This window comes from Rhinolophus sinicus, linkage group LG03 (assembly GCF_036562045.2).
Source record: "Rhinolophus sinicus isolate RSC01 linkage group LG03, ASM3656204v1, whole genome shotgun sequence".
Lineage (NCBI taxonomy): Eukaryota > Metazoa > Chordata > Mammalia > Chiroptera > Rhinolophidae > Rhinolophus > Rhinolophus sinicus.
Window position 1 is genome coordinate 93,734,406 of NC_133753.1, and position 72,089 is coordinate 93,806,494.

General features: G+C 46.6%; 1 long non-coding RNA gene across 1 annotated transcript; it reads right to left on the bottom strand.

Annotated features, from left to right (window-relative positions):
• Nucleotides 1-723: 723 nt before the first annotated feature.
• On the bottom strand, nucleotides 724-49,731 carry LOC141570379 (uncharacterized). The gene is made up of 3 exons (XR_012494383.1): nucleotides 49,610-49,731; nucleotides 11,794-11,931; nucleotides 724-930 (listed from the first exon to the last, which is right to left on the bottom strand). It is a non-coding gene; the product is annotated as an uncharacterized LOC141570379 (long non-coding RNA).
• Between the last annotated feature and the right edge of the window lie 22,358 nt (nucleotides 49,732-72,089).

The following is a 72,089-nucleotide window of genomic DNA, read 5'->3' on the forward strand; positions in this document are numbered from 1 at the left end:
GAGCACTTTGGTGTCACACGTTAAAGTCCCTTTCTGTCTCATGTAGCTGGCATCTTTCTTTGTTCACAGACCTCAATTATGTTCAGCCCGACTGTCAGAAGAGCTGTGAGTGGAAAGGTCAGCCATATGGCGTCTCTGGCTAGTGCTGACTTGATAGTCCTGTCATTTCATGCGAACGCTCCCTGGGCTCCGGAGCGCTGCGTGAGCGTAGGTGTGGGCTTCTACCTGGACTCCAGGTGTCTGTGTCACCATGTTCCCAGCACTTAGATGACTGAAACTCTAGGGACAAAGGCAGCTCTGGTTGCCATAGGAATGGCTTGATCTTGGGGCTTGGCCCAGAGCCCCCTTGGAGCCTGGTCCCCAGGGAGGACGCAATGGCTGGCCAAATACAATGGGCTATTTTTAGGGCCAGAGTCTCCTGCTGCAAGCAAACCTGCTAGCTACTCCTCTGCACCTGGCCCTCCGAGCTGGGGGCCTAAACAATGTGTCCAGCCCCTTGCCACTTCCCCGACCCACTGCCCTAGTTCTGTCTGTCATCCCTCTTTGGTTCTGCCTGTTTTGTCATCTCTGCTGGCACCATTTCTCCAGGAGCTCGAGGGACAAGGTCTCAGCAAATATCATCTAGGAAACGGTTTCCTATAGGAGTGTGTTAGTTTCCTGTGGCTACTGTAACAAAGCACCACAAACTGGGATGGCTTAAAACAACAGAAATTTATTCTCTCCCAGTTCTGGAGCTCAGAAGTCTGAAATCAAGGTGTCAGTAGGGCTGTACTTCCTCTGAAGATCTAGGCAAGAATCCATTCCATGCCTTTCTCGTAGGTTCTGGTGTTTGCTGGCGATCCTTGTCATCCCTTGGCTTGTGGCAGTCTGTCCTTCTGTCCTCACGTGGCTGTCTTCTCCTCTTGTGTGTCTGTCTCCTCCCTTCTCCTGCTAAGAAGATCAGGCATATTGGATTAAGGGTCCACCCTATTCCACTATGACCTCATCTCAACAATTCAAACATTATGAGGGAGGCATGCAGGCCTTTGAAAGTCAGAAAAAATTGATATATTAGACTTGATGTATTAGAAGGGAACCCAGGCACAGCTGTCTCCCAGACAAGACGTTAATCCAGCCTGCCTGAGCTAGTGGGGGCAGGTGAGAAGGGGAAAGTCCAGGAGGGAGATGGAGACAATGGAAGTCCATTTTGGACTCATTCAATGTTAGAAGTGGAAGGGATCCTTGCAGGAGGAGAAATTGAGGCTCAGAGAGGCAAAGTGACTTGCTTAATGTCATATGACTTCCTATTTTGTGGGATGGCTCACTGGGTTTTATATAGGAGTTCTCCCTGCGATTGTGTATGTAAAGAGAGTAAAGGAATTAAAAAATGGGTGACCCTTGGGGTTGTGCAGAAGGAGCACTGGGCTTGGAGTCTTCCTTGGTGAGACCTTGACACATGGCCACACTTAAGTGCAAAGAAGTCTGGGAAATGTGGCCCATAGCTAGGTATCTGTATTCTGAGCTACAATGCTATTTCTCTGGAGGAAGGGAAAGAGATTTTGATTAACAGCTGGCATTCTCTGCCACAAGCTAGAAGAAGGTATATGCACACACAAAAAAAATCTTCAGGGTTGTGATTGCTAATAAACTCTTCTAGGTTTGATTTGATTCACTATCAGATCAATCAATGGTGATATGCTTTAGGAAACTCAAAAAACGCAATAAGGGCAAGAAAGGGGGGATATTGAATCATGTATTTATTAAGCACCTACTATGTGCCCAGCCCTGTGCTGTTGATTGTAGGGATATCTAAGGAAAAGATATCATCCTCATCTACATGGGCCCTTGTAATTTAGTTATTAATTAAAAACACACTTGGAAAAATAAAGAACAACTAAAATGTGTTACAGACCAGGAATGCAATAGAAATTTTGGAGAGTAAGAGACCTAGGTAGACTGGGATTGTCACAGAAAGAAAGCCCTCAACTAGGTCCTAGGGATTTGGAACATACTGGAGGCAGATTATTTCAGTATGTAATGCAAGTAGGGGAGGGGAATGACATCTATTTGGCACTTGCTGTATGCCATTGTCAGGTTGTTTCAATTAATTCTCACAGCAGCCTATGATCTTTTGTCCTCATAGCTTGCCTGAAGAGCTGAGAATTGAACCCCAGTCTAATGTCAGGGTCTCAGCCCTCTCCTCTCAAAACAAACAAACAAACAAACAAACAAGCAAAAAACCCATTTTGGAACCAAATCTTCTGAATGCTTCTTAAATCATACACTCCAAGCTTTGTGTTACTATCCAGGAGAAGGTCTTGGGCTGACTGTAGATATTTCTCAGAATACATGATGGGGCGATGAAACAAAATTACATGTGTACGTGTGGGTGTATGTGAAAGAGTGACAATTTCATTGACTTTCAGCTATTTGGCTCTGGGCAGGCCGTGTACCTTCCCTGGGCTCTAATTACAAACTGTGAATCATCAGTTTAATTATCCCTGCATGTCTGCAGGGCTGAAGGTAGGGTGTTTGTGAGGGTCATATGAGGTGGGTCATGAATGAATGGTGATCATAGGGTGTGTACACATTGCCGGAGTGTTGTTTGGCCCCACAGGCCAGTGATATGTTGAATAGCATCTGGAAAGAAATAGAAAGAACATAGAAAATATCACTTCCCAGGGCGCAAAACTGGGTTTCACTCAGGGATGCCCAGTGCAGTTGGGTATCACCCTCAACTAAGATGCACGGGGCTCAGATGGCAGGTTGTTAAGGGCAGCTGGGCCCATGCCTGATGGCCTCCCCGGTGCCTAGGACTGTGACATAGCAAATTCCTTAAAGAGTGCTCACGGCTCTCTACTACCGTGTTTCCCCGAAAACGAGACCTAGCCGGACAATCAGCTCTAGTGCATTTTTTGGAGCAAAAATTGATAAAAGACTCCATCTTATTTTACTGTAATATAAGACGTGGTCTTTATAATATATAATATAATATAATATAATGTAATATAATATAATATAATATAATTTATGATATAATATACCAGATCTTATATTAATTTTTGCTCCAAAAGATGCATTAGAGCTGATTGGCTGGCTAGGTCTTGTTTTCGGGGAAACACAATAGCTCCTGAAATGGTTGGCCTGACCTCCCAACCCTGAAGCTTGAGAGGTGGTAGTTGTTACAGGACTAAATTGAAGATCCACTTTCCATGGCAGGACATAAACTACTGGATTTGTCCATTGTGTTATGGTTCTATAGTATTCAGCTTCTTTGGTTATAAAGACACTGGCCCCTGAAACTTCCTTCAGAAAAAGGGAGTTTATGGGGGCAACTGACAACACTGGAAAGCTCAGGGAAGGAAGCTGCTTTTATGTCTGTAATTTCCTTCGATCCTTGAAATACCCCTGTGACCTGGTGTTATTGACCCCATTTTACAGGGAAAGAAACTAAGGCATGGAAATGTGAAGCAATTTTCCCAGGACTAGTTATGTGGTGGGACACATAGTTAATACCAAATACACACTCTTGTGGATAACATTATATCTGATCTTTCACGTTCAATTTCATACATGAGGGAACTGATACAGAGGAGTTATAGCCCAGCCACTGCACCGAATGGAGAGATCTGGTGGCCGTTGGTCCCAGCCTGACCTTTGGATGGTCAATGCGAGTCATAGATCTTGCTTTTTCCTGAACGACTCTGGGCCATCAAGCCCCACGTAACCTAGAAGCTCTCTCTGGAATGCCAGATGGTGCCCCGTTATCACCGTGATCTTGGCCTCTGGCTGATGAGTTTGTTTCATTTGCTGCCTCTCTTTTGAGTCTGAGCACCATTCCAGCCTTTCTGTTTATCCCCGGAACTGGGAGACATAGTTATGCCTCCGTTCTGCCTCCTCTCACACACAGTGCTGCATCTTCAGACTCCTGGCTTTTCACCCTTGCCTGACCCACTCCGGCTCCAAGGCATCTTATTAGATTTAATTGGTCACTAGGCCATATCACCATAAAGATCTTTGCCTGAAATGAAGTTTGGAATCTGTACTCATTTATGTTGGCCGATAAAAGGTAATCATGTGTTTCTTTCTGTTTCTCAATGTAACAAGATAGGTATTTAAAAAAGGAAAGTGTAGGGGCTGGTGAGATGCAAGTTCTGTGAGGGTGCCCGGGGCATTTATGTTCCAGGCCAGCCCCAGCCCCCAGTCTTCTCATCTTTATGGGTCTTTAGCACCATTTTTAAGTAAATCAACCATTCAGCAAGTCTTTACTAAGTGCTTGGTGACTACAGCTCTGACTAAAGCCTCCTATGTTAGAGTCCTGGCCTCAGGGAGCTGATACTCTGGGTCATTGATGAAACAGGGAACAGAACAATACACAATGTAGTTGAAGTGCAAAGTTGGGTGGAGAAGAGCAACCTGGCGGGTGCAGATGAAAAAAGACTTAATCTAGAGTCTTGAATATAGAAGCGGGGCTCATGGAATGAGCTTGGGTTTGAATCTAGTCGGTTACAGTTTTGAATTCTGACTCTATTTCTTGTTAGCTGTGTGACTGTGAATAAGTCACTCGACCTCTCTGAGCCATATTTTCCTCATCTATTTGGGGATAATCATATCTGCTTCATGGGGTTGTACTACGACTTTAAATGAAATCGTGAATGTGACATAGCTGAGTACATACGTTCTTTCCCATCCTTCCCTGTCTCAGTTACAATTAGGCTTGCCAGTGAGTGACCGAACCAAAATATCAGTGGCTCATACAAGAACAAAGTTTATTTTTCTCTCATGTAAAAGATGCAGGTATGTGGTCCAGAGCTGGTTTTCCATGGTGTCTAGGACCCACGCTCCTTCTCTTGTGTCATTCTGCATTCATGGCCTTGATTCCCAAGGTTACATCTGGAGGTACCAGCTATCATCTCGGCATCCCAGTCAATAGGAAGAAGGAGAGAGTTACACCTTCTTCTGTTAAGGGCACACTTTAGACAATGCACACATTACTTATATATTATGACCACAGCTAGCCAGTTGTAAGGGAGGCTGTGCAATTGAGCCTCTAATCCAGATGCCACGCAAACCGAGGGTTCTATTACGTCGGATACAGTAGGAATTGGATGTTGGGGTACAGCTGGTAGTTGTTCTCATCTTTGCTTGCTTGATAAATGCCTCTTAAATTGAATGTGCCATGAGAATGGTGTGCCAGTGAGAAGAGATGAGTAAAAGAGGTCAGAGAGAGCTGGACTCAAAAGTCATCAATAAGTCAAGTTATGGGAATCAAAACAGTGTAACAGTAGTGTAAGGATCAACGAATAGATCAATCAAACAGAATAGAGAGTCCTCAAATAGACCCATACTTATATAGCTAATTCCCTTTCAGAGGCACCAAGTAATTCAATAGGTCAGTGATCGTCTTTTCAACAAACAATGCTGGAACCATGGGAGATATGTAGGGAAGAAAACAAACCTCGCATCATACACAAAATTATTTTAAGATGAATCATAGACCTAAATGTAAACACTAAAACTATAAAGCTTCTGGAAGAAAATGTGGGGAAAAAATATCAACAACTTTGGGATACTTAGGACCAAAAAAGTCCTAACCTTATAAAAAAATATGGGTACTTTGAACTCCATCGAAATTAAAAACTTCTGCTCTTCAAAAGACATTATTAAGAAAATGAAAAGGTGAGCTACTGACAGGGAAAAAATATCTGCTTACATATGTCAGACAAAGAACCCACATCCAGAGAATATGAAGAACACTTCTAATCCAAGAATAAAATGACAAACAACCTTATTAAAAAGCAGTGGGTAAAGGACCTGAGCAGATACTTCACGAAGGAAGATATACAAATGGCCAAGAAGCACATGAAAAAGCATGTAACATCAGTGCTAATCAAAGAAATGCAAATTAAAGCTATTAAAAGCATGGTAAGAGTATGTGGAAGAATTGAAATTCTCATACTTTGCTGGTGCAGGAATACAATGGTGCATCCATTTTGGAAAACAAATTGGCATTTTTAAAAATAAAGTTAAACATATACAAACCTTATGACTCAGCAAGAGAAAAGAAAATACTTGTTCACAAAAATACTTGTACAAAAATATTCATAGCAGCTTTATTCGTAATGGCCCAAACTAGGAACAACCCGTATTGCCATCAACCAGAGGATGGATTAATAAATTGTGATACATCCATGTAATGGATTACTAGTCCAGAAACAAAAAGGAATATTGTTGACACATTATAGAAATTTTGATGAATGAAAAAAGCCAGACACAAAAGGGTATACTGAATGCTTTCATCTTAATGCAATATTAGAAGAGATATAATTAACCTATAGTGATAGAAATCAGAACCATGGTTGCTAAGGGTAATGTGGTGGTGAGAGTTGAGTAGGAAAGGGCAGGAAAGAACATTCTGGAGTATTAGAATATTCTATATCTTGATTGGGGTGGTGGTTACATGAGTGAATACATGTGAAAATTCAGATATATGTCAAAATTCATCAAAATGCACAAAATTTGTTCATTTATTACATGTAAATTATATCTCAGTAAAAATATATGTATAGAAAGAATTTATTATCAAGTATAACACTCCTTCGACATAGGCTGTTGTGTTCTTGTCATGGTTTTAACACAAATCTTGGGTGATATAGCTCATTGTTTTACAACAGGCTGTTAAGTGAGCCAAGAGAGGTGCTGACGGTGTCACAAATTTGATTCTAGTGAGTGTATGTTAATCTATCTTAAGGAGCCCTTCGGCAAGCCAAGGCTTGGCCTTGGGTACACACGCACGTGCTATGATTTCAGAGTGACCAGAAGTTGACTCATCCCAAAATCCTTTGCACACTGGAGTGACATAACCAAAATATCAGTGGCTCAGATAAGAACGAAGTTTATTTTTCCGTCTTGTAAAAGATGCAGGTATGTGGTCCTGAATTTAGTTAAGCATTGTCCTTTCCCTGTTTTCTCCTCATGATGGGAGTAGCAATATACTGAAACCCCTATATGAGGTGTAAGTGAGTGTATCAGATGCTGTCCACCCAGGACTGGCTACATAATTTTGGGGCCCAGTGCAACATAACTACACAGGACCCTGTTTGAAAAATTTTAAGAATTTCATGATGATGACAGCAGAGCATTCAACCAAGCACTGGCTCTTTTAAGTGCAACTTCTGTGTGATTGTGTAGGCTGCATGACCATGCAGCCAGCCCTGTGCAGCCAGCGGTGGTGTTAGGGTCCTGAAAGGTGGAAAGACTAAAGGCAACCCCATGGGGTTTCTCAAATGTGATCTGTGGGCCATCTGCATCCAAATCATGGTTAAAATGTAGATTCCCACTCCAGAGTTATGCGTCAGCATCTCTGGAGGCAGGGCCCAGGGACCTGAATTTAAGAAGGCTCTTTAGAGATGTTCATGGGCCAAGGAAATTAGAAATCAGGGTAAGGATATGTCGGGAAGACACCCAGCCAGTTTCATTGCTCTTTTGGGTTGACCTCTGATATGGCCAGGGGGCTGACACAGGCACATGGCACAGGGTGGAGCTTCCTGCTACAGCCCCTGTTTCTGTCCATCTAGGCTTTTTTGCACACACCAGGCTGGCTCTGTTCTTGGCTTTGATGATAAGAGAAGACGTGAGTCCTGCCTTCTAGGAACTCCTGGTCCCATAGAAGAGGACCACCCAGGAGTGTGACAAGCTCTATTGCACGGTGGGGAGTCCTCAATGCCACCAGAGAGGCCCAGATGGCATCATATCCAGATTGGGGATAGTGGAGGCAATCAGAGAAAGGTTTCCTAGAGGAGGCAGTGTTTCAGTGGGTCATTTGAAACACGAGCCAACTGGTTACAAGGAGGTAAGTGTGAGGCATTCTGGGTGAGAGAAGATAAGAGCAGAGTTGGACTGATGGGAGAACACCACACAGGCACAGAGTATGGAAGGAATTCTGTGTTAGCTGTGAGCAGGTAGCGTGTCTGGAAACCGAGGGCCCTGACTCTCCCTGCAGAAGCAAAGAGGGCCAGACTCCCTTCTCCCTGGAGGTGGTGATAAAGCCACAGAGCGAGACCAGGCTCTGTCAGCTGGATACTCCCACCGGGGACTGGGAGCCTGAAGGCTGATGTGCAGTGGTGGGGACATTTAGAGGTTATTCATGGAGGGTGTAGGGCTGTTGGATGGTGGCAAGTGGCCAGTGGTGGAGGTGCCAGTAGTGGCATGCTAGTTAGACCACCCCCCAGCACACATGACTTTATCTCTGCCCTTTGTAGGCCAACTTCCCCAGTCTTCCCATCGATTCTATGAGCTCCCTAATGTCCTAATAGGTTCTTTGCGTCTTAAGTTCACCATGGTCACTTCCTGTGGTTGGCAGCCAAGACCCCGGATGCAGAATGGTCACCTGGGGCCTGATGATGAGACCCTGTAAGGCCAGGGCGAGGAGAAGACAGACACTGGGGAGCCACGGGAAGTGCTTGAGCAAAGGAGTGCCTGCAGATCCAGGAAGAGTCATCAGTAGACTGAACAGGGGAGGAACAAGGCTGTGGGTGCCCTGGGGAGCTGACCCAGGACAGTAATAGTGACGACGGAGAAAACAGCATTGTGACAAGAGTCACAAGAGTAGAGCTGACAGGATTTTGCAGCTGGCTGGATGTGGCAGGGCAGCGGGGGGAACTTTCCTCAGAGAATATACATGGCCGCATATTTCCTCTCTGTGGTCTCAATAACCATCTCATCTGTTTCAATTTATGGTCTGGTGGGGGGAAGGTTGTAGATCAAGGGGTGCTGGTCTAGCTCTCCAGCCCCATCTGGGTGGTGACCTCCCCTTCGAGCTGTGGTCTGCATGTGAGCAGGCAGGAGGGCTTAGGAACGATTAGCTTCTAAGGGGAGGGGAAGAAGCGACCCTTAATTCCTCTTTAATAACATATGTCAGTAGGTAACGTTTTCAATATGTCACTGTGTCTGCAGCTTCGGTCAGCGGGTCGCTATCATTTTTGAGCAATAAACAAAAGACTGCTTTTAATTACTTCTGTGAAATTGCCTGACCCATGTATGATTAAATATTCATTATGTAGAACGAGGCATCCTCTTTGTATGTAGACCCATATTAAATTTAGCTAGCAACCAACCCGCTGACCGAATAGTACTAATAAATTTCTTGTAATGGCCCGCAGCTTTTCCCGATTGCTCCATCTCGTCTCTTTCAACCCCTCTCTCCAGGTCCCTGTCTCTGTCTTGGCCTAACTATCTCTGCCACTTTTTTAAAAAAAGAATTGAGATGAAATTCACAGAACATACAATTAATCATTTTAATGAGTACAGTTCAGTGGCATTTAGTGCAGTCACGATGTTGTGCAACCACCACCCTGTCTAGTTTCAGATTTTTTCATTCCCCCCAAGCAGAACATCTCAGATCCATTAAGTAAGCACTGTCCATTCCCTCTTCCTTCTGTTCCCTGGCAATCATTCTGCTTCCTGTCTCTATGGATTTGCCTATTCTGTATTTTTCATATAAAAGGAATCATGTAATATGTGACCTTCTGTGTCTGACTTCTTTAACTTAGTGTAATGTTTTTTTGAGAGTCACCTAAGTTGTAGCATGTATTTATTCCTTTTTATGAGTAAATGATATTCCATTGTATGGACAGACCACAATTTGTTTATAAATTCTTCTGCCTTTTGGCTATTCCTCCTTTTGGCTATTATGAATAGTGCTGCAATGAACATTTGAGTACAAATTACTATGTGGTCATAGTAAATAAATAAATACTGAGGAGTTAAAATTGCCGGGTCATATATTAATTCTATGCTTAACTTTTCGAGGAACTGCCATACTATTTTCCACAGTAGCTGCATCATTTTACATCACCCTCTCCCAGGATGTTATGAGGGTTCCTATTTCTCCATATTGTTGACTATAGCCATCCTAGTGAGTATGAAGTGATATCTCATTGGTTTTGATTTGTATTTTATCAGTGACCAGCGATGTTGAAGATTTTTTTATGTGCTTGCTGGCCATTTGTTTTTGGAGAAATATCTATTCAAATCCTTTTCTCTTTTATTAATTGGTTTGTTTGTCTTTTTGTGGTTGTATTATAAGAGTTCTTTATGTATTCTGAGTACTTATCACACATATGATTGGCAAATATTATCCCATTCTTAAGGTTGTCTTTTCACACTTTAATAATGTACTTTGATGCACAAAATTTTTCATTTTTGTGAAGTACAAATTTATCATTTTTTTCTTTTGTTGCTTGTGCTGTTAGTGTCAAATCTAAGAATCCATTGCTAAATCCAAGCTCGTGAAGATTTACCTCTATGTTTTCTTCTAATAGATCTATAAAGTTTTTGCTCTTATATTTAAGTTGTTGATCCATTTGGGTTAATTTTTGAATATGGTGTGAGGTAAGGGTCCAACCTCACTCTTTTGCATGTTGCTATCCAGTCGCCCTGTTGAAGAGACTGTTCTTTCTTCCACTGAATGGTCTTGGTGCTCACATAGAAAATTCTGTCAGTCTTTGTCTCTTCCTATTTCCCTGTCTTTCTTGTCTCTCTCACTTGATCTCCCCCTGTCTCCACCTTTTTCATATCTTGCAGACTTAAATTTACTATGCACATTCCTTATTTGTTGTCTTGTGATTCTAGCATCCCACATGGGAGGGAAATGATGGAATTTGGATGTGGCCTGGGGAAAGTAATCATCAAGATAAAGAGATGCTAAGGAAGGAGAGAACATGGAATCACTTGCCTGCTAAATGCTTTGGCACAGAGGAACAGAGGGGACTCAGGGCTGGAGTAAGAGTGGAGGGTTGGGTCTTTCTTTTTAAAACCAGATCAGGATTACTGTAAATATTTGTACATTGTTTTATTAACATCCTGAGTCCACCTCTTGATTTTCCATTTCAGTTAGACTTTGTGGAAAATTAACTCTATTAAATTAATATATGATTCAACTATCTTAAGTTTTTTCTTTCTCTCTCATTTTTTCTATTTCTCCTTTCCTCTAATTCCCTTATTATTCAAGAGTGGCCACATAGCATTTTGGGAAACTGAACTGGGACTCATTTTAATCCAGACCAGGTATACTTTTTCTTTTTTAAAAAAGATTTTATTGGGGAAGGGGAACAGGACTTTATTGGGGAACAGTGTGTACTGTTGCCAAAATCCCCTGGCAACCTTGTGGTTGAGAGGATGCACTCCAACCAACTGAGCCATCTGGGAGAAAGGTGCTGTGTTCAACCTTAGTTGCAGGCGGCGCTGCCCACTATTCCTTGCGGGAGTCGAGGAATTCAACTGGCAACCTTGTGGTTGAGAGTCTACTGGCCCATGTGGGAATCGAACTGGCAGCCTTCGGAGTTAGGAGCATGGAGCTCTAACCGTCTGAGCCACCGGTCCGGCCTCCAGACCAGGGATACTATTTACTAGCCTCACTCGGGGCAAGTAATACCACCTCTCTGGGATTCATTTTCCTCATTTGTAAAATGAACAGTGAACGTGAAAGTACTGAATAAACTGCAGAGTAAGGGTTATTATTATAATAATTATGGTCCAAGTAATTTATTGTTGTTTTAAAGTCACAAGGGTCAGAGACAGAAGTGACAAGTTGCAGAAAATCATGGGGAGTTTTCCTTCAGTGAGAGAGGACGCTGCAGAGCCGTGACGTGGGAGAGAACAGTGACTAAGAACCTCACTGGTGACTCCATCCACATTCTCTTCACCTGACCAACCTCTGACTTCCTGGAAGCTCCCTAGAGATCACTGAGCCCTACCTGCTTATTTTAAAGGCAAAGAAAATAAGCCCAGGAAGGAATTTGTTCAAGGCCTCACAAGCATGAGTGACGAGTCTGTCCTCCCACCCAGACATCTGAGTCTGTTCAGGAGGACCTTCTGTCTCTTCAGACAGCTCGCTGGTGGTGTTGCTCATCCTCAGGCAGCATTACTTCTTTTCTGGGAAGCTGGCATCTCCTAGGACACAGAAAAGAGATGAGGAATCTATAGGGGCCACAGGGCCCCATAAAATCCCAAAGGCTACCCCATCCACCTATTGTAGTTGGAAGGGAATTACTTTAGCAGGAGCATGTTTGGGGCTCAGCGTATTTGTTTTTTAATAAAATATTCCAGACATGAAAAACTATATATCCATTTTAAGAAACAAACAAGGAAAAATGAATTCGGTCAAGTTGCAGGATGCAAAATCAACACGCAAAAATCACTTGCATTTTTAGCCACTAACAATGAAAAATTTGAAAAGGAAATTAAGAAAAATTTTTTATTTACAATAGCATCAAAAAATAATAAGATGCTTAGGAATAAACGTAACCAAAAGGTGAAAGATTTGTATACTGAAAAGACCTTACTGAAAGAAATTGGAGAAGACATAAATTAATGGAAAAACATTCTATGTTTATGGACAGAAACACTTAAAATTAAGATTTCAGTATGTCAATACTACCCCAAATGATCTTTAGATGCAGTGTAATCCCTATCAAAATCCCAATGATTTTTTTTTTTGAGAAATAGAAAAATCCATCTTAAAATTCATATGAAATCTCAAGAGAGCCTGGATAACCAAAATAACCTTAAAAAGAAAACAAAGTTGGAGGTCTCACACTTCTGATTTCAAAACTTACTACAAATAATGGCAATCAAAACAGCGTGGTACTAGCATAAAGACAGGCATATAGACAAATGAAGTAAAATAAAGAACACAGAAACAAACTCTTGCATAGATGAGCAAATGATTTTTAATAGGGTGCCAAGACTATTCAATGGGGAAAGCACAGTCTTTTCAACACATGATATCAGGAAAACTGAATACCCACATGCAAAAAAAAAATGAAGTTGAACCTTTGTCTTACCTCATATATAAAAATTAACTCAAAACAGATCGAAGACTTAATTGTAAAATCTAAAACTACAAAACTTTTAGAAGACAATATAAGAGAAGGACTTCAAGACATTGGATTTGGCAAAGATTTCTTGGATATGACACCAAAAGCACAGGCAATACAAGAAAACAAATAAAATGGACTTAATCAAAATTTTAAAAATTTGTGCTTCAAAGGACACTATCAATAGAGTGAAAAAGCAATCCATGGAATGGGAGAATATATTTGCAAATCATACATTTGATAAAGATTGATATCCAGAATATATAAAAACTACAACTCAGCCACAACAAAACAAGCCAATTAAAAAACGGGTGAAGGACTTGAATAGATATTTCTTCAAAGAAGATATACAAATGACTCTTAAACACATGAAAAGATATTCAACATTACTAATCATTAGGGAAATGCAAATCAAAACCAAAATGAGATACCACTACACACTCATTAGGATGGCTATTATGAAAAAATAAACCTCAGAATATAACAACTGTTGGCAAGGGTGTGGGGAAATTGGAACCCTTGTGCATTGTGGGTGGGAATGTAAAGTGGTGTGGCCATTGTGGAAAACAGTATGGCAATTCCTCAAAAAAATTAAACATAGATTTATCATATGCAATTCCACTCTGTGCATATACCCAAAAGATGTGAAAGCAAGGTCTTGAACAGGTGTTTGTATACCCATGTTTACAGGCGCTCTATTCACAATAGCAGAAAGGTGGAAGCAACCCAAGTGTCCATTGATGGATGAATAGATAAACAAGATGTGATGTATACATACAATGGAATGTTATTCAGCCTTTAAAAGGAAGGAAATTCTGACACACGCAACAACATAGATGAACATTGAAGACATTATACTAAGGGAAATAAGCCAGTCATGAAAGGAGTCATACAGATATTGCATGATTCCACCTATATGAGGTACCTGAAACAGTCAAAGTCACATAAACAGGAAGTAGAGTGGTGGTTATTAGGGCTGGGGGGAGGGGAATGCGGAGCTAGTCTTTAATGGGTACAGAGTTTCAGTTGGGGAACATGGAAAAGTTCTGGATATGAATGGTGGTGATGGTCGCACAGCGATGTGAATGTACTTAATGCCACAGAACTGTATTCTTGAAAATGGTTAAAATGGTAAATTTTATGTTATATATATTTTACCACAATTTAAAAAAAAAAGATAGAAATAAACAAGCAGAGGAGGAGACTATTCTCCAAAAGTGGAGCCTTTTCTCCAATAGTCTTCAGGTATTGTAGACATGAGAGTTTACTCTGAAAGCAGTACTTGCTGGGGAAACTGAGCCATGGAAAGGCAAGCCCTGGACTCTCCTGGAGAAGGGACCAAAGGCCTCTGAGGAGGTGTCCACTTCCCTGGCATCAGAAGCACAGGCTCAGCTGGCCCTGTCCAGCCCTGCCCGGCTCTGCCCAGGAGCTCAGAAGCCTTGAGGGTTGGCTAAACTTGAATGCCTCTTCCACGGTGTCCCCATGACAGCTTTTTGGAGGCTTCCCAGCCTCAGACCATTACAAGAAAATATTTTGAGAGGGTTTCTCTGTCGTGCCACCCAAAGCAATCAAAATTTAATTTTTATTTAAAAACTGATAGTCCAGTTATTGGAAAACTTCTAAGCATGTTTGGAACAACTCGTCCATATGCATTTACTTCTTCAATTGTAAATTTTATGAAATCTAAATACAGATCAAGTGTTTCCAATGTAAACAGTGTCTGAATTGAGATGTGCTGAAAGATATGCTAAAAAACACATCGAGTTTTGAAGACGCAGTACAAAAAAACGTGAAATAGCTGATTAATAATTTGATATATGGATTACATGTTGACATAATAATGTTTTTGACTATATTGGGTTAAATAAAAATATTACTAATATTGATTTCACCTTTTCACCTTTTTGCCTTTTCTTAATGTAGATACTATAAAATTGCAAATTACTTATGTGGCTTGCATTATATTTCTATTGGATGGTGCTGGATTAGAGTACCGAGAAACTCGGATTAGCTGAGAAATTTGCACAGCTCGTTAAGTGGCAGAACCAGAATTTCAACCTAACGCTGGAGCTCTCGCTTTTTCAGTGAATTGGAAAACATTGTTGGTTTGCTGTAGGGTCTCCAACAAAACCTGCCGGGGAGGAAGCAGCATTTCTCACCCTAAGCTCCACAGGGTCCCAGCATCTGTGCCCAAAGCACTGCTCCAGGAGAGGGGAGGGCTGTGAGTGAGCCTCCAGGACTGGACACTCCTTCGTACAACCACCAACCAGTTCCACCAGAGAGCCCTGCTTTTAATGATTTCTCTTATACACCAGGCATGAGATTTCATTTGGGAACATGGTTTCTATTTAGAGAAAGAAAAGCTTGAAGACCCTTGGTGAAGAGGGAAGTCTTTGGACTCACACAGACCTCATATTTAGGAGCTGCTTGATGTGGCTTGGGCAAGTTCACCACTCCGGGCCTCAGTGTCCTCATCTGTAAAAGGCGGATTGCGGTTACCTGTCCTGAAGGGTCAGGACAATAATGAGATAATGGAGGATACAGTGCATGAGTCGCGGCAGGTGTGCAATGAATACACCTCCTCTCTCCTCCCCTCGGGGCTGCCCTGGACTCAGTTCTGACTGTGTGTGTGTGTGTGTGTGTGTGTGTGTGTGTGTGTGTGTGTGTAGTGTGTCCTGAATATGCATGGATATGAAGTGATGGTCTTTTTTACTCTAGTAGTTTCTTGTCTCCTGTTTTCCCTATGCATGGTAAGCACTGCACGTAGGACTTTATTTGATCGCATGAGCTTTTTCTCTGCCTGTTTGATGAGAAACAGAGGCCTGAAGGGGGCAGCATGTGGCCATTACTTCCTCTGTGAGGGACTGGCTGGAGGGCTCAGGGGCTCAGGGTCTTTGCAAGAAATCAGAACCTTCCCAGGCATAGGGGAGCACTGGGGATTTCTGGAAGGAGCCTCAGTTTTGGTGTTGAGATGCTCATTATTATAGTCTGTAAGTGATGTTGGTAAAATTGGGGTCCTTGGACTTCCTGGTCTCCCAGCCGCTGTGGTCCAGCCTACCTCTTCTCCAATCTCTCTAGGACCCATTTATAAAATCTCCCAACTTCAGACCTGAGAAAAACCTAAATGGGGATCTAACCCCAACATATCATTTTACCAACGCAGGTGGCATTGCAAGGTAGGTCTGTGTGTATCCCCATCTTACAGAAGAGAAAACAGAGGCTAAGAGAGGTTAAGTGATATTGCTAGGTCCTATAGATAAGAAGTGACATACTAACTTTCTTTTGTTTGCAGGCAACAGAAAGTGACTAGTCAGCTTAAGCCCAGGGGAGAAGCATGGTTTCTGGGGCATCTCATAGATGACAAGAGACGTGACTGGCTTGGCCCTGCAGGGTGGGTCCCCGGGCTGCGCAAGAGCACAGCGGTAGTTTGTAGCCTTTCTCGTCTGGAAGCGCCTGCACGAATACCATGCCAGTGCCAGCTCCACCCTGGCCCTGGGTCTCTCAGATCTAGAATTCAGGTTCTTGGGAGAGAGGTTCTGAATGGACCCTCCTGGATCAGTCTGCAGTGGTCAGGGTCAGGGTCACTAGGACAGATGTGGAAAAATTGCTTCGGGCCCTGCAGCGACATCCAGGTGTCCACTTCTGGTCTACGCTGGTCTCTGACTCTCAGCCAGAGCCTTTGCTCTGTGCACACAGCGCTGTCAGGTAGCCACAGGCTAATTCCAGGAACAGGCAGCCAGGAAACTAAAGGTGCTAATTGCAATTTTGTAAAGGATGTCCAGAAACCAAAGGCCTTTGGGTTCTAAAAGACCTGATTCTCCCAAATGATGGAAAGTCTAGGCATTGTAACAGATGGCACTAGTAATAAGGAGCCCCTGCCTGGTAATTCCCGTCACACCGCTCAAGGGTGCCTCCAACTCATGAAGTTCCCCTGTTTATCTTGCTTCCTCTTGTCCCCCAACTCCTTTCCATCTCCCTCTCCAAGGATTTAGTAATATGTTGTCTAGACACTACTGCTGCTGTTTCTCCTCCATTAATCCATTTTAATTGGAAAGTTATCATAATGCAAACTCTCTTTGGTATTATTTGCAGCTCTGCTTTATTAGAACTTCACCAACTCGCTTCCCCAGCAAATTAAACTTGCAATGGAAGCAATGAGATCAGCTGCTCATATTAAATCAGGCTGCGCGTTGTTAAGTGGGGTTGGGAATAAGGCTTCCTCAGCTGGGTGGGGTGCCACTGCCGGAGGCGTTCACAACGGCACCATTGTTTCTATGCTGGGGATTTGCCCTCTGTGCCCAGTTCTCCTGTTTTTGGCTGAGCACCGTGTGATGGAAATTAGAGACGGGAAGAGAGAGAGGACAAAAAGCCTGTGGTGATATTTGGCCTCTCACTCAAATCTCAGGGCAAACGGCAATGATGATGAGAATGCACATGGGCCTACCACTTGATATATTGCAAAGCACGTTCATTCAGTCCTTGGAACCCTGAGAAGTGGGTATTCCCATTTCCTTTACACAGAGCTGGAAACCAAGGCTCAGAGAGGGTAACTGAACTTGCTCAGGGTTGTATAGGCAACACTGCAGGTGAGGGTTGTGTAGCAGATGTGGGAGAGCAGATGCCATGTCCTCTTGAGTGTAAAACTATGGCATCCCCAGGGGAAAAACTCAGACCAAAGTAAGCCAACACCTCTCTCAGGGCCAATCCTGGAACAGATTCCTTTTAGGTTGATGGGATAAAAGGCCGTTAATAAAGTGATTATCCTATTTGTGGATTATCCACCACCCCAGTGTCTACCTTTTCCTGTTTACCCGATTAATAGAACAACATGGCAGACATTCTTTCCTACCTACCCGACAGACTTATCTTCTACTTCCTTGCTACTAGAAACCCAATTTTGTTAGGCAGAAATGTGCCCAGCCCAGAGGAAGATTCATGATTGGCCTAAACCAGTTATGGAATTCTGTTTCCCTTTGCTGGTGATGGGCCTAGAAGCGTGTGCCTCAATTCTGGCCAATTATACATGATGGAAAGACTTCCAGGGCCTTCTGGGAAAAAGTCTCCTCTCATGACAAAGTGGTGTGGAGAGGAAGGCTTTTGCTTCCATTCCTCTCTTCCGGTATGGACACAATTTGTGTTGGTTTTAAAAATATGTCCGCCAAATCTTGACCGTTCTCCCTTCCAAAGGTGGAGCCTAATTCCCCTCCCCGTGACTGTGGGCCAGAGTTAGTGACTTGATTCCAATGAGGAGAATGTGACAGAAGTATATGTGTGTGCCTTTTGAAGATAGGTCAAAGAAAGACATTGATGTGTCAGCTTTGTTCTCATGGATCGCCCATCCTGGGGGAAGCCAGCTGCCACATTATGAGGATTCTCAAACAGCCTGTGGAGGGGCCCACGTGGGGAGAAACCGAGGCCTCCTCCCGATAACCAGCACCAACTTGCCAGCCACGTGAGTGAGCCATCCTAGAAGCTCATTCTCCAGGCCCAGCCAAGCCTTTGCATGGCTGCCACCTCATGAGAGACTTCAAGCCAGAATCCCCCCATTCCCTGCCACCCCGCACAAGCTGCTTCAGAATTTCTAATCTATAGAACTGTGTGAGATCATAATTGTTTATTGTTGTTTTAAGCTACTATGTTTTGGGGTCGTTTGTTACATAGCCATAGATGGTGAATACATTGCCATGCAGCCATCTTGGAACCATGAGATGACAAGGGGTTATCTATGTTGAGACTTCCTGTTACATGAAATAATAATTCACTGTTAGCCAGGGATTTGGTTACTTGTGGAGGAAGCCCACCAGCCCCCTACTGTCGCAGCCTCGGGGAGATACCGGCTACTTTAGTCACATTTCATTGTCCAGCAAAGCCCACATGGCCTCCTCCCAACTAGAAGGGAAGCAGGGAAATGCATAGGAGTCCAGGAACGGGCTCCTAGGAGGTGGAGGTGGGCATGAGTTAGGCACAAAGGACGGGTAGAATTTAGATGGAGAGAGAAGAGGGAGAGGAGGCATTTTAGCGGAACAGGCCAAGGACAGCAGTGGATGATGAGAGTAAAATCACCATCCTTCCCAATGGACCCATCGGGGGGCTGGCTGGAGCTCCCTGTGATCCTCCTCACTGAGGGTGACGTGGGCCTAGCTGAGGGGAAATGCCTCGGATTCCTCAGTTCCCAGTGCAGGGGTTTCTTGTGGGAGTCTCTGCAGCTCTTTCCAACTCAGCCTGTGCTCTTAGCTGGAACTCACGTCCCTTTGCTGTAAGGGTAAAGGGGGCTGTGTGGAGCTGGCTCTGCATGTCTGTGCAGCACTGGGGAACGAACCTAGAAAAGGTTTTGTGCAAGGGACATCTGAGGTGCCAGCATTCTCCAGAGGGTGCCCCAGTGCCCAAGGCTGGGGAGATCTCCACTGTAACAAGTCTTTTGGGGCAGGACCCAGGGATCAGCATTTTCCTATTAGCTTTCTAGTTCTCCTGATCCACTCAACGTGTTTGAGAGCCATCCGAGGATCCTATCTGTCCCCGGCAGCCTGGCGACTAGGCAGGACAGTGTGTCAACCCACATTGGGGCGCTAAAGAAGCCAAGGTAGTCCCGAGAGTCACCCGAGGGCAGGGTGACTAGACTCTCATTTCCTGGCCTCTTCCACTGGCTGTAGTGAGGTCTCACCCTCCTAGAAAGGGGTGGGAGGTCATGAATCCCAGGAAACCCAGAATCAAGGGGTCATATGATTAGAGGAAGCAAGAGCTCTCACCATCCCTGGCTCGCATTCCTGGTTCTGGTAATATTATTAAGAAGTATTTATATAATGCTTCCTTTGTGCCTGGGCGCTGGCTTAAGTGCTTCGCATGTACTAACTCAATGAATTGTCACAATTACCTTATGAGATAGGCACTATTATTCCCCCACTTCACAGATAAGGAAACTGAGGCACACAGTAAATACTGAACATCCATCTACTCTCTGTCCCTGAAGCTGCTGAGTGGGCATTCCCTCTGGGTGCTTCTCCAAGCCCTTGTTTTACAGAGAGACATAGCCCAGAGAGAGAAGGGGCAGTTGGAGTCACACACTTGTTCATGGCAGAGAGTGGGGCCAGGTCTCAGGTTCCAGCCTCCTGGCCATGCTGCCTTCCTCAGAAAGGGGTGCTTCTGGGCTATTCTGGCCACAAGGCTCATTACTGATGCTGCAAATTGAATGAAATAGCTGCTTGGTTACAAATTAATAACAGATTTGTTTGTCATTAAGGCAGCATTGTTTAATAAAATTAGTTCAGCTGAGTGTAATTACCTTCATATAAAATTCCCCCTTAAAAATTACTTTGATAAATCTAAGCCAATTAGGTGGCATAAAAGCTGGGGTGTGGGGTTTGGCTCTGAGCTTAGGTTGGGTCCCTCCAGTGGCGTCCCCTGGCCGGGAGTTCAGTTCCCAAAGCCATTGGGTCATGCCCCCTGGGGCCCGATGAATGCCCAGGGGAGAATATGTAACTCAGCTTCTCCAGGGCACCACCGTGGAGGGCCTTGGGTTGGCCTTTCCATGAATCCAAAACAATGTTCCCTCAAAGTGGGGCCTGCCTCTGTTCCTCTAGCCACCTTTCCAGCCTTTTACACTCATTCCTGAACATCAGGTTTCTAGGTCATTTCTCTGCCCAAAGACTGTCAGGGGCTCCCTAATGCCCATAAGACACCATCCCAAATCCTGATCTGATCATTCAAGGCTCAGTAAATCTGGTATTTTAGGGAAAATCATCACCAAAGGGGTGTCAGGAGACTGAGGTCTTACCCAACTCTGGCCCCAGCCATGCCAGGAGTTCTCTCAGTCAACTTCCCCGGTTTAGGCTTCTGTTTACTCCCCTATAAAATGGAAACGCAGAGGTTCCTTCCCAAGTGGTCATGGGGATCACAGGAGCTGATGACCATGGTGCTTCATAAATCACAGACCTCTGTTGAGGCCTCCCTCTCTCCTCCTCAGCAGTTAACCTGCTTTCCCAGCCTGGCCCCTCAGCTCATCGTAACTGCTCGGTCCCTTTGTTGCTGGGGCCACACAGCCCTTTCTGGGACACCCTTCCTGCTCCTTTCTAGTTAGCTGGCTTGGGTTTTAAGGTTCAGTCATTGCCCTTCACCCTAAATGCTTCTCCCATTTGCTGTGTTGACCCCTAGCCTTCTCCCTGAGCCTCCTGAGTCTGACCTTGAGAGTATGTCCCCAGCCAGGAGCAGGTATGGGTGTACGGAACTCAGCTTCTCCAGGGCACCACCGTAGAGGGCCTTGGGTTGGCCTTTGGAATCCCATCCCACACAGTTAATTTACAGGACCTTCCTTCTGCCTTTTTAATTGAATGCTAGTTTTATGTCATTGTTTCTTTCAGTGATTCCCTGGGAAAATCTGCAGTAGAATCAAAAGATGCCTGCACTGGGTAGAACTGCAGAGATCAGCAGGTGCCACCTCCTCATTTACAGATGGGGAAATGGAGGCACAAAGCCATTTAGTGGCAGCGCCAGGCCTGGTTCCCACCTCTCCCTTCCAGGCTGGAACTTACCCCAGCCCACATTTTCCATCGTTTTTGTTCTACACCAACTTCTCTTTGTCCCTCTCTGAGACTGCTGGTCATTTCCTGAACAACGCTCTGTTTGTACCAGCCCCCAGGAGGAGGTTAAGGGGAGTTTTTCAAGCAGAACAGCTCAGACTGTATCCACAAATCTTTCTTGTGCAACTTATTGGCCCAAGATCCCCAAATGGTCCTGCAGGAAAGCAGAGGAAGGTAAAGATGCTGAGTAGGGCACGGTGCTGCACAACTCCAGGGGCACCATTCATAGACTACATCATCCTCTGGCTTTGCACAGTGCACAGGCCGCGCAGCTGTACAGTGTGCCCTGGGGTGGAGAACTGGGGCCGGTGCTGAAACTGCAGGGAGGTGGCTGAGACAAGGAGGGAAGCAGGCCATGGAATCTGACAGAAAAGAGGACAGCCCCTGCTCACAGAAAGCCCTGTGTTGGGCTTGTCATGGAAAACATCTGGGGCCTGCAGGCTGGCACAAACTCAGCCTGTGGCTTCCGGCCTCAGTTTTCTCATTTGTAAAATGGTGAAAACAACATGTGTTTTACAAGAGTGTGTAATGAGAAAATAGATTGGAAGTGCTTCAAAAGTGGAAAGCGAAATCCGAAAGCCCACAATGTCAAGCCAATGAGCAGCTGTCAGAGCACAGGGGTATCTGGGATGTGGGCAGGAGCCCCTCCGCTCTGCTCTGAGCCCAAAGCCCAGGCTGATGTCTGTGAGAAACCCCATTTCTGGGTGGAATTCCAGCATCCAGCCCAAAGGTCTGGTGAGAGTGGTATGTGTGTTGTGGGGGCAGTGGGGTGGGGTGGGGAGACACTAGCCTCATTTTCTCTGCAGAGAGAAGGGAGGACATTGCCCTTGGCCCCCAGTTTCTCCTAATGCTCCCACATTCCCAGGGCCCAGACTTCCGGGGTGGCCCCCCCTGAAAGGCCTCACCAGTCACCCAGCTAGAGAGCTTGGATAGGGGAAGGGGACAGTGGCATGCAGGGACTGAAAAGTTCTGAAAATGGCCTGAGTGCCAGCCCCCTTCTCAGCTCCAGGCTCCCTCTAAAGACCCCTTTTGAAGGGGACCTGGAGCTCTAATGAGTTGACAGCTTTTATGGGAGCTCAGGCAAACCAATTAGGTTTGCTTAAAAATATTGTATTCATTAGCATGAAAATAAAGCTGAACTTTTTAGAGATAATTGCATCTTTTAAAATGTGGTAGTCTTTGTCTGGGCTTGTCTCATAAATATGCATGCTGCATAATCCTTTTGGAACCACGGTGGCAATCATGAGTAACACACAAATGCATCAAGGGTGTTAATATTCTGACAAGAATGGGGCCTCTCGGGCAGGCGGTGCCACCATGAGGCCTCTGGAGGCGGCCCTATAAGCCCCAGCTGCAGCCCTCACCGTTTACAGGACGGAGCGCAATCCTGGGTCCCTGATACTACATACCAGGGCTCCAGTTCTAAATCGCTCCTCTTGTGCTGATGTCTCCAAGGATGTGGGCTATAGGATTCCTGGGCTTGGCTCAAGATGTGAGGGGGGTAGGCGGGTGCGGGGAAGATCAGAGCAGCTGAGCTCAATTTACAGCTGGGGAAATTGAAACTCCAGGGGTTTAAGGGGGTTTGCCAAGGTCACCCAGCACGGTTGGGACTAAGATGGAGCCCCGTTTGCCATCACAAGCTGATGATGCTCGTTATCTTAAATCCAGAGAGTCCCTGCCAGGGAAAGGGTTGCGTTTATATTTAGCAGGGAAGGGATGCGTTTCAGGTTGGTGAGCCTGGGTGGCTGGGGGAAGGGTTGGTGGCTATTATCCAAGCCACCCCAAACAAATGTCCCCTCGAAGTTCCAGCAGCCAGCTTGCAATGTCAGTGCATCTTCAAGACAAGTTCTAAGCAACACCCTTCCCAACCGGGAGTGCCCTTGTGCCCTCCTGGGTAGAAATTCCTGAGCTGCCTATAGGCCTTGTCCTACAGTGGTTCCTTTCTCCCCCACTTCCCTCCCTCCTTTCCTCCCAAGTGGAACAGCTTCATAAGATTACTATCCCACTTCTCTGTGGGACACTAGGACTGGCCCCCAGGGAAAACCAAGCTCAGTGAAATTGCGTTTCAGCAAACATTTGCTAGTCCCTTGCTCTGTCCTAAGCACCAAGCTAAGCCTTACGGAGCTGCACAGGCAGTAACTCAAGGGGTCTGCATGCCGTCACTCACCATCTGTGAGGAGGCAGACTCATTTGTCAGGGCCTGAGACCAGGCTCCTTGCATAGCCTTGCTGTGGGGGTGTGGGGCGTGGGGCATACGTACGACAGTTGCGTGGGCAAGGCGGTGGCCAGGCAAGCCACCTTTTGAAGACTGGGTGGGATTTGGGCAGGCTTTGGGGAACAACTTGAACAGAGGGAGGCCTAGAGTTTGGGATGTGCTTGGGCAATATTGGAGCCCAGAAAGTTTTCATTTGCCACTTTCCAATCTTCTTCTAGAGACCCCTTCTCTCCTGTTCCCCGGTTCACAGCTGCCCCCTGGCTGCCCCACCCTACCCACCTCTCCTTCCCCCCAGGCCATGCAAGGTGTTTCTAAACAGGTAACCATCCAAATGTCCAGCTGATGGGGTGGGAAAGTGCATCACCGTTATTTAGAGCCTACCCACTTTTGTCAAAAAACCTATTAGGTTGAACCACTTGCAATTGCCATATTGAACCATTCTGGCATAGAATAGTGATTTTAACCTCTGTGGGTTCTTTCTGTGTACAGGTGTAGTATGTGCATTATCCCATTTAATCCTCAGGATTAAAACCAGGCGAGAGATACTGTGACGACCGCTCCCCTTGTTTAGGTAGGGAAACTGAGGCAAAAAGAATGGAACTTTCCCAGGTCTCATGGAGCAAAGCTTCCAGCCCAGGTTGCCTGTGTCACATGGAAATGCCGGGAAAGACAAGGCTCGGTGGACTGACGCTCACTGAGCAGCGAAAAGGTCAAAATGTAGTGAGGTAGTTGGGGGTGGAAAATCACATCCCATCACTCTGACTGAGGGGAAGTTCGGCTGTTAAAGAGAAAATATGATCCTGAGCTTCCTAAGAGAGGAGCAAGTGGGGGAGGGGAGGGCATGGTCAGATCGGATGGACTTTGAATCCCTGTGTACCACCCGCTTGGAGGGTGACTCTAGGCCAGCTAATTAATTATATCACTTCATACCAAGGCTAAGTGGTCCCTGGAGCCCTTTTCTTTCTATGCTTAAAAATTCCAGAAGAATCAGTACTGCAATTGTAGGGACTGTTTTAAAAAGTGAAATTAACTTCTAACTTGTGAAAAGTCAGGTCTGGGTCCCTGGGATAGGGCTGGACACGCCACTGAGCCGTCTCATCTCATGTCATCGTCAGTAAAGCAGCTCTTACATGGTTCTTAGGCTTCATTATAAATGTCAGAACTTAGGAGGCAGAATTTAGGGTGGTCAATGAGCACCACAAACCTCACACAATACATGTATCATGAACATCTTTTCACGTCTGTACTCACAACACTGTACGTAGCACTTACAACACGATATCACACTTTGTAATATATTATGAACACGATATATACTGTTACATGGTGTGCACACACCATATTTGTTTAAAAGCAACGTATTACTCTTTTTTCCTCTTTAAAGGCAATACCTTTTTTTGTTATTGTTGCTGTTATCAATAATTCTGTAATGACCAAGCTGGTACATACACATTTACAAACAAGATTTTGTATGATAACATTGTGCATATATGTTTATTTTGTATTTTATCTGAGGACTTAGAATTGCTGCATTAAACTACATGCATTTAACATGTTCATATGTACTTTCAAATTACTCTCAAAAAAGAAAAATCAGTTTACACTTCTAACAAGTGTATGAGGATGTCATTGCCCCAAATCCTCTAAACAAGCCTGTCTATCATATGCTCATTAGTCTACATATTGATTCTTCTTATGGATTTTAAACAACTCTCTGTATTTTATGGGTATTAACCCTTTGTCAGTTATGCATGATGATGCAAAATTTTACTCTGGTCTGTTACTTGTCCTTTATCTTCATTTATGGATTATTTTGCCGTGCAAAAATTTTACAAAAAAATTATGCAGTGAAATTTGTAATTCTTTTTTTTTGGTTTTGTTATGGCGTCTGAGTTTAATGACTTGAATAAGAAGGCATTTTACTCTCCAAGATTATAAAAAAGTTTACCCCATATTTTCTTCTGTGTTTTGAAACAATAATTAACAAGACTTTTATGGAGGAGGCGGGTGGAGACATGAAGGAAACTGCAGCCATTGCGCCGTTCCCCACAATGCCTTTTTGGTTCTTTCCGCTGCACAGCATACGGTAGGATTTCACTTCCTGTACTCCTTGTGGTTGGGTGCGGCCATGTGACCAGGTCTAGCCTGAACTGTGAGCAGAAGTGGTGGGGTCACTTCGGACCAAGCATTTCATTGCTAATGCAAGAACTTCCAGTCTGTGTCCAGACCTTCCATGGCAACCTTTGAGATGGGGGGCTGCTCTGTCAGCTGGCTCCTGTGTGATTTCAGGGAGCAGACTCCCCAGCAACCTGCAATGAACCTGTGCCCTGAGCCAGAAATCAGCCTGCATGTGTTAGTCACTGAGATTTGGGGGCAATTTATCACCACAGGGCAGCATAGTCCATCTTGGCTGACACCAGACGGGATAAACCTTTGCTCTTTTCTATATGGACAGCTGCTTGTTAACCTTCCATTATTTTTAAAATGGCCCATCTTTCCCTGCTCATATACAATGCCATATTTGTCACATCCCCAATTCTGATATATACACAGGTATGTATCTGGACTCTTTAGTTCGATCCATCAATCCACTTGCTTATTCTACCAGAATCAGCTATTTAAATTGATAAAGCTTTGTAACATATTTTGATATTTTGCAGAGCAGGTTTTCAAGCTTATCTTGCTTTTTCTTAAGAATTTACTCTTTAGACCCACTTTAGAATTAGTTGTTCAAGTTTCATAAAAATGTCCTTAGAATATGGGTTGAAATTGCATTGAATTTATATACGTATTAATTGAAGGAGAATTTCTGTCTTTACATATGGAAACTTCCTCTTATTTTTCATGTATTAATCCTCTTATACTTTTAAGAAATATTTTCTGAGCTCCTACTGTATGCCAAGCATTTTGCTGGCACTAAGGATAAAAGATGAACAGAACACAATCTGTGCCAGCCAGACTCACAGTCTGGTGGGAGATGGGCAAGACCATTGATGATGGTCCAAAGGGGGAGACGCAAAGCACGGGCGGAAGTCCAAAGACAGGATGGAATGACACTCTGTCTTGCAGTTTGAAGGGAAGTTGCCAGGGAAAGGGCTTACTGGGCAGATGCAACTGCATGACCGAAGGTTACAGGTGGGAATGTGGCCAAATAGGAAGGTGGGCGCTGAGTGTGGTGTTATGGAGTTTGGACTTGCTCCTCGAACAATAGTGCACTGCTGATGGGTTTTAACTGAGATGGACCCTGGGGCCTCAGTACAGCCTATATTTGGGGCATAGTCTGCTCATTTAACTGAGGAGAGGAATCCCGTAATTCCCATATTTAATAACTTAGTTAACCAGTTTGAAGCACGAACCAACCCAAAAGATACCAAATGGCTAAGAATAAAAGGACTAAGACCTAGAAACAACATTTGTTGAGCACCTACTGTCTGCCAAGAATTTTCATACTATAGTATTGATATTGTCAGAATATGGCCAGGTATGTTTACATAACACAAAACCTCGCAATAAGCCCCGGTTCTGTAGGTATGCTCCCCATTTCACAGATAAGAATCAAGGTTAAGAGGACTTAGGGACTTACCCCAGGTCCCAGAGCTAGTTAGCAGCAGACTGTACAGCAGGACCTTGCATTTCCAAATCTCAGAGACTTTCCTTCCCTCCACAGCTGTGTTTCATTATAAAAAGGAGGCAGTTCTCAGCCTGGGAGGGATAGGCAAGGCTTCTTCTTGGCCAAGTTTCATTTAATTTTCCATCAGTAGGTGTCAACTGTGAACTAGTCAGAAATGCTAAAATAACAGCTTAAAAACATAGGCATAGAAATGGAAAAGTAATTTTAGCATGCCTCACCAGCCCCCTCCTGAAGATAAGTGCTGCTTATGGAGTATCTGTTACAGAAATGTAACACTTAAGGACTAAACTCACAGGAGTTGAGGGGAGATGTGCAATTTAGCAACTTGGGCTGTTAAAGAAGGGAGGGAAAAAAAACAACACACCTTCACAGGCAGAAAATTGAAAACAAAAGGAAATGGAGAAAAAAAGCAACATAGCATTCCCTGCCTCTGGTTGTCTTTCCTCCTAATGGCCTGGGAAATAGCTTGTGGGACAAAAAAAAATGTCTTGCCTGGGAGAAACATTAACTCAGAGATGGTGCGTGGGATAGAAAAGGAGGCTGGATTTAGTCAATCAGCCATCAAGGCCTTTGGTGGGTCAATTAGCCCGGGCTCATTCAGCAACTATCATGTGCCAGCAGTGACGATTCAGCCCGCCAAGGCTTCACAAGGAGGGGAGGCCGGCATTACTCCTATCACAGGGTTTGCCATTTGAATTTGGATACGACACCCCCAGGGACCATGAAGTGATAATACAAGCACAGGACAAGTACCAGAGATGCGTGGGAATAGATCTCACACTGAGGGGAAGGAGAGGGGTCAGCTCCAGTCTGGGTGGGCTGAAGAAAGTGACGTGGAGAAGACACCTGCAGTCACTGCTTAGGAACAAGGAAATCTGCATTCCAGGCTCAGCTCCAGCCCTGGTGTTCTGTGTGAATTGGGATGACCCATTTCACCTTTCTGAGTCCCAGATTCATCGCACATTGAACAGTGGAACTTGGTCAGATGGTTCCTAAGGCCCTTGTAGGCTTTGACACCTAGTTTTATGAGTTAGAATTATTAGCAAGATTCTTCCAGTTGCCAGGAACAGAAATCCAGGTCCAACCAGCTTAATGAAAAAAGGGGGACATTTATTGGCTTAGGTAATTGTAAAGTCCCAGGGGGATCAGGTACGAATAGATTCAGGAGCTGACAAAGGGTTTCTCGGGCTGTGCCATCGTCATGCTCCATCCCTTGGCTATGCTTTCTTCTCTCTGTGCCGGCTTGTCTTTTATCATAAGGTGACAATCTTTTTTGATAGCTCCAATGGGCCAGCCCCCAGGAGCTCAGCTCCATCTAAGCCACGAGGGGTGTTTTTTTCTGTTTTTTTCCTTTCCAAAAAAGAGGGTTGATGAAAGGGGATAGGGTTGATGGCAGCAAAAATGACAGATGATCTCCACATGGGCCTTGAGTGCATTTTGGGTTCAGATGGAAGAAGCGGAGGAGGGGAGGAGCATTCCAGGAGAACTGCAGGGTCAAAGCTATGCCACAGGCTTGGCCAGAACATTTGAAGGACCCATGGCAAGAGCCCAAAGGAGGCCACAGACCACATGTTTAAATATTAAAAAGTCATAATTCACACTAACAAGCTGTTCAATAAAACAGGTTTCTCTGGAAACGCTTACCCGGACACGCGTATCTTCACAATGACCTGAAGTCAGAATTTTCAGTATCCTTGGAATGTTGTGCCAGACTGAGTTGGAGCAGGAAGAGCCTGTAGCCTATGCCTTCTCTTCCCACACCTGACTCCATCCTACACCGGCCTCAGCACACACATCCAACCTGAACACAGCCCTTGTCACGAGCTGGCCTGGGTGTGTGTACTGCACCTGTTCCCCTGCAGGGGGATTGGCCTGGGGAAGAGGGCTGGGGCCATTGGAACCGTGAATGCTGTGGTTCTGGCTGCTAGAGTGTGGCAGGGAGGGTGTATGTGGGCACCAGGTGGGCACTTCCTCGTGGCCCCATAGACTGTTTGCTCCAAGGAGAGGGGTGTGGCCAGGAGGGGGGCCACATAAAGGGCTGGGTCCAGAGCAAGGGCCCCCATGCCCAGTTCTAGGGCTGGCACTGGTGGGAACCCAGGAGGCCATGTGCCCAGGTGAGGTCTCAGAGAAGACTGAAATTTGGAGGAAAGAGCTGGGAAATGAAATTGAAAATGTATTTGGGCTTGAACGAAGATGGCATTGAACTGTAGGCTGCAGACGCTGGACCTGCTCCTCTGGGCCATGGGCGCCTTGAGCAGGAGGCTGGCAGGCTTGGAGCCTTGAGCAGGAGGCTGGCAGGCTTGGAGCCTTGAGCAGGAGGCTGGCAGGCTTGGAGCCATGTCCAAGTGTCCCCAGTGATCCCACAACTGGGAACGCTCCCTCTCTCCCTCCCTGTCTTCCTGCATCTGCAGCAGCCTTCACTCGGGCTCCTTGAGACTGAGCTTGGCTGTGAGGGCAAGTCCTTTGGGGGAACCTTTCCCTGAATCCCCGCCCCCACCCAGATGGAATGGTTCTTTCCCTGGACTCCTGGAGTCTCTGGGGTTTTCTTCATCAGACAGCTCACCACAGGGACCGGGTCTCATTCCTCTAGCATAGGGACTTCCATAAACCAGCCCCCCACACCAAATATTGGTGAAAGGAAGGAGGTTACTACCAGAAATACCGTGGAGGTGGGGGTAAGAGAAAGCACATTGTAGAGAGTATCTCATCTCACATACTTACCTCCTCAGAGACTTGGTCTCCCCCCTACTCCCCTTTAAAAATACACCTAGAACCTGACCACTCTCACCTCCCCTCTCATAACCACCGGGGGGGCCAGCAGCCACCATCCTTGCTCACCTGGATTATTGCGGGCCTCTCCTAATTGATCCCCTCCCATCTCTGTCTATGTTCAATGCAGCAGACTGTTAAATGTTAGAGCATGTCATCTGCGATGGCTTCCCGTCTCACTCAGAGTAAATGCCAACATCCTCACAAAGGTCTACACGGAGCTTGTTTGCACCCGGACCTCCTGAAAATGCAGGTTCAGATCGAGGGGGCCCTGGATCCAGGGGAGGTGCCTGAGACTCTGTATTTCTAACAAAGCACCGGGTGATGCGGTGCTGCTGGGCAGAGGACCACACTGTGAGCAGTGAGAGCCCAGGATGGGGTCCCCTCTCCTGGGCTCATCTACTACCCTCACTCTCCTTCTAGGGTGACCAACTGCCCCTGCTTGCCCAGGACTGGCTTGGTTTTAAAACAGGAAGTGGCACGCCCCAGGAATTCCCTGGGTTCTGGGCAAGCTGGGCCCCTCTCATCTCCCCCTTCCCTCAGGTTCACTTCCTCCCTGTGGTCTCCGCTCCACAGCCACCCATCGGGGAGGCCTCCTCTTTGCAAATGCTCCCTCCCCAGCCTGTACTCCCTGTTCTCTTCCCGACTCACTTTCCCCCTTAGTTGCTACCCACCAGCATACTACCTGTTTTATGCATTTCTCTCATTTATTGTCTGCTTCGCTCTATGAGAAAGTAAGTGCCACAAGAACTAGGCTATTTTCTCTTTTGTCACCGGTGTACCCCCCGGAGCCAACAGCAGTGCCAGGCATACAGTGGATGCTCAATAGAAATGACTGACTAAACGAATGTCTGCCTCTCCAAACCAATGCTTGTCACACTTGGGCATGCACGCGAGTCCCCTGGGGAAACTGTGAAACTACAGATTCTGACCCAGGAGGTCTGAGGTAGAGACCGGGATTCTGCATTTGTGAAAGCTCCGGGTGACAGGGATTCAGCGAGTCCATGGATGGACGATCTAAAAGGCGGTCCCTTTACTTCTCTCCCTCATGTCCCCTCCCCTTCCTGGGAAGGAGGGCAGTCTGGATGTGGAGGTGGGGGAAGGGCTCCTGGGAAGTGAGGGGAGCAGGTGGGACGACCCCATTCCCTGTGATGAGGGACACTCGTGGCTGGTATGACGGGGTGGCCACCCAGCTGGCTCCTCCATCTGACTGATTGACTCAATGATGAAAATAGCCCAGACCACACTCTCCTTGTTCTGTGCTGGCTTTCAGAAAGAACTGTTCCCCCTCCCACTTCTCTTCACTGTCTCTACAGCTGGCTTAAACGAGCAAAAGATTTCTCTCTGGAGCGGGGCTCTGTTTGGCTTTGCACCTGCTGCCAGCAGCTGTTGCCGAAGTTCCCGTTCATGGCACAAATGGAGCCTCTACTGACTGGGCCTAAGTCCTCGTTGGCAGTGGGGCTGGGGGTGTGTGGGCTGTGCAGACAGATGGGAATCCTGCCAACTACCGAGATCCAGGCTGCACTGTCAGTCAGACAACCAGACAGGGGGCCGGCCAGCCAGCCAGCCAGCCGCCAGCTAGACAACCAACTCAGAATCTTCACCCTAAGAGGCTGTTTTAAGGGACTCAGGGTGAAGTGTAGACAGGCTCTCAGCTCTCTAGGGGCTCATAATGTTAGTTGAGGTGGGAAGTCTTTGACATAGAAAAGACTCAAAGAAAGAGGCAAGACCCTGAGTAAAATTCTAGGTGGGCCTGCGTTTTGTCTGTGGAACCAGTTGGAAGAGCTGCAGACATTCTGATAAATGGGAATATTTCTTCACCCAAAGATTTTAACTTTAATAGAGTGTTTTAAATTTAAAACTGAGATGCTCTCTGTGGCATTGCATGTACGTAACAGAAAATTGTGACATGTAAAAGCTTTTTAGTTTACAGGAGCAAAATAAAATCATGGGTGGTACTGACTGGCCATTATCTAAAGTTGCTAAGAACTCTTAAGGGTTATAGGAGTTTATATTTACTTGTGCTGATAATTTTTGGAATTTTTAGGTTTTAAAAATATCAAAGTACTCAAATACTTCCCCAAAAGTTAATAGTGCTGATGCTGATATAGGTACCAGTGACAGCCACATTTACTAAGAATATTCTATGTCTCAGGCACATAATCTCACTGCATTTTCCTGATACTCTGTGAGGTACTGGTTACCGACCATGAAGCCACCCAGGTTCCATTTGCCCTTCATCTGGTCACTGTGTCCCACTTTCTCTGGGGGGAGCCCATGCTCTCCAACTGTCATTCCTGTGCTTCTGTAGGGGACTCTACCCCAGTGCAGAGGTGTGATATGTGACTCAGGCCTGGCCAATCAGAGCATTTCCCTAGCCATGGTAGTTGGTTCAGGGATGGTCACATGACCCAAGGAGAGCCAATGATGCTCAACAAGATCTTACTTTTCCCTCAAGGATGTGAAGCTGAGATGTAAGACCAAGAGTTTCTGCCTCCACTTTGTGACCACAAGAGAAGAGCCTCTCTGAGACCCATGGGTGGTGGGGGGTGCCTCCCCAGGTCAGAGAGCAGAACTAAGCCTGAAGATAGAAACCAGGGCCTGGTGACATGTTGGCTAGTTTTTGCTTGAACCAGTTTGAGCTGTTTGTTTATATGTTATTAGCAACTCAACATGTCTTAGCTGATGTCCTGTCCTGCATGACAAGAGCTGTGGGGAGCGAGAAGGGCGGTGCAGGGTTAAGAAAGACAGTAGCCAAGAATAGAGTGCAAGCGGGGCCAAGGGGCTCAAGCCTCAAGGACTGAGCCCCAAATCGGGCCAAGGCATAGTTTTTATATTGGTTAACAAATAAGGAAGTAAAGCTTGTTAATCTCAAGATCTGTGAATGATGTGCCTGCTGGCTGACTTTCCGAAGGTCCCCTTTGTGCTCCAGCACGTACTGTGTCTTCACACACATACATAAATCCAGGGGATCCATTAAAGTGGAGGGACCGATATTATTCCATCGGGTCTCAGTTTGCTGAGACATCCCCTCAAGAGAGCTTTAGCCTTATCTTTGCATCGAGCCTCAGTTTGCTGATGCACTCCCTTGTGAAATCCTGGGAAGAGCGTGGGGGAACAAACGGTTTGGCAGCTGTAAGGCAACAAGCTGATACAAAGGAAAGTGTAATTTCTATTCCCACTTTGCAGACCGGAAGGGGGGCTCTATCTGTTAAGCAGGGGATGATGACAGTTTGAACTGAAATCTACAGGGCACCCCATCAGATGGGAGGCTGAACGAAAGGGAAGAAGGATGGACGGTCATGCTGTGTCTGATGGCATGGCTAGGTGGATGGTGGGGCCCTGCCCCAAGACAGCCTACAGCAGAGCTAATTTGGAGGTAGGTAGTGAATTCAGTTGCAGAACAACAGTTGGGAATGGAGTCTGGAATTCTAGAAAGAAAGTGGGGTGGACACAAGGGTGTGGCTGAAAAACAAAACCAAGCAACCAAACAACAGCATCAAATCGACTACCTTGATATGAGATGTGTGGTAGGTGGTACCACTTCAGGTGGCCCAGCGGTAGGGGCAGGAGTTTGTTTCTTTGTGCAAGGGTGTTTTGGAGTCACTAGTGCAGAGTATTGAGTTAATTTCTTTCTTAGGCCATGACACTCCAGAATTACTGGTTCCCATAAGGCCCTATACATTTGTTTACATTTGGTATTTATTTCCTTTAATCCCCATTCCTCTTTTCCATTCCCCACGCATCCCCACAGGCAGCCATTCTAACAGGTTGAATATGTCTCCTGTTGTTTGTATGTGTTCTTGTGAAATGGGTCTTGTTTTATGTCCATGTATGTAAATGGGATGGTGCTACAGGACTCAGTCTGCATTTTACTTTTTTCACACGGCACCATGTTTTTAAGATGCACCTATGTTGGCACATGTATTTTTAATCCCTTTCTCCTACCTGCTGCACAGTACTTCATCACAGGCCCCCTTTGCCCAGAGCACTCCTACTCCTGGTCACCCCACAAAATGCTGCAGTGACCATCCTTACACATATCAGCTTACGATCCTGGTAAGAATTTCGGTAGGAAGTAGGCCTGTGCAATTGTCTGCCTCTAAGATGGCCCAGTGTTTCTTGCCTCCTGGAATTCATACCCTCCCACATTGAATAGGGTTGGCCAGTTGGGAAGGGAGGTCATACATGAGATTACAAACAGGTAGGTATCTCTTGGATCATTTCCTCTGGGGGACAGCAGCTGCCATGTTGTGAAAACACTGAAGCAGTACTGGGGCCCCAGACCCATGGGGTGAGAGGCAGGCCTGTCAGCAACCAGCCCCGCTTGCTCTCGGTGTGAGGGAGCCACCTTGGAGGTGGGTCCTTCAGCCTCAATCAAGCCTTCAGATGACTGAGCCCCATCTGACATGTTGATTGTAAACTCATGCCAGCCAGAGGCATCCAACAAAACTGCTCCCAATGCCTGATCTACAGAGACTGAGATAATGATGCTTATTGTTTTAGGCCCCTGAATTCTGAGGCAATTTGTTCCGCAGCAATAGATAACTAATACACACTAACACAACCTGGGAGGCAGTTGCTGGCTCAGAGGGTGTGCCTGCACAAGTTTAGATCACGTGAACAGTTTAGAGAATCGATATGTTTTAAAATCTAGAATGGAGTTTGTTATTATTTGGCTGGCCTCTTCTCATCTGAGTGGTGGGGAGTAAGAGAGTGGATGCTCTCTGGCGTAAGGTCCCACAATGGTGTCAGACTCCATGAATGCTATTGGGAGAACATGGCGCCCAGTGGCCAGTATTTCCAGAGAAATCCCAAAGGATTGTTCTAGAGGACTGCCAATTGTGAGTCAAAGCAGCCTACACCATGGCTGGGGCCAACAAAAGCAGGGGGACCCCTGGGGAGGGGGAGCTGACACCCGCCTTTGGAGGGGGCACCTGCTAATCTGACCTGGCTACGTGATATGTGCTGACAGAAGTGCAATTGTATTTGGCCAGGCTGTAGAAGAGCTTCAATTTGCAGATGGAAGTGACAGAAATTCATCTTCTCTTATTTTTTCAGGCTTTGTCTGTAAAACAAATTTCTGCAGTGTCATTTCTCTGCTCGATCCAATCTTTGTTAAGGAAATGAACTACTGGAGTTGGGTGTCTGTTTTATTCAGAGTGCTTTAGCAATCCCCAGATACTGTGGCCACTTTGATGTCCCAGGCCACTGGAAATTGAGCTGCTCCCTCCGGGGAACTTTCCATTTCAAATCATGCTTCGGTTTGCAGCTTTTATTCACTAGGCACGACAGAGTTCCCATTGAGGGTGGAGAGACAAGAACAGCCAACTCCTACATAAGCAATAATATACTCCCATTGCAACATCCGCTAATGATCCTCAGGCTGAAAATAAAGCTAGTATGTGGCAGGGCCAAGATTTTTAGAAGAGTGACTGGTGAGGGCACAGTTGTTATTATACCACAGGTGTTCCGATACCTAGCACTCTGTGCACTCTAGCCTGATGTCATCTCTAACCCTGTAGCCAGAGGACCGTAGACTTTGAATTTACTGAGTATGGGTTCTAACTTGGCTGTGCTTCATGCCAGCAGTGTGACTTTGGCCAAGGTGTTTACCTTGACAGAGGTTCAGTTTCTCCATCTGAAGAGTGGAGAGATAGAGAATGAATTTGACATTGAAATAATGGAAAGAAATTCAGGAGGGCTGGAGAACACGGTTCAGGGAGTAGGTAGCCAGAATGGGGGCTATGGAGGCAGGTTGGGGTTGGATCTATGGCCTTGTAAGCCAGTATGGTTTGGACTTTATCCTGGGACAATATAGGGAGCCACAGAATGCTGGGAGAGATGGAGGTCAGATTTGAATTGGGAACACATCAGGGAGGGGCACAACACCCTATGCTGAGTCCCATGGCTTGTTGATTATAGAGCAGGCTAGATGTCAGGCTTTCTTTACCCCTTTGGACAGGTGCCCTTGTCCAGTGAATGGCTTACACAACCATCTGCAACGTTCCTGCTTCTATCAGAAGCACTTGCTAAGGTATCACCTCACACCAAGACTGATTCTCCCTGAACACCTTACACTCACCACATTCCTAGGGGGTGGAGGTATTATCTAGCTCCACTTTATACAGACAGACACCGAAGCTTAATTGTAGGTCCAAAGCCACAGTGAGGGGCCACGTAGGGACTCTGAGTGAGGTCCTCTCAAGCTAAAGCCTCCGCTCTCCTGTCCCACCCCCCGTGCTGTCCATGCCTCCTGCCCTCCATGTCCCTCAAATGTGCCTCAGTCTTTCCTCAAAAGTCAAACACAGGGCTGGCCCGGTGGCTCAGGCGTTTAGAGCTCCATGCTCCTAACACCGAAGGCTGCCGGTTCAATTCCCACATGGGCCAGTGGGCTCTCAACCACAAGGTTGCCAGTTCAATTCCTCGAATCCCACAAGGGATGGTGGGCTCCGCCCCCTGAAACTAAAATTGAACATGGCACCTTGAGCTGAGCTGCCTCCCGAATGGCTCAGTTGGTTGGAGCGCGTCCTCTCAACCACAAAGTTGTCGGTTTCGACTGTGCCCCTTGCAACTAGCAACGGCAACTGGACCTGGAGCTGAGCTGCGCTCTCTACAACTAAGACTGAAAGGACAACAACTTGAAGCTGAACGGCACCCTCCACAACTAAGATTGAAAGCACAACAACTTGACTTGGAAAAAAGTCCTGGAAGTACACACTGTTCCCCAATAAAGTCCTGTTCCCCTTCCCCAATAAAATCTTAAAAAAAAAAAAAAAAAGAAGTCAAACACAGAGCTACATGTGATCTAGAAAGTGCCACTTCTGGGTATATACCCCAAAAAACTGAAAGCAGGGACTCAAACAGATACTTATACACCAATGTCCATAGTAGCATTATTCACACTAGCCAAAAGGTGGAAACAACCCAAGCCCATCGACAGATGAATGCATAACAAGAGCCCCAGCGGGTGCCTGAAACCGTGGGTGGTACTGAACCCTATGTTTTCTCCTATACGTATCTATCTATGGTAAAGTTTAATTTATAAATTAGGCACAGTAAGAGATTAACAACAATAACTAACAATAACAGAACAATTATAACAATATACTGTAATGAAAGTTATGTGAATGTGGTTTCTCTCTCTCACAATATCTTACTGTACTGTACTCACCTTCTCACTCAAAGGAAGCACTTTGTAGCTTCTCTCTGGCATATCTGAATTGCCAGCATCACTACTCTTGGGCTTTGGGGCCATTATTAAGTAAAATAAGGGTTTCTTGAACACAGGCATTGAGATACCATGACAATCAATCTGATAACTGAGATGGCTACTTAGTGACTAATGGGCAAGTAGCATGTAAGGTTGTCACTGGAGGCTCACAGGGCTGTCCAGAGAGGACTCAACCCGGAGCAGTGGTGACCAGGTTCTTGTCTCCGTGTAAGAAAGAATTCAAGAGCGAGACAGATGCAGGAAAGTGAAAGTAATGTGTTGAAAATGAAAGTGCACACTTGAGAGGAAAGTGCGGGCAGACTCAGAGAAGAGTCACACCAAAGAAGTCACAGTCAGGGGTTTTTATCCCTCCTGTGGTGAGAACTGGTGACAGCCCATTGACGTGGTTCATTCATCCTCCCCCTGGGTGGGACCCTCCATTTCCCGATTTTTCTTCCTTATTTGGTTCCTCTGGTACTGTCATGGCGTCAGATGCATGATGCGAGTGGTAACCACAATGCAAATGAGATTATAATTTGACATTATAATTAGCTAAATGTCAGGTCCCGGTCATAGGGATGTGCCTCGCTGGAAGAAACTGGCTGTTGTTTTTCTGCAGCTGCGGGTACTGGATACATTGACTTTGTTAGTAGTGTAAGGAGTGAAGCACCTCACAGTTGTACCCTGGAGGGGGTTGTCAATTTCCTAGGCTACCTGTCCTGCCTCAGCAGGGTGAGTAGAGTATAGAGACATTGGACAAAGGGATGATTGATGTTCTGGGCAAGGTGGAGCTGGATGGTGCAAGAGTTCATCACACTACTCAGAATGGAGCGTAATTTAAAATTTATGAATTGTTTATTTCTGGAATTTTTCATTTAATATTTTTGGACTGTGTTGGCTGGGGGTAACTGAAACTGTGGAGAGCAAAACCATGGATAAAGTGGGGAGGACTACTGTACATACAATGGAATATTATTCATCCTTTAGAAGAAGGGAAATTCTGACACATACTAGAAAATGGATGAACCTTGAAAACATTATGCTAAGTGAAATAAACAGGCATAAAAGGACAAATATTGTATGATTCCACTTCCATAAAGTACCTAGAGCATCAAATACATACAGACAGAAAGCAGAATAGTAGTTACCAGGAGCTGGGGGAAGAGGGAATGGGGAGTTATTATTTAATGGGTACAGAATTTCAATATGGGATGATGAAAAACTTCTGGAGCTAGATAGTGGTGATGGTTGCACAGCATTGAGAATGTATGTAATGCCAATGAATTGCACAGTTAAAAATGGTTAAAGTGGTAAGTTTTATGTTATGTATATTTTACCACAAATTTTTTAAAATAAAAAATGTGCTTTAGTGCACACGGCGGTTATAGCTTTTTGTTCAGTAGAGGGTCTCCTAACTGGGAGCCATGGGGTCCATCTTGTCTTGTTTTCATCTACTTGTGCCCTGTGGCTTTCAATCACCCACTCCCCCTCCAATTTGCTGCGTGCTGGAGTGAACATGGTCCCCCTAACAGCCTGGAGGATGGGCCTCTTCTTTGTAGTCTCGCTGACATGGCTGGGGCGACCAACTTCATAGTTTGAATATAAATAATGCCCTTTCCACAAATGGCTAAAGGAGCAGGGTTTAGGTTCCCACCTACTCAGATTCTCCAGGAACCTTGTTTCTCAAGACTTCTTTTCCCAATGTTACAAAGAGCCAGTCCAGTCTGTTCCTAGAGCTGGAATAAAGTGGCAGCTGCTTGAGGTGAGAAGATGCTTCATCATCTAGAAGCTGCAGCACCAATGGGACCCTCGCCACGTCAGGGACAGCGGAAGCCTAGTGTCGGGGCTGCAGCTGTTGGCACTACAGTGTGACGCCTCTGGTCAGGTCTAAAACACACTGCCTACGGCTGGACCAGGCACCCTGGCTGCCTCCTGCCCCGGTACACATTCCGGTTCAGGCTTTGGAGAGTCTCCAAGGGTGAGCACAAGCAATCATGTGGTCCCATCAATTAATGCCCCACTTGCCCAAGGGAGTTAGTTCTAAGTGAAAATCAGCGAGCAAACTGTTGGTTGCAAGTTCAAACCAAATTAGTTTGAGGAAGAGGGGAAAATAATTTATTGGGTCTCATAAACAACCAGTTGAGGGCTTGGCTCTGCAAGGTGGAATCAGCAGTTGTTTGAAATCGTCAAGACTGTCTCTCTGTTCTTCTTGGCTTGTGTGGTCTCTGATTGGCTTTATTCTCCACACAAGTCCTCACCGTGGAGCAGGCAAGATGGCCACTGGTAGTTTCAAACTCATATGCTCTCGATTTAGCAAGAGTGATTGACACAAGTGGCAGGGTGGGGGATCACTTTGTAAGTTATATAAATGCCTCACCACTAATCTGCACATTGAAACTCATATAGTATTGAATGTTAACTGTAAATGAAAAAAAAAAAGCAGTAGCAATTGGGAGAAGTCACCCTCCTTGTTAGCTCTGGCAGAAAGTCAGATTAGAGGCTAATTGGTCACGTCAGGATCATTTGTGCCTCCCTGGGTTAGCCGCTGCAGTCCCTTTCAGAGGGGTATTCTTACTGGCTGGGCCTGGGACCCACGACCTATAACAAACCCATCAGGACCACCAGGGATGGGGGAGGAGCATGGCACAGAAAAAGTGGATGTATGATCGGAGGAGGGAGATGGGAAAGTACAATGGACTCCAAAGACTTTGGGAACCAGAATCCACAACAAGGCCCACGGGCGGGCTCCCAGTGGGCTTTCCTTTAGACTCCTTCCTAGATCTCCTTCCCCAGAGTGTGGGGCTCTCTCAGAAGAGCTGGCTCATCCCAGGTTCTAGGGTCCACAGCCACCGAGACCCTCCATTTCCCTTGTGACCACTTTGCTTTTGTTCCAGCACACAGGAAGTCCTTCCTTCGTTGGCTCCCAAGCCTGGACCCATCCTCTGTCTCAATGCAGGGACCCTTGTTTCAAGGGAAACTCCACCTAGTCAGACTTGCAGTTTGGGCACAGTCCTGGATATATTGGGGGTGCTCAAAAAAGACTTGCCTCCCCCCCCCCCGTGGTCATGTTCCCTCCCCATCTCCATGCCCTCTTGCATTGTAAACATCCAGAAGAGTCAAGCACGGTGAAAGGATGTGTGGTCTAGAGCTGGCTGCCTTAGGCGAATGAATGAGTGAATGAATGAATGAATGAGTGAGTGTGTGGATGGACTGACAGACTAGACTGTGCTAAACTTCAGAAAAAGCTGAAAAAATGAGATGCTGTTCCCAACAGTGATTGGCAAAAGGTCTCTCTGGCCAGCTCAAGTCTGGGAGCTATCATATCCCAAATCAGTTTTCAGACTTAGAACAAAAATGTATCTCTCTCTCCCTGCGGTTCTCTCTGCCTCCCCTCCCAAAAGAAAGCGTCTGCGGGGACAGATGGCCCTGTGTCAGCGTCCCCGTGTGATACTGACGTGAACAGCAAGGGAAGGCAACGTGTCTCATGGCTGTAAAAATAGACGTGCATTAGGAATGCATGAAGTCAGACCCCTCCTCTGGCCACGCAAGCATGCTATTCTAAACCCAGCACTCATGGGTTTGGTATCCAACCACCCGGCAAAGCAGAGCAGTGGTCTGGAACTTGACATTTAAAGGGTTTGAAAGAAATAGAAAGAGGCATGGAGATTTCTTTTTTTGAAGTCAGTCTGGCTATTTCTGAATGGGACATGCCAAGGAAACGGGAGACCAAATTCACAGCATTTTTGAACCTTAGCGTGTGAGAGAGAGATGGAGGCGGGGCTGGGGGGGGGGGCTGATCTGTCTGGTCTCCCACTTCTCCCACCCAGTGCGGGGATTCCTTTCATGAAGCCTCTGATGATTGTCTGCTTTCTGCTTGGATACCCTGAGTGATGGGGCATTGTCTACCTTGAGGGACAGTGTTTCATTGTGGGGAAGCTACTGCAAAGTGCTTTTAAGAAAATATTGAGTTGATGTCGATCTCTCTCTCTCTGTCTCTCTTTCTGTTTGATGCCCGTCCACCAACCGTGGCTCAGGCTGTTTTATGGTCTTGAAATGTACATCTACCGGTATTTCCTGGGTCCCTGCTATCTGCTCAGCCCTGCACAAAGAGTTGTGGAGGCTTAAAGAGAAGACACAGTTTCCAAAAGTCAGCTAGCACACAATCTGGGGAGATAATGAACATGTGTGGAATAATGAGACAGTGCATGGTGACAAGATATTATTAAATCTGACATTGTGTGATACTCCCTGTTTCCTTCCCAGTCAAAATCAGTGGCAATTTTCAACACCCCCATGTTGGTTAGTGACACCTATATTTTAGCAATCTCTCTGGCTCGGGAGCTTGGAATGACCTTGGCTTACTCTTACTTGCCCCCTCTCCATCTGGTGCCTCCCGGACTTGTGCAGAGTGGTTGCTCACAAGCCCCGCCCACCCTCCATCTTCTCTCTGCTCACACTGTCATCACAATCTTCAGCTTGGGATTCCTTTATGGGTTGTCCCCACATCACTCCCTTCCGGCTTGGCCTTCTACTCACAGCTCCTCCATGAGCCCAGCTCTGGCTGCACAGGGGCACCCACCACCTGCCTCAGATGCCTTCTGCCTGCTCTGCTTTATGCCTTTGCTCCTGCGGTTTCTCCGTTTTTCTTTTTCTCCACATTCCATCACTTCTTCGAAGTCTGATGGACCTGGCCATCTCTGTGGTCCCTGAATCTGAGAATAAGCAAGTTGCACACTTCCTAATGGTTGCAGCCTTCTCTGTAGCAACACTGCCAGCCACCCTTGAACCTTTTCTTGGCGTTTAAGGCTCATCGCCCCATGGGATGGAAAAAAATAATGGGCTCATAAGACCTTGTTAATGACTCTGCCACCTACTAGTTGTGCTCTCAGGCAAGTCACCCACTCACACTGACCCTCAGTTTCCACATCTGTATTGGGGGAGGAATCCCACCCACCTCCCAGGGTCGCTGATTAATTGAGATAGTGAATGGGGCTCGTCTTTGCCGAACACGCAATGCCTGAAGGGATTGGTTACTATTATGGTCATGTCTTCTGTTGAAAGAGGTGGAAGCTGGGCATGCACCCTTTTTATATCTTTGGAATTCATATCAGTAGCATTTATTGGGTGCTTGCTGTTTATTTAGCCCTGTACAGTGCACGTAGGGGGTTAAAATAAAAGCGAAGGCATGGTTTCCAGCCAACAAACTCACACTGTAGGGTGATACTGAACACATATGGAGTAATGAGGCTGTAGGATCGGACAGGGTGTTATTAAATTTGATGCTGTGTAGGCCTGCTTAAAAGCAGGGTAGGAATCCTGAGAGAGCTAGAATGACAGGGGCAAGGCTTCAGCGAAGAGGCAGCCTAGAGCCAGAGCTCACAGGGTGGGTACCCCCTGGGCAAGTGAAGAGGAAGCAGGAGGGTTTTCTCTAGGAGGGAAGTTTCTCTGCAGAATGCTGACCACCCTGCGCAGGGCTGGATGAGACAGGGACTCCCCTTTAGTCAGGAGCTGAGCTGCCTGCTCATTTGCATCTCACTACAACTGGGGGGGCCGGGGTTCAAAACTAGGGCCCTGCTCATAGATAGTTCCTCATTTGCATATGAGAAAGAAGCTGGGGTGCTAGCTGGTTAGGAGGGGAGGGGCAGGGTGCTTCCAGGCACTAACTGCATTTGATATACTGAAAAGAGTTACATTTTGGATCCAGCATTCTCCCGTTTGACCTCCCCAGCTTCCCGAGAGGGAATCATGAGCATTGTCTCCCCCTGGGTATATACCAGGCATAAAAAGGCAGTGGGGGCTCCAGAGTGTCTCTAGAGAAGGGGCTTAGGGGTGGTGCTGGTCTAAGTGCCACAGCGGGCATGCTGCTCTCATAGGTAGATTGGATATGAATTGGGAGACGATGCAGACGCTGAGGCCCCTCAGCTATCTCTTGGAGAGACCTCTGACCTGGCAATCTCTGGAGCTTGCCGTTATCAGCTCCATCCCTTTTACTGGGTGAGTAATTCCTGTACTGGCTGTTATTGCCAGGGTGCCATCATTTTCCCAGTTCCTGGTCGAGTTAAAGATATGCTATCAGGAGTCCTTTCAGAAAGTGCCTAGTCTCCTGTCTAATCTTTATGACCCTCAACCCCCCCCCCCCATCTCAAGCAACCTTGACCCACAGCCTGTTAAGGGGCTGGGGTGCTGAAGGCTGCTGAGCTCCCCGTGAGAGAGTGAGAGAGCAGGCGATAGGAAAGTCTGCAGTGATGCTCCCAGCCTCCTTTGTTCTTTTATTTGCCCAGCCTTGAGCAAACAAGTCACAATACACTACATGGCATTTGGATATTGAAAAGGCAAAGAGAAAGGGCCTGGAAGAACAATAAAGGAGTTACAGCCGAGGTTGTGTGCGGGAGGAGATTACATTGTCTAATTCCACCCAAAGTCACCGTGGTTTCCCAAACATGAAATGATTATCTAAGGCCTGGGGGAGAGCCGGGTGTCTGAGTTTCGCTCTTAAAACATTAACCTTATTTGACTGGGTGTTGACTCAGAAATTGTAAGGGGGACATACGCACCCATTTTTGCTAAGCCTTATGAATGGTACAAGAAAATGCCAGGTCTCAGATGCTCCAGCCTCGGTGGGGAAGAAAATCAGGTAAGAACAAAGCAACTGGGGAACAATAAGGGCCCAAACCAAGAGACAATATCTCCTTAAACTCCTACACCTCTTCCAGGAAGCCTCTGTCCTTCCCCTGGTAATCAGCTGCTTTTCCCCTCCCCTCTGCAATCCATGACTCTTGGCTGGCACTCCTGTCGTTATACAGAGTTAGGATTATACCTGTACATTCTCATAAATTCTTTATATGTTTGACTCTCTCATTAGGCCAGGGTCAGTACACTATATACCGCCTGTGTAGTTTTTGCAAACAAAGGTCTGTTGGAACATCACCACACATTCATTTGTGCGTTGTCTCTGGCTGCTTTGGGGCTAGAAGGGCAGAGTCGGTTCCTGCAACAGAGATGGACAGCAAAGACAAAAGTACTATCTGGTCCCTTGCAGAAAAATGGTACCCACTCCTGGTTAGACAATAGGCTGGTGGAGGGCAGGGAATGGGTCTTATTCATATCTCAACCCCTAGGCACATTGCTTTGCACATTAATGCTTAATTAAAGGAAGAAGTGTAATCAGGGCAGAAGGAAGGGCATCAAGGGGAAATAGTTCAATTACTTAAGAGCAAGAGACATTTTCAAGGATTTAAAAGCCTTCATTTACATATCCAGAGTTGATAAGCTAATTGCACAACAATATTGTCCTAACATTCAAGCAGCCCCTCAGGTCTCTTTAGCTAACACCTTATTAACCTAGTTCAAGGAAACCTGATGTTTCCTGACAATAATGAAGTTCAGTTTCTGAAATCCGGACTCGTTGGTTCTTTCCCCACTACACTGCTCTACTTTCTCTCTAGTCGGACTTAGACATGAGCTAGACAGTTCCTCTGAATTGGAAACGACCCTGAAAATAATCTAGTGGAGCATTTCTCAAACTGTAGAGGCTGTTGAGTGCAACACCATTTTATCCATTACATACTATAGACCTGGTACTCGGGGTCCCCAAGCTTTCCCGGAACTAAGAAAATGATTGTGCCGTGGAAATTAAAAAAAACACATTGCCACCAAAATGAACATTCCTTGCCACCAAGCAAAACAAATATGAAACAATGTTTAATTAAAAATCTACTAAGCAAACGACACTCTGCCATCTTTGACTCACCTCCTAGAGTTATTTATAAATTATATTAAATGTGGGAGGTGAGTGCATTTGAACAGGTTTGGCATGATGTAGGGGTGGGGCCTCCAGATGTGGGAACACACATTTTGTGGGGTCCAAAGCTCATGAAATTTTAGGGGCTACGAGGACAGCAATAGCTTACTTTTGCAAACATTACACAGCATATGAGCAGGTAAACACTTTGTCAGGGCACTTGAGAGCCTTGGACTGACATAGGCAGGTGAGGGGCACTGAAGTTTTTAAGTTCCATCAGCCTAAGGGTGAGTACTCTTTTGAGGGCCGTGGGTTGTTAGAACAATGTAGTCAAAATAAACTGGGGGAGTGCTGTCCTCCTAAGCTTAGAAAGGCATAATTCCTGGGAACTCTTTAAAAGTTCCGAGGAGTCTTGCAGTTCCAAACGTTAACTTTTTTTGACCCAGAGTTTCCCAAATTTGTTCTTCCCATAGAGATTTGCTGGGCAAATATTTTTGAACAACTGAGAAGCTGACTCAGCCCCCATCCCCTCCTCTTTTCTTTCCTGGAGAAGGCTGCTGTGCAAGGTCTCCATTCCCCCTGGTGTCTCAGGACTGAGCAGGGACGCTCCTGGACCTCAGGTTGCAGACAGCAGGTCAGAAAGGTGCTTTTCTGGCAGTTGGCTGGTCAGGAGGAGAGGGGTCAGCTCAGAGAAGAGGGTCAGACCTGCTCATAAGGGATTTCTAATGTAATAAAATCCTTTCCTGTATAAAACCAGATCTGCAGCTCAGACTTGTCTTGCTCACAATTTTAAGAGTGGGGCTTTTTGACTCAAATAAGAGCAAAGGGGTTTGGTGTGTGGATTCCTGTGTCTCACATTCTGTTAGCATCGTCTTCTTCTTCTTATTTTTTCCTTTAAGGGTTCGATGCAAGACTGGTGACATAATTTGCAGGTCCTGTGCAAAATGAAAATGCTGGGGGCCCCTGTTCAGAATGTCAAGAAAGGGAGCATTAAACCACATGAAGGTCCCTCCTGAACTCTGGCCCTGAATCACACACCCATGAGGCTGGTTCTGATTTGGGACACATTTGTTTTTACTTATTTCGAAGTTCTGAAGATATTTAAAATCTGTATGGAAGGTCCCATGATTTAAGAGAAGACAGTGATTTTAGCATAATGGGCCAGATCTGGGTGCCGGGCAGTGGAGACGCATTTTTCCGGGTGGATCATTCAATGAGCATTCTCAGCACCACTCACCCTTTTCAATGATTCATCAGTGTGGCTGCTGCCGCTGTGTAGTTCACATTATCGTAATTAGCTGGCACTTCTCAAGCGAAAACCCTGCTCTAACCTGGGTGTTTTCAAAACCAGTGCTAGTGACTGTGTATCCAGGTGGATGGAGTCAGCATACAATAGCACCCTCTCTTCCCCGCTTGTAATAATGAACCCCTCCCATCAGGGGACTCAGACTAATGGTCTTCCCTGTACACAGTTGGTAATTATGAGTAAAGAAGTGGGGCAAGAAAGTGGGGAATACAGGAAGGAACTTCTCTTGTTTCTAGGGCCTGCATTTTCAGCAGTGGCAGGAACGTGCTGTGAGATGTAACAGCAGGAGAATCGGGGGCCGATCCTTTCCTTCACTCACTACCTCATAGCTTAGGCTTTCAAAGGGGTGGTGTCTGCAGGTGAGGCAAAGCGGATATTGATAAGGGATTTCTGGGCTCCTGCGCCCCACCATGGGTTAAGACCCCACTCTGAGCTGTCTCCGTCCCCTCCTTCATCTGCTCTGGGCCAAGGTGCCTAGAAACCCCTTCCCAAGTCTATGCTCCCTGGACCCAGGCCTTCCACCTGGTCTAGGTGTTGTGGCACCCACACTCCTACCCTCAAACAAAAGCTCCTCTAGGTGTGCAGAGGGGCCGGTATCATCTCTTCCAGGAAAGGGAGACTTTGTCCAACAGTAGTGAGGGTGGGGTCTGCAACCTGAGGACGATCAGGGACTGGGTGGGTATAGTGTGCATGTGTCTTATTTTTTTCACCTCCAGACCAGTGAGGGCATGCGTCCGTTCTTGACCTTTGAAAACAGCAGTGGTTTTATTTAATGTTTCCCCTTTTTTACTTGCAACATCTTTTTGGTTCCTGGCAGCAAGCATCCATGTCACTGCCCGCAATGCTGAGGGGAGAGTCAGGAGGGAGGGAAAGGGGGGGTTCCGACAGTGGCCTCTGCCTGTGCTCTGTGGGGCTGCAGAGTGGGGGAGGCTGAGGCCTGGGCTGTGGGCCAGCTGTGGTGGGCTTTGGGCAAATGCATGACCTTGGCTCGGAGCCTTCTCCTTAAGGGAGAGGGGGATCATCTGTATTTACCCAGTTGTTGGGCCACAGGGGTTGGGGGAAGAGTCATCTCTGCTTAATCCATGCCATAGATTACCCCTGTGTTTGTGTGTCCTCGTGTTTACTCTCTTGTTCCCAGAGCAAATGGTTCTGAGACAAACTTTGCTGAGATACACATTTCACTGAGGGCAGGTTAATCAATCATTAGGTGGAGAGCAAGAGTGTCAACACAGGTACTGTTTACTTATTTGTTTCTAATTGTAGTAGAGAAACCCTAATTAATTAATAACTTTCTGGTGAGGGGCGAGGAATTAGGTCACCATCCACTCCTCTTTTAAGGCTAGCTTTAACTTCTTCCTGATAACCTGTCAGTGGTTTTTGCCTTAGAAGACTTTCCTTATTGTCACAACTGACCTTCTCTACGACCTTGGGCAAGTCCCTCCATTTCTCAAGGGTTCCTCTGCTCCATCTGTAAACAGAGAGCACTTTGTCTTCACAGCCTTCTCACTGCCAAGCAGAGAGCCTTGGAGTGGGCCATCTGCAGGGGAGAACAGCCTGAGAGGCTCTCACAGGCCATGCTCTTAGGAACTTCATGCATGTCTCTGCTTGCGTGGTGCAATCTCCATGCTGACCCTAGTCTGATGGCAGGTTTTCTAGACAAGACTGGTTGACTTCCTCATCGGGAAACCTACTAGTCACATATTGGCAATGACAACTTGTTTTCACTAGAAGTCTGCCCTGCCTATGTCACAGAAATAAGAATGAGTTCCTACTATTTACTGAGGCTTACTGTGGCTGAGCGTTGCACCGAGGGGCCAACACACAGGAGCCCACTTAATCCTTATAACACTCCCTCAGGAGTATATTTCCATTTCATAGGGAGGAGTGTTGAAGTTCAGAGAAGTTAGGGAACTTGCTCAAGGCCACACAGCTAGTAAGTGGCAGAGCGAGGATTCTACCTCAGGCACTCAACTCAGAAACCCAGACTCTTAACCACTTGGCCTGCATCCTTTAGTCTAATGCCTGTTGAAAGAGCCATTAAAATTGGCAATGACCCCTCCTCTGAGCCAGTTTTCTTTGATTCTTCTTATCACCATGAGGCCAGACGTGAAAAGTCAGAGATAGCCAAAATGGTTTATAAGCTCCTTTTACACTTGTAAAATGTAGTGCCAAGTAATACCCTGAGGTTACCCACACTGCTCATGGCCTCCATTGAAGACAGGCCTCAGTCTTCCAAATGGGTCTGGACCCAGTAGGGGTTTGCCTACTCCTTGTTTGGGGTGCATGGCTGAAGTGTACCCAGCCTCTGCCAGAGCAACCAGGGGACCAGGCCAGGCTGGAGAAGGGGGTGGAGGGCAAGGGAGCAAATCGTAGCCACCCTGTGGCTTTTCTCGGGGAGAAATGGTGGACCAGTAGTGACATCCGCTCACAGCCCTATAGCCCTCATTTGGGATGCTGAGGAGGAAGAATTTTTCACTCTATTCCTTTACAGAAACATGAACAGGCAAGAAAACATGGTTTTTAGACTTTTCAAGGAATCTGCAAACATCACGTATTCCCTTCCCCCTTCTGGGAAAGGACGCCCAGATTGAGGCAGCCACTCGCCTGGAACGACAGATCCATTCCATTGCCACAGGGTGATGTCAGAGGGTCCTAAGCTCAGAAGGGCCATCCCCCAGGGTTTCCAGCAAATGGCCCCCCTTCTTACCCTGGGGCAGTGTGTCCTGGGATACAGAGTGTACTCCCACCCACCGCTGAGTGAGTCTGTCTGGTCGGAGCCTTGGGGTATGCCCAGCAAGGTCTGCTTCCTCCCCTTGGAGGTGCGGGCTGAGGCCCAACAAGGTACAGGCAGCTGCAGCAAGACCAGGTGTCCTGGAGTTCATGTCAGGATTCCTTCCACCGACCAGCTCTCAATGCATGGACAGCTCAGGGGTCAGACAAAGCACCTTTATTTCTGGATTTTCTTCTTCCTCTTTTCTGTAGGCTTCTGACTAATGTTCAGAAGATTTGCCTCTTTCTAGCTAGAAAGCTTCCACGCAAGGCTGCTACCTCTAACAAGAACAGAAAGTCCCAATTGGGCTTATGAAGAACGAAATCAGTCCCAAGCCCCGATCTTTCTGAAAAGTTATTAAATTCTGTGCGTGGTCCTGACCTGGATTTAAAGATTTGCAAGAAGACAAATTCCAAACAGATGCCCATTAGGGCCCTGACAGCCGCAGCTTAAAGATAACATTTACATTCTGCTTGGGTTTGTATCTCTCTGTTCCCTGCTCAGCCCCTCTCCCGCCTCCAGTGGGATCAATACCTTGGTTGAGGTTACGTGGAGGTGGCCACATTCTTTTAAGCTGTTTGCTCAGCGCTTGGTTTGCTCTGCTAACACGCCAGGCACTTCTTCCAACAGGCCTGTTTGCCCAGCATTAGGGCTGTTTGCTGAAACACCTATCCCAATCCGAGGGGGCTCAGCTTTCCAAACAGTTGGTCCCCGCATCTGTCAATCAATAACATGAATCGGGTTCCTGATAGGGACAGCAAGTGTGGCCAAGTCCAATATTTGCCCAAAGACCGCCCCCTCCCCCTGCACCTGACTCTCCCCGCGTTTGACAAGGGGGACCTCAGCCAAGCGCACAGGCTGCCGGGAAGAGGCAATGCTGGAAACAGGGAGCTGATTCCAAGAAAGAAGGGCACGCAGGCAAACACGATGGATCCTTTATGAGAGGTAATTTACTGAAATACACAGCGATTACCTGCTCACCCAGCCCTGGTGTAATTAAAAACGGCAGGCTCAGGGCTCCGGTTTCCCCAGTTCTGGCAAAGGAGCCTGGATTTCAGCTTATGAAGCTGGAGTTTGGATGCGAGGGTTGGCTGGGAGTCACAGGACATCGGAGGCGCATTAGGATCTTACCAAACCCAGGAAAGCTGCTCCCGAGAAGGACAAAACAATGATAGCAAGAGAAAAATCGTCCCTAAAAAGAGAGTGATGTGTAACAGGTACAGGCTTTTCATGTCCTGGAAGCTGATAGAGGTGTTGGTTCGCAACATCGTGTGAATGCACTAAATGTCACTGAATTTGTTTGCTTTAAAACGGTTAATTTTATGTTAGGTGAATTTCACCGCAGTTGGAAAAAAAGGGTGAATCACAATGAGCCCAGGACGTTTACATTTGAGAGGCTCTAATGCCTAACTCAGGCTTTTGCTCAGAGTAAATGCTTAATAAATGTTTATTGAAAGAACAACCTAACATTTGCACAGTCAACAAAGCTCTTTGTTACACATTAGCTCATTTTATCCTGAAAGAGCCCTATGAGGTGGGCAGGGGGAAGTAGTCTCCCATTTAAAAGGGGAAACTGAGGCTTAGAGCGGCGTGGGGCTTGCATACTGTCACACAGTTAGTGGTGGCGGTGCTGGGGTTTGAAACCAAAAGTCTCTAGCTCTGAAATCTGTGCGCACAAAACTACACTGGTATTTTGTATACTTCATGGCTTCCAGGACAGGAAAGAAACAGGGTCTTACAAATATCCCCTCCCCCCAATTCTTTTAGGGTATTTATTACTGAAAATATGTTAAAACCCGCAAAGCCACCCATTCTCCCCTACAGTTCCTAGCACAGTGCTTGATAAATATTTGCTGATTCATTCAGCTGCACAGACCAACTTCTGGTTGCTGTGGCGACTGTCCAGAGCAAGGCTCCAGCAGGTTGGGGTATTAGTGAAGCCAAGGGCTCTGGTGCTAAGTGTCTGGGAGGAGGGCTGGGTCTGTGGTGGCAACTCCCAGAAGCCTTTGCTGGGGGCAAGGTGTCCTCTACACCCCAATGGTTCCATGAGGGGGAGTCTGGTGGTGGCTGGGCTATCTCGCCACTGTCACTTGTCAGTCTAGCTGATGATGGTGTGGCCCCTGGTTCAAAAATTTGTTAAGAATTTTAAGAAGGCGACAGAACATTAATCCAGCACACGGGCCCCTGAGGACAGAACCCGAGAGGTGGCGTCCCATATATGGCCCTGGGGCTGGTGTTGCCTGGCCTCCCGGTGGGCAGTTCTGTGGGGTCTGTGTGTAGAGCCAGGAAGCTATGGGGGCAGGAGGAATAGCAGGTCAGCTCCTCCCCAGGTGTCCCCAATCCCTTGGGGAGAACTCCAGTCGGTCTCCTCCCTCATCCCATGGGGGTAGACATAGCTGGCTGCACACCTGCTTGGGTTTCCATCCTGGTTCTGCCACCAACAAGCTGTGTGACTTGAGATGGGGGCACTTAACTCCTTGGAGCTTTGATTCCTCAGTTATAAAATGGTGCCGCTCCTTTTGTCATTAGGTCATTGAAGGGTTGAATGAGAGGATGCAAAGGAGACTGGCACAGTGCCAGATACACGGTGCCCCTCCCCCCAGGTCATAGCACCTCTCATCTCAAACTAAGCTGCACTGAGTTCTCTCTCTACTCTACAAAGGATATGAATTGGCTGACAAGGAGCTAGAAGCAAGAAAAAACATACATGGATTGTAAACTGAAATGCTTTCGGAGGCTAAGCAGAGAGTAGATATGAAAGAGGCCACAGGGCAGGGCTTAGGGAGTTGTGGGGGCTATGGGGCAGGAGGTTTTGTGTCCTACCTGAAGACACCTACAGTCAAGAGAAAAAAAATAAAACTTGCAGAAGATTCTGCAAGTTAATTGGGCTGGGGGAGGTCTTGAAACCTTGAAACAATGTGTTGAAAACTGGGACAGGGAAGGTATACACCAAGGGGGTAACACCAAGGGGAGAAATTGAGGTGCCACAAGATCCTACAAGGGAGCTATAAATTTGGTTCTGAACTTGGTGCCAAAGCAATAAAGGCAACATAATCAGTCACATGCTTCTCATTGTCTGTGAAGGAAAAATACATGGCATTTCCTGTTAGGCAGCTCTGAGAGACACCTTTGGGGCATCATTTAGAGTACCTTGACTTGTATACTAAGGGTGGGGTGATGGGTGCAGTCCTCTAGTTCAGGTAATAAGCAGGTGCAGAGGAGTTTAAAAAAAACAATAAATTTGACTGAAATTAAGTGTGCTTTTATTGCCAGTGTGTACACTGACAATTATAAATAATGTCGGTGCTGAAATGCTCCTCCATGAAAAATCTTGTTTTGGTTTAAGGTATAAACAATTGTTGTGATATTGTGGAGAATAATAATAATAATAATGTAAATAGGCTTCACGTTGGGACAATTTTATTACTTATCCTTTAATAAACATTTTATTGTATGTGGAACTTAATTTGGAGAACTCCTGGTTATAGAGTTGGCTCCCAAAACATGGACTTATAACATGCATTCATTTTAAGAGTTATTTTGTCATTCTGACTTATTTCACTTGGTATAATACCGTGTAGGTCCATCCACGTTGTCGCAAATGGTAAGATTTCAATACCATATCATCTCTCTTACATGTGGAATCTAAAGAACAAAATAAACAAAACAAAACAGAAACAGACTCATAGATACAGAGAACAAACTGATGGTTGCCAGAAAGGAGAGGCATTGGGTAACTAGGTGAAAAAGTTGAAGGGATCAAGAAATACAAATCGGTAGTTACAAAAGAGTCACGATGATGTAAAGTACAGCATAGGGAATATAGACAAAAATGTTGCAACAACTCTGGATCATGGCAGGTCAGTATTAAACTAATCAGGGCATCACTACATAAATCATATAAAATTATATAAATGTCTAACCACTATGCAGTACACCTGAAACTCATATAAAATAACACTGTCTGTTAAATGTAACTGAAAAAAAAATTAGTTAATTAAAAATAAATTTAAAAAGAGTTATTTTGTCAGGCAACAGAATTGTTTGCATTCTCTTCAGGTATAATTTGTGCCTCCAACTCCCTGTATTATCATGTATTTTTGTGTTTAAAAAGTAGATTTGAAATGAACAATGATAGCGCAGTGATTGTAAAGATGGAAAAATGTAACTTGAGTTATTTCAGTCGTTCTAGGTGACCACTGGAGTTTAGTTTTGTTTAAAATTTAAAACGGTGAAAGAGTATGAACTGCCAGGTATAATATTTTTGTTTAGTTAAGTGCATAGTTTAGTTCATGCTTGACCTGTTTTACTGAATTTTAATAATATTTTTAAAACTGAAACTTATCTTTTAATTGTTTTAAAATGACAAAACAAAATCCAGAAAGGGATTTATCAAAAAGTTATACCTTTTGTTGACATTTTAGGCTTATTAAAATCCTCTTATTAGTTACTGGATCATTATTTACATAAACTATTATTATATCAGACTGTAACCAAAGGATCAAAGTTCAGACTGATAGGAGCGTGTAAATCATGGTGTTTTTTGTCCTGCAGGAAATTGGAATAACTTGCAATGTCTTGCAGGATTGTGAAAGAGGCAATTGGTTTATAATTATTCTGAAGTTCCAGAATAATTACAAGTGGGGCACCTGTCCCCACCTGAAATGACTTGAATTCAGTGGAGCTCAACAAAGAAAAATGAAAAGAGAAAAAGAGGACACAATCAAAACAATGTCTGGATGTATTTAAAATATGTAATGCTGTCAAAATCATGTGTAGTTAATGAAAATGCCAAGGAAATGCCAATGGCATATCTAGTGCACCTATACTGTTGTTATTGATTGCATTCTGTGGCTTTCACTGAGGATAATTTTGTTGTATGAAAGAGGAGTGAGTTAAAAACTGCTCTGCCCAGGTGTCATGCACACGAGTTATACCACTGATTTGCCACCTCTGGTTGGGCTACATGGGCTTGGTACCCTGGTATGGGGTCTCGTTCAGACCCCCTTTCCTAACTGGCTCCGAGCCCTTGAGCAGGGGCCTCTATCCCAGCTCTCATGTTGCTAGCAGCAGACCCATTTAGGTTGGCGCAAGTCAGCGCGTTTCAGCTGTTCAGGGTCCCAGCCCACAGCCTTGTCTCAGTCTTTCCTGAGGCATGGCACCAAGGCTGGCAAGGAGGCCCAGGGAATGCCATCTATCGCTGGGGTTGCCCCAACTCATAGTGGCCCCCTCCATCTACTTCTAGACCTGTTGTTTTAGAGTGGGGTCATTTAGAAGAAGCAAATAGGTACAAAGTTTCTCCAAAGACCCTCTGGGAAATTCTTCTTCCATCAACACAGTCAACAAACATGTATTAAGCGGCTTCTTTTGGTTCAGGCCTTGGGGAAGCCTCTACGGTAACAGAGACAAGATGCAGTGCCAGCTCTCACTGGGAGCTTGGACACTCATGAGCATGGCTGCAACTCAGGGAAGCTGGAAGCAACTCTAAGAGAAAGGAAGGCAGACTGATGTTCGTTAAGGGAGTTCAGAGGGAGGGGGAGGAAACTTTGCCTTAGGGGATCCATGAAGTTTGTACCCCCTTAAATTTGTAGAATCTAAGACAGCTGAGAGAGAAAATCTTTTGAAGGCTGATACATCCTGCTATCCTGCTCCTATGCTGTGTTCGTATTCAAGAATCGCTACTTACCAGCTCTGTGACCTTGAGCAAGTCACCCCTGCATTCTGGGACTCAGCTCCCTCCTCTGAGAAATTGGTGTAGGGGACAGTAGTCCAAACTCAAGGCTGGATGTAGTGAGGACAAAGTAAGATGCTTGTAAAGCTCCAGCCCTCCCCAGAGGAAGGGCTTAATAAACGCTGGTCGATGTCATGCTCCCAGGGTCTCCTAAGAGACTCCCCTTCATGGGTGGTTCTTGACGCTGGCGAACAGTCGAGGCAAGGGCTTAGCCTGCAACTTCACTTAGCGAAGGCCTTTCTGCAGGGGCTCCACGACTTTGGTGTGTGTGGTTCTCTGGCGAGTGAACCCGATCCAAACTTGGAAGGTCTAGAGGAACAAATACCTCAAATATAAATTGTCTCAGCAGACCTTTTGAGAAAAGCTGGATAGCTGTTATAAAATATAAGTTGTCATTTTTGTTGCTATTAATAATAATGACAATAATTCCTGGGCTTCTGGCCTGAGATCATAGTCTGACTACAGGCAACTTTCATCAGTCACCCACGGACTGGCCTAGTACCCAGAATAATAATGTCAGCGTTCCCCACCCATGATCTCCTGACTCATCTCTGGAGTTGGCACCTGTACAGGGGCCTGTTAATGTGCCAGTTCACATAATTCAACTACATTTGACATATCATCTAATTTAGTCTTACAGCAGCCCTATGAGGCCGGTCACCTTGTCTCCACTTCACTGTGCCTCAGAGAAGGTAAGTGGCTTGCCCAAGGTCACACAGCTTGCAAGAGCCAGAGCTGGGATTTGAACTCAGGTCTGTCAGAGTTCAGAGCCCAAGCTCCTAAATCCAGCCTCTGTGTTTTTTGACAGGAATAGTTCCACTTGTAGGAGTTACAGTCCAAGATGGCCACCCGGAAACAGGCTCCTGAGAAAAAGAAAGAACGTAAAATAAAGGTCTTGATCTAATGCAATAAAATGGCTTATATTCATTCCCCACCAAGTCAGAATTTGTAGAAGTCTGGTCAGCTTGGAGCCTTCTCAAGGTGGGGAGAAGCGGTTGAATTTATAAAGTGCATTAAGATGATTGCAGGGGAAACAATCTACAGAGGTCAATACACTGTTCAGACGCATTTTCAAGTACTTGTGAATATTCCCCTTTCCACACCAGTAACTGATGGACTAACCTGCAAGTGTCCTTACTTGTTCATTAACATACGTCCCCCAAGGGCTCGCTGTGTAACACTTTATTAGCCTGGACTGAGTAATATATTTTAAAGTAATAAAACGACATTATTTTAAAATTATTTTTTAATGTCGACTTTCCAGCCATTGACTGCCCTCTCTGATAGGTCTGAATTAGTGAGTTTTAATTGTGTGTAAAGTAGCAATAAAATAATCATTACTAAGATGAGGGGGTGCTTCATTCATAGCAGACACTGAACTGGGCATGTCACATGCATCGTCCCACCTGGCCTCACAAAAATCCTGCGATGTGGGGGGGAACCACAGGCCCCCACTTCACAGACACGGCATTCATGATCTAAGGGATTATACTGGCTCAGGTCCCTGGGTGAATGAGAGGTGGAGCCAGGAGTCAGCCCAGGCCTGTCACCTCTTTCTGCAACACCCACTGGATTTGGCCAAGGTGGCAGCATTGGTGGTACTGAATGAGGCTGAGTCTTTGGGCCCAGAAGCCTGGGTTAATAAAAATGAGAAGGGAAGAAATAAAAGAAGAGAGAAATGAAGACATGTCATAGAATACTTAGGACTCCCTGTTGTTTATCTGCTCAGGACTGCCAAGTGGGCACACAGAGGTAAGTGACAGGGGGTATGATTGTTAATGGCTGTGTCAGCTTGGCTAGGCTATGGTGACCAGGTGCTCGGTCAAACACCAGGGTAGATGTTGCTGTGAAGGTATTTATTAGGTGTGATTAACATTTAAATTAGTAGATTGCATGTAAAGCAGATTACCCTCCATGATGTGTGTGGGTCTCATCCAATCAGTCAAAGGCCTTAAGAGCAAAGATTGAGTTTTCCAAAGAAGAGGGAATTCTCCTCAAGACTGCACCATAGAAACAGCCTGACTTTCCAGCCTGCTGTGCTATGAAATTTGAATGCAAGATTGCAACATTAATTCTCACCTAAATTTCCAGCCTCCAACTTGCCCTACAGATTTTGGACTTGCCAGCCCCACAATTGCATGAAACATTTTCTTAAAAATAAATGTATTTCTCTCTCTTCCTCCCTTCTTCTTTCCCTCCTACTCTCTCTGTGTCTCTGTATATATACACATACGTATACACACATACAATTGTATGTGTGTATACGTATGTGTATATATACATATGTGTGTACATGTATATATATGTCTATACATATATGTGGGTATATATGTATATAGGTGTGTGTCTCTATCTGTCTGTCTATCTATCTATCTATCTATCTATCTATCTATCCATCCATCTATCTATCATCTTATTGCCCACTAATTCTGTTTCTCTAGAGAACTCTAATACAGGTGGCCATGTGGTCCCTTCCCTCGGGAAGCTCACAGGTTAACATGTTATTGGAGGATGATTCGCACAGAAGCAGACAATTGTAGGAAGGAGTCGGGGGTTCTAAAATGGTAGGTCATTTCCTTGCAAGCTGTGGCAACATCGGGCTAAACGTTAGGGACTCCCAAAGGAAAGTCAAGAGTGAGAGAAACGGGGGCAGGTGGAGCCAGCGCCCATTACCTACCCCACGGAACCTGAAGTCTCTTTCTCCCCTAAGTTTTGAAGGATCTGATGTTTGTTTTATTGTTCCAAGCAGTATGAACTCGAGAAAGGACTTCAAAGACAACGAAAAGCAACTCTCGTTTTACAGATGGGGAAACCATGTTTTGGAGCGCTGTTTTTCAAAGTGACAAAGGTACCAGATCATGGTGACCAGGAATTTTTATCACAGAAATAATAGCAGTTATTCATACACATCTGATTTCCGTATACCTTTCTATGGCTGTGATACAATGAATTACAGCCCCCACAACACTGGGATATTTACCAGACTTGACCTCCTTGAGAAAGAACCAAAGAAACTAAATAAAACAAATGACTCAGGAATTTATCTGAAAACGCCACTCTGAGCCCATCTGGGCTTCGGGTCCGCGTGACGCCATCTCCTGCAGTCGCCCCTGGTCCAGCCCCCCGGCAGTGCGGCTTTGCAGCCTGGCAGGGTGCATAGTAGCAAAGTCGTCTGCAGGCACGGTTCTGGCAAGGCCCTCTCTCAGGTAGAGTAGAAGGGTTTATAGCTACAAGAGTTGAAATCAAAGGGGTTTCTAATTATCTAGAAAATTCAATTCTCCAGAACATGCCAGGGACCCAGTTTCTCCCCTGGAGTCCTTTTATCATGTAGCATTGAAGCCACTTCTGCTTTTAGCTTTTATGCAAATATCTCCCCCACAAAGAGGCCCAAGTCCTGTAAGGAACAGAGGCTATGTCTTCTCCTCCCCTCCACGCCTACTGGAGAGAAGTGACAGGAAAGTGCAGAGCATTCCCATTTCACAGAAAGAGAAACTGAGGGTGCCTCTAGCTTCTGATTCCTGGGTGGCACCTTTGGTGAACCCGGAAGGAAGGGGAAAGGAGCTCTGGGAGGGGAGACCTGTAGGCTTTGGCCCCAGGGAGCCCTGGTCTGTCACTGTGGGAGGACAGAGCAACAATTATCCGGGCTTAGCAAATTAGAAGCAGCCCAGCTGCTCCAAAGAGATCCAGGCCAGTGATAGGGGAATGTGTAAACAAGCTTTAAAGTCATATTTTTTCTTCTTATGATTCACTCAGATCCAAGGCAACCTATTTTGTGGTGATGCTCTGTGACCCTCTGTGCCTTTTCCCAGGGAAGTGAGGGGGTGGTTGTACCCTGAGTCTAGTCTTGCTGACTCTCACATGAGGGGTATTCTCCCTGGGGAACAGGATTGCAGCCGTCAGCCAGAGGGTGCGAGAGAGACATCATTTGGTACGGTAGAAGGAGCCCATGGTCTGGATGCTTGGATTTTAATCCCATTTTTTTTTTAACTAGCTGGGTGACCTTAGACACACAACTTAACTTCTCTGAGCCTCAGTTTCTACCTCTGTCAAATAACTACCCCTGGGGGCTATCAGTGGTTTTAAATGAAATAATAAACACGGTCATGTTGTATAGACTGTAGAGTGCTGTACCAACACTACCTCGCATTGTTTTTGATACAAGCTAAAGGGGGTAGGGGAAAGGATGGATCTAGAATTAGGGAATTTTGTCTTCTCTAATCTCGTGTTACAGTGAGGTCACAGTCCAGAGAACATAAGCAATCTGCCCCAAATTACAGAGGGGGAGGAAGTAGGAGTACGGTTGGGTATTGAGGGTGGCTGAAGAACAAGGGGGATTGTCTTCTTAGGGCCCAGGGACAGAGGAGGAGGGTACCAGGGGCAATGGCACGAAGGCTGGAGGGAGGCAAGGTGGGAAGTGGCCCCAGTGCCAGGCTCAAGAGTCAGTGCTGTCACTTGGGGGAAATGCCACTCCTGTTTACCAAAAGCCATGTAGGGCCCTCTGAGCAAGGACACACGGATGGTGCTGGTCTTACCGGATACATAACTTCTGCTACAGAAACTGGGTGAAGTAAACATACAAGCCAGGTCTTCAGACCACCACAGACCAGGGGTAAAGAGGTGAGGAGGAAAGGCAGAGTTTCCAAGGAAACAAACCCAGCACTCTCATTCCCTGAGGTGGAGAGATGTGGGCTGCAATGAGTTTGCCATCATTAAAACTAGGCCTGGGCCACTTGCGTAGAATTTAGAAAACATGGAGTGGGGAGGCAAGGTGCGTATTTATGCTGCACCCACATACTCTCAAAAGTGAGTTTACCACTAAAAATGAACCGAGGATTCGGCTAACAAGATCGTTCAAGATAGGACTTGACTCATTTCTCCCATGAAGGAGGAAATGGAGTCAGCAGTCGAGAGCAGAATCCATTATATAGATGGATTTTGAGTTCCCATCTCTCTTCCCTCCCATCTATCAAAATATTTCCCCCTTTGGTCTCTCTCACTGCCTTACATTTCACCATTAGAGATTTATTCCTTTGGTTATTCAGTCTCCCAAGAGTTCTCTACACAAATGCAAAAGTTCCTGGGGGAAGCAACAGGTAAACTTGGAGTGTGATCCAGCTCAGACAACCGGGGCCTAGGATTGGTTTTACTGGGGGCCTGAGGGGCTCAAAAGGTGAGAGAAGGAGAGGGGTAAGAACAGAGATTTTTGTCCCCACTTAACAGAGTAGGAAACTGAGACTTAGACAAATAAAGAAAGCATTTACTAGTCTGAGGTGGGAGAAGGCCAAACCTCACTTTCTCACCTAAAATTGTGTGTGTGTCTTCTTTAGAGTTGTTCAAAGACAACTCCAAACAATTTGTTTCAGAGAAAACAAACATTCATGGCCTTCCCCACTCTCAGCTCCTGTGCAACCCAGGACATGTAGGCAGCACATGGTTCCTTTTCCATCAGGCTCATTCATAAGCTGGACAGTAACTCTGACTTATGTACCTGGTCCTAAGTAATAGGACTGCGTCAATCAGACGCGAGTCAGTCTCTCTCTCTCTCTCTCTCTCTCTCTCTCTCTCTCTCTCTTTCTGAAATTTGAACTGTGACCTAAGGGACCCTGCACTTGGCGTCATGCTGGAACCTGGAGGTCCACTAGACTCAAAGGCAGGTGGTCATTACAGGGCTACAAACACCCCAAGGTTCGGCATATGAAGGAACTCAGGGAGCCAGACAGACCGTGGAGAAGGGAGCAGAGGCACACAGAACCATGAGGAGAGGTACCCGAGGGAGAGTCCCAGTCTGCCTGACCACGGAAAAGGCCCCAGTTCCAGGGCAGGGACCCTAGGATGTCTGCCCAGTGGGATGTCAGGATTGCATGGAGCAGTGTCTGCAGAGGTTGTCTGCCATGCTTCCTCTTTCTACCTGGGTGTGTTTATTGATGTTATCTTGTACTTCTGACATCATTGAATATTGAGTTTTGCGGGGCAGATAACATTAATTCTTAGCTCCTCGGTCTCTGGATCAAGAAGCACCATCCCTGAGGGTGCTGAAGGGATCACTGTACTTCCTGCTGATATGGAGACCCCCAACTCACCACACTGAGGTCCTGTTCCCGGGCATGATGCTGTGCCCAGGGGACTATGGGGCTGTTGCTTGGGGAGGGGGGGATGTATTGTGCTTGCAGGAGGAGAATAGGCCAAACGTTTGGTGACTCGGAGAGCCATCAGACCCTAGTAATCATGGATGTGTTCTCTGAGTACTTCTAGCTCCCTGACTTCTGGGCAATGCGTGGGACTGCACATCTGGGCCCTGAGTATTGGGCTGAGCCATGAGGCTGAGCTGAGCCAATGAGTTGTCCGCAGATGTTTTAACGGTCTGTGTGAGGCCCCTTAGCCGTTTTCCCTCTGACAATAACTGGTGACATTCAAGATGGTGGCTGCTCCTTCCTTCTGGATCCCGGTGAGAAGAAACCTGAGCATCATTCCCGGACAGCTCACGTCTAAGAACTAAACCTTTGTTGTTACAAGCCGTTTCACTTTGGGCTTGTTCGTTACCATGACACACCCTGATGTGTTCTGACTGCCCGTCCCAGGGTTTACACACAGCATTTTTCCTGGAACCTTTGGAAAGTAGATGGAGGGGCTGCTACAAGCTGCGGCAACGCCAGGCACTGGTGACATTCTCCTGCCAGCCTCAGTGCCATCCCTCAGACTGTGAGACAGGAGTGCTGAACAGCAGAGGGCGCCAGAGGCCTGTCTCCATTTTCTCCGTCATGGTGCCATCCGGTGGTGTTGGTGGAGCTGGCACTGTAGGAGGGTGGCACCCGGGCCTTAAGCCTTCATGTCACAGCAGTTATGGGTGTTTGTCATGTGCAGGCTCACCCCCCTGCCCCCCTCCCCAGTGAGCATTAGAGAACACTGGGGACCAGAAGCTGAGGGCCCCATCGTGGCCTCTAAAGAACAGGCCTTACCCTCACTTTCTCTCATGGCCTGGCTCTGCCTTAGTTGTCATCGCCAGACCCAGAGTGAGGCTGGGCGGGAAAGCCAGACAAGCATCACGGGTACTGCTTACATATAGCTGCCCATCCTGGCCCAGAGCCTTGGGAGCTCAGCCTGCCCCAAGTCTCTGCTCCTGATGCCTCAAATTCCATTATCTTCTGTCCATTTAGCACACAGCTTTCATCGGTGTTGAAACACAGCCCTGCTTCTCTTTTTGGTGGGGGAGGGGTAGAAGTTGGAGGAGCAGGACTCCCAGAAGCTGTTTCCTAGACACTACAGGGCCCATGAAGGATCTAAGCGCTGTCAGCACAATGAGCTTTGTCCTGGGAGTTGGAGAGCTGTGTGATTGCCTCTAAGTCCCTTTCCCTCTTGGGGACTCAGTTTCCTCCTCTAAAAAGGGGTTTGGGGCCCGCCAAGCTCCAATCCATTTCCAGCTTTGGTAACCTATGCTTTGGGGGCAGGTTTTGCTATTCAGGAGTGGGGAGACAGCCTGGCCCTGGGGGATGGGAGGGAGGAAGGAGAGGAGGGGGCTGCCAGGAGGGAAAAGGGTGCAAGATAGGGTTGTTGAACGGCCCTTGCTGGATGTGAGACTTTTCCAGGCGTGGCTGGATTACCTGCAAGTGCTTGCTTTTCTTTAGTGTTGGCGTATGTCTCAGTATTTACACTCTTCTTGGTCATATAAAGACCAAGGTCAGGTCAAGACCATTACACTTAATCCTGGCTGGCCCAGAGTCAAACAGCAGAGGTTACCAATGGCCCCTGAGTCTCCCGCCCTCCCTCCCTGCCTTCTCTGGGTGCCGTTTCCAGCCTCCTGGCACGGGTCCCATCCCACCTGGACAGGGGGTCAGACCTGGTCCCTGAGCTCTGGTCAGGCCTGTCTGCTGGAAAGTCAAGCAGATGGACACTCCAGGTCTTCACTTTGGGGCGTGGGGTGAGGAACATACGCCTGCTGCTTTGAATGCTTTTTTGCCCCTTTCCACCCTTCACTAGCTAGTCAGGCTCCCTGGCATAAAGGAGGCACCAAGTTTTTCCCTGTAAGAGCCCTGCAGCTCTGGAAGGCCTCTCCTGGGTGGGGTTTGGCTAGAGACGCAAATTGTCCCTTTCAACCCTTCAGCCCTTGTTCTGTTCAGACCCTGGAAGGCTGGGATTGTAGCACAGAGCCAGGCCACTTCCTAGCACTTCTTCAGCTCTCTCTAGTGTCCCTGTTCCTTTGAGTTCTAGAGGGAATCAGGGCACTGTAGAGCTAATTATAAGCCACTCCATTTTGTTAGATGTTTTGTGAGTCTTGTCTCTCTGGAGCTGGTTTTGAGCTCCTTCAGGCCTGGCAGATGGGGTTCTGGTGTTTTCCCCCCTCCTGACTGGTTGGCGCTGCCATGTTCATTTCCTGGAATATCTCAATATTCCATCAAGTCCACCCACCTTTAGTAGTCATTCATTCAGTCATTCACGGAGGCCCACCGTGGCGTCACGTGCCAGGGGCTGGGCAAACAGATACAGGAGCTGAATATGGTCCTTAGAGGGTTTGAGTTTAGTGCGAGACTTGAAAATAAGATCTTGCAATTCAAGGTGCTGAGTGCTGTGAGAGTAGCTTTCACTGGATCTCAGGGGTACGTGTGGAGGAGAGCCTGGCCCTGCCTGGGGAGGGGAAAGGGGTGGGGTGCTCAGAGGTGTTGAAGGAAAAGCTGTGAGGTTCCTGAGGCAGCAGTGGAGAGGTGGGAGAGAATTTTCCGGTAAAGAGGAAAAACATACACAGAAGCTGTTGGGGAGAGAGCAGGGTCCCGTTTGCGGTTGGAAGTATTCGGTGCTGGTGGAGCAGACACGTGTGAGCGGAGATGAGGCCGAGAAGGAGGTGGTACTTGGGTCACAGAGGGCCTTGGGATGGAGGCTAGAGCAGTCCCGCTGCGGCTGGCGGGCCACGTGGAGACCAGTGAGGAGGTTATTGTCCTAGTTCAGGAGAAGAGGAGGAGCTCAGTGAAGGTGGACAGTGGGGAAGGAGTAGAGGAAACAGCTCTGAGAAATCTTGGGTGGGTAGAGCCATCCAACGGGGTACCGTTTGGACGTGGTGACGAGGTAGGGGGAGGAGGCGAGGCTGACTCCCAGGCTCCTGGCTCAGGTGGTTGACAGCGCGAAGCCACTCATCACTCACCAGGGTGTGGGAGAAGCAGGTTGGGTGTAGGCATGAGGGTGGGATCAGGTGTGGATATGTCACCTGATATCCTCAGGTGTCCGTGGCCACCGCAGGAGAGATTGTCCAACAGGCATTTGGTGAATTGATTTGGGTGACATCAGTATTTGGGTAGTATTTGAATTCTTATGGTGTAGATGAGATGATTAAAGGGGAGTGAACACAGGGAGATCAAAAAAAGAAAGAAAGAAAAAGGTCCAAGTAAGAGCTCGGGGGAGTGCTAACATTTAATAAATGGGTAGAGAATACAGAGCAGGAGTGGGCAACGGAGTGGGAGAATGGTGTGATGGAGCTCAAGGGAAGACGGAAGAAGTAGTTACCGTTTCCAGTGGCTGCACAGACTAAGGCAGATCAGCCTGGGGTTGTTCGTCTGCAGGAAGGTCATTGGCACGCCAGACCTGAGCTATGATGATGGACTGTCAGGAGGGGAGGTCGACCTGGGAGTGGCTGGCTCCCTGCCCACTCCTGCCTCACAGCTCTGAGCACAGCGCTGGGTACTCAGCCCTCGTTAGACCCTATGGGCAGGAAACGTTTGTTGAGTGAATGAATGTGGAGTTGAAGAAGACACTTTTTTGTTTTTAAGACTGGTGAGATTTGAGACATGGGCATCCTATCTGTCCCCCCTCCCTGTCCCCAGAGTGAGTCACAATCAGAAAGGTAATGACAGGGGGTTTCCAGTCTTGATCCAGGTCTTGAAATTATGAACTAACCTGGGAAAAATGTGGAGGCCTGTTTGGAAAGTCATGAGTGCTCACTCCTGGCTGAGGGGAGAGAAGTCCTTTCCTCTCCGGGCTTTCTTACAGTTCCAGCCTCATTGGTCGCCTCGGGTGGTGAGCTGGGTGATCAGAGATCTCTAACTCACTGGGCTCTGGAGACAAAGCTCCTCTCTCTGGAGGACTGGGCAGCTGGAAATCCTGGCCCAGGTCAGCAGCCATCATAGGGAAGAAGCACCAAAGTAGCAGCCCTGGCTTGGATTCTAGTCCGGGCTCTGCCATTATTTCGTGTGAGACTGTCATCTCTCTGGGCCTCAGTTTCCCTACCTGTAAAGCAGGTATTCCAATCCTGCATTCACAGGGGCATCCCAGGAATACGATGGGGGAAATGGATGCAAAGTGGGTGTGAGAAGTAGGAATGCCTGAGTTTTCTTCATTCGCTCACTCATTCATGCATGCGTGCATTAATTCAGCAAAAAATGACGAAGTGCTCAGCAGCAAAATGACAGACAACTGCAATACCCCTCAGTAGGAGACAGGAACTTTCGTAATGTAGTGCAGTTGTTAAGAAACTGTAAGTGATGCTTTAATAAATGAAAAAAAAAGCAAGGTGTAGAGAAGAATGTGTACATATGAATCCATTTATGTCAGTTTTAAAAAAGCTTATGCATATATATCCCAGGAGAGACCTTGCTTTTCAAAAATGTTTTTTCCTGGAAGGATATATAAGCATCTGTTACTTGAGGGTTACCTTATGGAATCCTCACATCTACCCTCGGAGCCTCAGTTGCCTCCTCTTGACAGGGAACCTTAGAATTCCATATCCTAGGATTTGAGTGACGCCTCAGTGGGTACGCCCTGAGAAGCTATCCTTTCGCCAGCCGGAGAGCCTCGTGGAAATAGGAGTATTGGTGTTTGCTTGAGGCAGCCTTGTGTTGGGGAGGTAAGGAGATCTCTGGAGTCAGGCAGGTCTTGGCTGCTGTTCTCTACCTGTGAGAGCAGAGGTGAGCTGTCTCACGCTTCTGAGCCTGTTTTCCTCATGAGTACTTCGATGTAATTACACTACCCCGGCCCCTGGAACAGAGCATGCGTTCACTCCCTTCTCCAGAGTGGCTGGAATCCCACCCTGCAGGTCTTCATGCAGAGCTGAGTGTGGGCAGCACAGAGGCTTCCCATGGAGCCAGGCCTAAAGCCATCCCCAAAAGGCAGCCCTTCCCTGCATCCCTGACATTGCATCTCTTCCTGGACCACCGCTGAGCCTGGAGGTTTCTCTCCTGGGGAGCAAAGGGGAGAGGCCTGCTCCCTGGGAGCTGTGTTCCCATCCACTAGACTCTGCACACTCTGCTGGCTGGTGGGCAGCCTTCCGGGAGCAGGCCTAGACATCTCAAATCAATTTGCTAAAAGCCAATTTGCCAAATGATCAATTCGCTGAATGACTAATTTGCCATAGAACTGAGGATTCGTTTTTTAAATTTCAGTTTCCCTGCAGCCTGCACAGCAGCTCTGGCAGTAGAATTTTGTATGAGTGTCAAATTGTGGATGCTGAGCCTGACTCCAGCACTCAATATTTTTTATGGAAAGGCTAGGCTTGCCCATCCCCACCCTGCCCCTGAACCTGCCTCTGCTCTGCTCTCTAGGCGGGCTTTCTCTTCAGATGCAGTTTCTGTGTTCTCTCTCTTTGCAAGTTTACCCTGTATCTGCCCTGGAACATGGGCAATGAGAGTGGGGAGTGGGTCCCTGAAGTAGGGGAGGCCCCGATCCTTTCTCTGAGGGGCTCGTGACCTTGCACTGGGATAGCTAGGGGAATGGATTTGTACACTTGGGATTATGATCTAGGATTCATGCCCTTCTTATTATTATTTACCATTTCAATTGAAATTGCAATGGACACTGTGGGGATAGAGCCAGGAGTGCAGTTTCCAGGCTCTCAGCCTCACATAGAAAGGTGATTGATGGTTCAGGTAGTAAATGGCCATCAACTGTGATTGGATGGCCATCAGCTGTGGCTAGTTGGCCATCGGCTGTTGCCGGTTAGCCATTAGCCACTGATATAACTACCATGGCTACGCTAGCAAGGGCGGAGTGTGGTGGAGTATGGATTGCAGATTCTGTGGCTCCTGCTTCCTGTATCTCCAACCCAGCCACCAGCGAGACTATAGTGGTATGACTCCCCTACCTATGGCTCCGTGGGTGTTCCTTTTTGCCCTCACCATGTCCTGCGTTCTTATGTGGGGAGTGGGACCAGAGACCCCACGTGACTCCCTGCATGACAGATATTAAAATAGTGAGCATTTCTAAGAGATCTAACCTTTTATTTATTTATTAAATGTTAGAACCTGAAGTTGAGTTTAGAACCATCTTGTTGCCAGCACATAAAACCATAAAATTTGCTAATTGCCCAAAACCAGCTGTTTAAGCACTCAAATTGTATATAAGAAAAAGCAGTTATATCAACTCCTGATTGTTTATATCTGTTATCTATGTCTGTGCTGTATCTATGCCTGTATGTGTATCCATAGCTGTACCTATACCCAGCAGTGGGCAATTAACAAAGCAGACTAATCCGAAAGATTTCCGTAAGCTTTGGAACATTTGATACTTTTCATTGCTAGATTTTCCTTCTTAGTAGCCTTCACTTGTATAATATTTGCATCGATTTGCGTGCTTGTACCTAACGAATGCTCCTTTTTCTGCTTTGCCTTCGCATTGGGCCACCATGGCATGTTAAATAGAACACTGTGCAGGTGACCTCTGAGCAAGTTAATTTCACTGAGTCCCAATGTCTTCATCTGCAAAGTGGGGCTACAACACCTACCTGATGAGGTTTCTGTGAGTATGGAAAGAGGTAATGGGGTGGGGGGGGGAACTGTACTCATTCACGGAGTTGTGCTGATGTAGGATGTTAATATGGCATGAATTCTGGATAAGAAGAGCAGGTCCTGACATTTGTTGTTCTTTAGAAGAGAGATGGTCTAGGCTAGGGGAAGAAAATTGCCATGGCCAGTTAAAAAGCAGAGAGTTCTTTCTTTGTTAAAATTATTCATGGGCTCCCCATCTTCCCAAGCTAGATTCTTTGCTGGTCGGGGAAGTTCTGCTGTTGCTCCAGTCTCATCATAGCCTCCTCTTCTCCAAATGGCTCTGAACTCCAAACACACCGACTCTGTAGATTTCTGGAATGTTCCATGCTCCTTCTTGCCTCAAGACCTTTGCAGCCTGTTTCCACTTTCTCATCTCCTATTAAAGACCATCTTTAGGTCTTACCTAAAATAGCACTTCTGCTGTGAAGTTCCTGTGACCTGCCCACAGGTGAGCTCCTCCTAGCAAGTGTTTTCTCATAGCACCTTCACTTACTGTATTTTGCCGTGTATAATGTGCACCCATATTTTTGGCCCAAGATTTCGGGTGGCGGGGAATCTCTCGTTTTAGTTTTTGAATTCAAATTTTTACTTGTTTACATTTAGGTACTTGTTTTTTGTATTATAAAGTAATTTTAGCATTTATTTTTTAACATATTATGGTACAAGAAATTTTATGTAACCAATAATTACAAAACACAAGAGCAGATACAAGGTACAAGAAATTTTATGTATCGGTAACACATTTACCATATTTACACATCATAGAAGGCCAAGAACTCTTCGTTGTTACAAGTTCATCATAAGTTCAACAAAACCGATTATCATATTCCAGGGTATTGTTTTGCATACAGATATTGTTATTAATTTCTAGAGTTACACTTTTAACTCATAAGCATAAATAAAAGAATTAAAAACATTTATATAGATACAGAAGTAGTACTACCCATGTATAATGCGCAGCCTTATTTTTCCCTCACAAATTTGGGCAAAAAGTGCACATTATACACGGGAAAATACGGTACTTATTCTTTACAGCATCAGGTATAATAGCAGTAAATTAATTCATTGTGTAATTATTTGTTTAATGTTTGCCCTTTTGACTGGTCTATAAACACTGTGAAGTAAGAGGCCAAGCCTTGTTCGCTGTTGCGTCCCAGCATTTAGCGATGTGCCTGGCACACAGCAGGTGCTGGGTAAATACTTTTTGAATGAATGCATGCATGAATGAATACAGTTGGGGCAGCAGGTCAGGGAAGGATGAATGTCTGCTGGACGCCTCTCTGTGACTCATTCTGGCATTCCCCAGTACAGCTTGATTGACTTTTCCTCCTTGGTCTGTCCCCAGTTCAGGTCTTTGCTTCTGCCTTGGGGGCTGGAGTCTGTCACTCGGCAAACATTCTATAAGGTGGAACAGTGGGTACTGGTGACACAGAATCTAAGGTCTGTCAGCACTCCAAGGAAGGAAACAGCTCTGGGGAGTCGGGTGAGTGGGAGGCTGCATGGAGCCAGTGGGACTTGCAGCCAAAGCAAATACAGGTTGGAGGGAGGCGTGGCCAGGTGTCGGCAGCCCTGGGAGGACAGCAGCCAGTACCATCAGCTGTCAGGCTCTGGCTGGCCCAGGAATGGGCAGCCTGGGGAGCAAGCCCCCTTGTTCTGGCACAGTGGGGAGTTAGCCTGGCCCCTCAAGGAGAAGCGTTGTTCGAACCTGGACGAGCTTCTGTCAGTACCTTCGTTTACCTGCTTGCCCAGGCCAAGTGCATGGGGGCAGACTGGGGCTCACCTGAGTCTCCAGCTCAAAGGCCTCAGGCGAGCCTGGGAGGGGGAAGCCAGAATCCTTTGGTTTCTCACAGGCGCCCCACCTCTTTCATCCGTTTCCTGGAGGCCGTGAAGTGGGTCTGCAGTGGCTCCTTCTCCCCACTTTCATTTCGCTGGATATAAAAATATAAAAAATAGGGTGGCCGGATAGCTCAGTTGGTTAGAGCATGGTGTTCTTAACAAGGTTGCTGGTTCGATCCCCACATGGGCCACTGTGAGCTGCGCCCTCCACAACTAGACTGAAACAACTACTTGACTTGGAGCTGATGGGTCCTGGAAAAACACACTTAAAATAAATAAAACTTTAAAAAATATATAAAACATAATACATATAAAAAATAAATGAACAATATATGGAATTAACTGTGTTTCCCTCCTCTCCCTTACTAAAAGTCTTTTATGGAACCAGAGAATGTTGGAGCTGAAGGGAAGCTGGTTCAACTTGACCTTTGCAGGAAAAGGAGGCCAAGACGCCAGGAGGTAAACTGAGACTCCCTGACCCCCGTCATGCGTTAGTAGGGCATGCCTTTGGTTCAGAATGTTGGATGCTAATGCCTTAAGCCGTTGTTAGGAGCTACATTGCGGGGGGGGGGGGGGGGGATGATGGTGGACAAACAGCTGAACAGGAAGTGTGAAGCAGCACCCAAAGTAGGGAAGCACTGACCCAGGAATCAAGAGCGCACATGCCCTCCCTCTCCTACTACACCCTGGCTGGGAGCCTCTGAGGAGCTGCCTACCCTTTCAGAGTCTCAGTTTCCTTATCTGTTGAATGGGATAGTAATCTTATTGCTGGACCGCTACTCACCAGGTAAGTTGTAAGGGTTTCATGATGAGATAAGCATTGAACTACTTGATTTCTGCAGTCACCCGTGATTTTGGGGGTCTGTCTTAGAGACTGGGCCGGAAGCAATAGGAAGCTCTTAAAGGGTTAAAGTTGGCAAGTGTGGCCCTGAGGGATCATTTCCCAGGCAAAAGGGAAAGACTTCAGCTTCTCTTGGGCCCTGTCTGATGGGCCACCCATCCCCAGCCTCCCTGGAACAGGCTGACTGTGGACCCATCTTGCACTCAGAATAACAAGGACGCCAAGCCCCGATTGCACAACTTTATCAGAGATTCCTGTTACAAAAGCCTATTGGGTAGAAATACACTACGTTGTGCTGTCTTAAGAAAAAATCAACATTCCTCTAGCATTTGTTGAGGGAACTACTGAGTGTTTCTCAGCTCCTTGGTCTCGTTCTTGCCCGCATTCACCTGAAAGTCCTGGCTTTGCAGAGCCAATCAGGGGCCTCTGATGGGAAAGCACTGTGTCAACTCAGCATCACTATGTGAGAACAGGGCACATCTGCAGCCTCTCCTCCTCAGTCCTCAGGAATATAGAGCATTACTCCTTCTGAGATGCCTCCACATTTGAGCAGGAAGTTCCCTTTGACCTTCTCCTACCTGTCCTGCCTCACTTTTCCCTGGAGCACAGGAACGTGGTACCAAGGTTTGTGTTGTGGCCCATCTTTCTCTCTCCTGTTCCACAGTCTACTCTCCCTTCCTTCTCTCTTCCCAGCCCCTATGCTGAGAGATTACTGAGCCGGTCACATGGAGAAGCAATGGGAGTGGAGAAGTGGGAGAGGCTAATGGGGCTGCAGTAGTCAGGGCAGTCTTCTTGGAAGCGGTGGCCCCAGGCTGGGCTTCATAGGATGGGTAAGGATTGGAGAAGCAAGAGGAGGATGGATAAGCTATAAAAGAGTTCAGGGATGGGGTGGCGAGCCCAGTTCGAGACAGTGGTAAGGCATGGGGCAGTGGGTGGGGTGGGTGTGTGTGTGTCGGACTGGCTAAGAGAAGGTTGGGGAGCCAAAGCTGGGACGTTTTCTTTGACCGAGAATCCAGTGGTCCCTGGCTGCGGTCGCTTTAGCTAAATAAAGCAGTCACTGTGATTTTGAAACCACAGTGGGCTTGTTCCACTGTGATGGCAACTAATTATGGATTGTAATTGTTTAAACACAGGGAGGTGTTGTGACCTGAATAGTAATAATGTGACGGGTCTCCTTTGGTGTCTCCCGCAGCCGGCCCACAAGCCATGGCCCTTCTACACACCCTGCCTTGAGCCAGCTGCCCGCTGGGTGAAGCCAGGGGCAGCGTCTACCTAGGCCCAGGGGCTGACCTTCCCTAGGTCTTTGAGAAGCAGGCTGTGGTGGTGGAAAGAGCTGAAGAAACCTGGGTCAAATCCTGTTCATAACCAGGAGCTAATGGTGCTTGGCAGGCTTGTCGTGAAGATGTGACACGATGCCACAGGGAAAACAGACACTGGAGGCATGACAGCTGTGACTGCTGTGAGCATCAAAGCCAAGTAACCTCATTTTACAGATGGGGAAACTTAGCCCCAAAGGGAGGCTTGACCGAAGGTCACATGGTCGCAGAGATTTGGGGTGTTCGAAGGGCTCTCATCAGCATCTTCTCACCAGTGCTTACAATCACTCTCAATCATCAGGTGGACAAATTACCTCTCTGAGCCCCAGCTTTGTCATTTGTGAAAGGGGACTAATTAACACCTGTCTGATGGAGCAATTATGAGGATTACATGAGACGATAAATGCCGAGTTGAGCTGCGCAGGGCCTGGCACGCAGAGCATGCTTAGTAAGTGCTGGTTGGCCCACTCCAGCCCCACCGCCCAGCCCCATTCTGTGGCTTCACCAAGACTCGTGTCCAGGTAGAGGCTTCAGTGAAGCTCACCACCAT